The sequence below is a fragment of the Aulonocara stuartgranti genome (genome assembly GCF_965226115.1).
Source record: "Aulonocara stuartgranti genome assembly, chromosome: 11".
Classification (NCBI taxonomy): domain Eukaryota; kingdom Metazoa; phylum Chordata; class Actinopteri; order Cichliformes; family Cichlidae; genus Aulonocara; species Aulonocara stuartgranti.
Window position 1 is genome coordinate 83576 of NC_138947.1, and position 70492 is coordinate 154067.

The 70492-nt window shown below is 44.0% G+C and overlaps 4 protein-coding genes across 7 annotated transcripts in view; 2 read left to right on the plus strand and 2 right to left on the minus strand.

Moving 5' to 3' along the window:
- The first annotated feature begins 10196 nt into the window (after window positions 1-10196).
- On the plus strand, window positions 10197-39360 carry gon4lb (gon-4 like b). The gene is made up of 30 exons (XM_082552362.1): window positions 10197-10442; window positions 11250-11391; window positions 15016-15149; window positions 15224-15298; window positions 15402-15446; window positions 15516-15548; window positions 15644-15742; window positions 16129-16230; window positions 16313-16453; window positions 16635-16866; window positions 17396-17497; window positions 17579-17619; window positions 17742-17842; window positions 22979-23222; window positions 23300-23386; window positions 24630-24813; window positions 24893-25043; window positions 25160-25307; window positions 25407-25523; window positions 25853-26926; window positions 30615-30858; window positions 30944-31101; window positions 32267-32464; window positions 37210-37353; window positions 37430-37738; window positions 38053-38151; window positions 38229-38355; window positions 38437-38788; window positions 38880-38982; window positions 39066-39360. Exons 1-30 carry the CDS (start codon window positions 10419-10421, stop codon window positions 39180-39182), a joined length of 5127 nt encoding a protein of 1708 aa, XP_082408488.1. The 5' UTR covers window positions 10197-10418; the 3' UTR covers window positions 39183-39360.
- A 1370-nt stretch (window positions 39361-40730) lies between these two features.
- On the minus strand, window positions 40731-45765 carry LOC309718053 (uncharacterized protein). Of its 2 annotated transcripts, XM_082552997.1 has the most exons (4): window positions 45453-45765; window positions 44188-44433; window positions 43898-43989; window positions 40731-43813 (listed from the first exon to the last, which is right to left on the minus strand). In XM_082552997.1, exons 1-3 carry the CDS (start codon window positions 45538-45540, stop codon window positions 43934-43936), a joined length of 390 nt encoding a protein of 129 aa, XP_082409123.1. In that variant the 5' UTR covers window positions 45541-45765; the 3' UTR covers window positions 40731-43813; window positions 43898-43933. The 2 variants fall into 2 exon arrangements, with proteins under 2 accessions (XP_082409123.1, XP_082409124.1); XM_082552998.1 differs by lacking the exon at window positions 43898-43989 and having other exon boundaries at window positions 45453-45761.
- A 565-nt stretch (window positions 45766-46330) lies between these two features.
- LOC309716470 (transmembrane protein 79-like) lies at window positions 46331-54421 on the minus strand. The gene is made up of 5 exons (XM_082550266.1): window positions 54290-54421; window positions 49106-49636; window positions 47187-47381; window positions 46880-47111; window positions 46331-46801 (listed from the first exon to the last, which is right to left on the minus strand). The coding sequence occupies exons 2-5, from the start codon at window positions 49605-49607 to the stop codon at window positions 46603-46605; spliced, it is 1128 nt and encodes a 375-aa protein (XP_082406392.1). The 5' UTR covers window positions 49608-49636; window positions 54290-54421; the 3' UTR covers window positions 46331-46602.
- A 10938-nt stretch (window positions 54422-65359) lies between these two features.
- Window positions 65360-70492, plus strand: part of arhgef2b (rho/rac guanine nucleotide exchange factor (GEF) 2b) — a 40697-nt gene continuing 35564 nt past the window's right edge. For all 3 annotated transcript variants that reach the window (XM_082550716.1, XM_082550717.1, XM_082550718.1), the window contains exon 1: window positions 65360-65556. In XM_082550716.1, the coding sequence (XP_082406842.1) occupies window positions 65500-65556 (57 nt within the window). In that variant the 5' untranslated portion in view covers window positions 65360-65499. The remainder of the gene's footprint in view (window positions 65557-70492) is intronic.

The following is a 70492-nucleotide window of genomic DNA, read 5'->3' on the forward strand; positions in this document are numbered from 1 at the left end:
GGGCCGTGGAAGGTCTAATAGACGGGCACCGTCCCCCCTGCGCAGCGATCACACAGCCTACGGTCCATTTTCCAGGAGGAGCAGATATGGAGGTGAGGGAGATTTTTTTCCGCCCGCGGCAGCGAAAATGGAACGGAGAGCCACGGATCGTGGACCGCCACGCTGCCCACCAGAGAAAACGACCTGAACGTGAACCAGCTCGGCATAAACGGTATGTCAATTCCTCCCGAACGGACCGGGCCGAACCTCCACAGAAGAAAATACAATCAGATGATCCTGACTTCTCAGCAAAGGTTCGCATTATCCATAAACTCATTAAGGCAGTGCACCATTTAAAGAATGTTTCGGGGGACATTCCTCCTCCCTCTCTGAACAAAATAGCTCATAATCTAATGACTGTGATTAAGCCAGCTATCCCCAATAGTGAAGTGCAGACTCTAATTGAGGACAATGCTAAGAACTGGGCTCATACAACCATCATAATCCTCCGTAAACATTATAATGATTGCATGGAGGAGGCAGTTAAGACTCTTTTTGAGTTTCCTGAACAGGACTGGAGAGGCCCGTTTGAGATAGCGGCATCCTGGGCCAAAAGGAATCTGGGCCGCCGTTTGCAGCCTGAATCTTTGGAGCAAACTGAGGCTCTCATTGTGGCTAAGCTGACAGACTTGCGGGCGACTATTGGATCGACGGAACCACATCATCAGCCGCAAGTACATACTCCACCCACAACTAACACTGCACCCAAAGTTATGGCTTCTACGACGTCTGACCCGATTGGAGGTGACCAGCCACTCTCCAGTGGGACGGAGGAGGTAAGAGACGGCGATCTGAGACCTGCCACTCCCCCTGTACATCTACAGGAACCAGAGCCCAATCACGTGGCGCCGAGAGACCAGAGGGTGAGGAAAATCCCTACAGCACGTCATGGGGCTTCTTCTGGGGGGACATCTTCTCCCGCCATTCAGCTTCAACATAGCATGGAGGCCATGGGCCTCATACAGGGGGAATCCACCCCCAGTAAGACCAACACAGCTTCAGTTGGACAAAAGGTATGCACCCCGACGACACATTTAAGTACAAAGACAAAGCCCAGAGAGTGGAGACTGCACACAAGGGAAGCATCAGTGATTATTGGAGACACCAATGTGGGCTTGATTCCTCCTTATGTTGTGGAGGGAGTCCAAATTGACAGCTTTCCAGGAGCCAAATGGGCCCATGCAGAGATCCTTCTGGATAAAGCGGACATTGACACATCGGTGGAGAAAGTGGTTCTATCCTTCGGCCTGAATAACAGACGTCAGAGGGATAAAAATGCACCAATAACGGAGCTTAAAAGGGCACTGAGGGTAGCACGAGTAAAATTCCGTCAGATCCTGACAGGACCATGCTGAGGACAGACCGGAGGCACCACCCCATGACATGAGTGAGATTATGAGAGCTATTGCTAGCTCTGAAAAGAGGATATTGGACCGGATCGATTCAAGCACGAAAGATTTATTATTCCAGAGGTTGGGACATATTTTTTCTGCACCTGCATTTTGGTACCTGAATGGCAAGCTCGCAAAGTCATCTGCTCTTCGTTTTATAGTTTTAAAGTTCTGATGCTGGTCTATAAAGCTCTGAATGGTTTAGGACCAAAATACATCAATGACCTCCTGACCCAGTATGAACCTTCCAGATCCCTCAGGTCATTTGGATCCGGTCTTTTATCAGTTCCCAGAGTCAGAACCAGACACGGAGAAGCTGCATTCAGCTTTTATGCTCCTTATATCTGGAACAAACTCCCAGAAAGCCTCAGATCAGCTGAAACACTCAGTTTATTTAAATCCAGGTTGAAGACTCACCTGTTCTCAGCTGCATTTGAATAAAGCACCAAATCCACACTTTTAAGCTTAAATTTCAAAACTTACATTTAACTACTGATTTTATCTACTGTTCTGATTTTATCTGTTTTGATTTTATATACTGTTTTGTTTGTTTGTTTGTTAATTAGTTAGTTTATTTGCTTGTTTTAATCAATTTTAAATCATGCTTTTTATTTGTTCTTGTTTCTAATGTCTCTGTAAAGCACTTTGAATCACCTTGTTGTTGAATTGTGCTATACAAATAAACTTGCCTTGCCTTGCCTTGCCTTATAAGCTGGAATGTTAAAGGAGTACTGTCAGGCTTGGTTAGCCTGTGGGACTCCGGAGGCAGCCGACAGGTATCGACAGGCCAAGCGGAATGCGGCTCGGGCAGTGGCTGAAGCAAAAACTCGGGTGTGGGAGGAGTTCGGAGAGGCCATGGAAAAAGACTTTCGGACTGCCTCGAAGAGATTCTGGCAAACCGTCAGGCGTCTCAGGAGGGGAAAGCGGTGCTCTACCTGCACTGTGTATAGTGCTGGCGGAGCGCTGTTGACGTCGACTGAGAAAATTGTCAGGCGGTGGAAGGAATACTTCGAGGACCTCCTTAATCCCACTGACACGTCTTCCGAGGAGGAAGCAGAGTCTGGGGATGAGGGGAATGACCCGCCAATTTCCGGGGGTGAGGTCACTGAGGCAGTTAAACAACTCCTTGGTGGCAGAGCCCCTGGTGTTGATGAGGTCCGCCCCGAGTTCCTGAAGGCTCTGGACGTTGTAGGGCTGTCCTGGTTGACACGCCTTTGCAATGTTGCGTGGAGATCAGGGGCAGTACCTGTGGACTGGCAGACCGGGGTGGTGGTCCCCATCTTTAAGAAGGGGGACCGGAGGGTGTGTTCCAACTACAGGGGGATCACACTCCTCAGCCTCCCTGGGAAAGTCTATGCCAGGGTGCTGGAAAGGAGAGTTCGTCCGCTAGTCGAACCTCGGATACAGGAGGAACAATGCGGTTTTCGTCCTGGTCGCGGAACACTGGACCAGCTCTTTATCCTCTCGAGGATACTTGAGGGTGCATGGGAGTTTGCCCAACCAGTCTACATGTGTTTTGTGGACTTGGAGAAGGCATTCGACCGTGTCCCTCGGGGTGTCCTGTGGGAGGTGCTGCGGGAGTATGGGGTGTCTGGCCCATTGCTACGGGCCATTCGATCCCTATACAACCGTTGCAGGAGCTTGGTTCGCATTGCCGGCAATAAGTCGGACTCGTTCCCGGTGGGTGATGGGCTCCGCCAGGGCTGCCCTTTGTCTCCGGTTCTGTTCATAATTTTTATGGACAGGATTTCTAGGCGCAGCCAAGGGGCGGAGGGCTTTCGCTTTGGTGGCCTCAGAATCTCATCTCTGATTTTTGCAGATGATGTGGTTCTGTTGGCTTCATCGGGTGAGGGCCTCCAGCTCGCACTGGAGCGGTTCGCAGCCGAGTGTGAAGCAGCGGGAATGAGGATCAGCACCTCCAAATCTGAGGCCATGGTTCTCAGCCGGAAAAGGGTGGAGTGCCCACTCCGGGTCGGGGATGAGTTCCTGCCCCAAGTGGAGGAGTTCAAGTATCTCGGGGTCTTGTTCGCGAGTGATGGGAGAAGGGAGCCGGAGATCGACAGACGGATTGGGGCTGCAGCTGCAGTAATGCGGACGCTGCACCGGTCCGTCGTGGTGAAGAGGGAGCTGAGTGTAAAAGCGAAGCTCTCAATTTACCGGTCGATCTACGTCCCTACCCTCACCTATGGCCACGAGCTGTGGGTAGTGACCGAAAGAACGAGATCGCGGATACAAGCGGCAGAAATGAGCTTCCTCCGAAGGGTGGCTGGCCTCTCCCTTAGAGATAGGGTGAGAAGTTCGGCCATCCGGGAGGGGCTCAGAGTAGAGCCGCTGCTGCTCCACATCGAAAGGAGCCAGCTGAGGTGGTTCGGGCATCTGACAAGGATGCCCCCTGGGCGCCTCCTGGGTGAGGTGTTCGAGGCATGTCCCACCGGGAGGAGGCCCCGGGGCAGACCCAGGACACGCTGGAGAGATTATATCTCTCGGCTGGCCTGGGAACGCCTTGGTATTCCCCTGGATAAGCTGGAGGAGGTGGCTGGGGAGAGGGAGGTCTGGGCCTCTTTGCTTAGGCTGCTGCCCCCGCGACCCGGCCTCGGATAAAGCGGATGAAAATGGATGGATGGATGGGTTAAAGGTATAAATAATCCGGTTAAACGCACAAGGGTTTTTACTCATTTAAAATCATTGAGATCCGATGTTGTATATCTGCAGGAAACACACCTCCGATCAAGTGAGCAAATTAAACTAATTAAACTGTTTCTCTGCTTGTCTGCATTGCCACAAATTGTTCTATTTGGTGATGTATCATAGAACTGTACTATATAGTGTATGTAAGTTTCTGTGTTTGCTAGTAACTACCATCAACCTAAGGTCTCAGCTAATTTATCTTTGCAGAGATGTTCATTTGATTGTAACAGCAGTAGGAAAGAGCAGTAACAAGAGTAGGACAGCTAAGCTAATTATGGCTAAACATTTGGAATTTAGTGAAAGCAAAAATTGACCTCGCAAAGATGGATAGGTTTATTTAGAAAGTCAGCTATTTACATTTAGTGTTCATCCCAAGTAGGAGATTTTGAATTGAGTTTAAATTGACCGCAAATTTACTTAACTTGTTAAAATCAACCAGGCTGTTACTGAAGCAGTCGAGGAATTACCTTTGAGGTCTCAGTCATAGGTAGTAATGCAAAATCTAACATTACACTAACCTTATATTTTTGTAAAAGGCAAAATTGACTTTTTATTTATATTGAACACATATTTCTGTGTTCAACACATCACATTTTTTTGAATGCAGTGATAAGAAAATCTTTAGCCGGTAAGCCTTTGTTCTACTTCATGCTGTTCTGCACTCTTTAATAAATTCTAATTTATTTTCCAAAGCAGACACACCGTCACCCGTGCTGTTGGTCTTAAATATTTGTTTCTTTGTGTTACACAGTGGGAGCCATATTTACAGGCCTGAACTTGATTGACAGCAGTGATGGATAGTTAATGAAAGTCATGGGTGGCTTTCTTGCCTGGGAAGCTCTCTTTTACATCATGTTGGAGGTTCATAATGGGAAATCTAAGGAGAAAGGTAAATCTTTGTTTTTCCTCATTATAAGTAATCATCACTTAGAAAAGTGCATGTAAAGGTTAAAGGTTTTTTCTCCTCCTCATCTCATCATTCTAGTACAAAAAATCTTTTTTCTCTTTTTTTTCCAGAACTTTTCCTGAAAAGTTTTCTGACAAAGTCTAATCAACCTTACTGTTCTATAGTGTAACCCCTCTCAAAACATGCTCCTCTCAGGGACATTCATTCTTTCTAGGAGTATTCCAGATTTGGCTCCTCTCAAGTCTTTTCTATTTTAGTTTTCAGTCCAATATTGGCCTCCCTCCCTTACTCTCTCTCTTTTTCAGTCATATTTAAAACTACACTTAAAAAGCTTAATTATTTCATGACATGAAAAGGGAACAGGCCTTTACTTGGCCATTGAACTGTTTGTTAGTCTAGTATAGGCCAAAAGAAACTGGGAGTGTGTATATGGCTAAATGGTTAATGTAATTGTTAATGCATTATTATTATTATTATTGTTAAAAGAAATCACATATTTTATGATTTTAAACTGTTTAAATCATATGTAAATGAATATGTAAACAAATTTAAAATTAAATGAAAGCTGAAATCAAATAACTTAATCTACCGGTATAAATCAAATAATTAAAAACAAGCCAGAACTAATCTGAAGTAAACTGAAAAATAAGATTCAGATGAGGAAACACTCGGGTGGTTGGTTGTGCCCTTTTTAACTGTTGTTTCTGCTCTGGATTTCAGGCAGTGCTAGTGTAGAAATGGAATCAGAATCGGTAAGTTGAAAGAAATATAAAAGCAAATAACAATTAATCACCATAACACTGCAATGATCTTTTAATTGAATTACATTGTTTTGTTAGGTAAAAATTGATGGTCTGCTGATCGGTCTGTTCTTTCTGGGAAACATTCGCTTTTTGGTGACACTTTTGGTTGGAATTGGGGTGAAATAAGAGCCCCAAAAGAATTGTCTGAAGAATTGTTTTTTTCTTTTGGTATTTTATCCAAATACACCTGATAGGATATTGTGCACTGAAAGTTTGGACCCATTGAGATTGTTTTCTCTTTCAGTACGCTCTTACTTGTTTTGTTTTTTTTATTCTTTTAGTGGATGTTTTTGTTCGATATTTTCATTAAGCTTTCAGTTTCGTGGCTAAACTTAAGTTCAATTACTGAAGTAAATTGGCAATCAGTATCTAACCAAACTCCATTTGGTCAGAACTGATTGTCCATTATAGAGTGCAATGATGTTTTTCCACGAGCATTATAAAATTTTTAGTTGTTGATTTTTAGGAATCCTAGTTCCTGTTAGAGGTAAAGACCTTGTATTTGATTCCATGTGAGCTGATTTCTGTCATCCAATGTTTTCTTGTATTGTGTTGTTAAGTCTTTGTCTTTGTTTCCTGTTATGTTGCTTCCTGTTTTATTTTGTGAGTCTCTTGTCTCTTATGTTTTGTCCTTGGTAAGTTTAAGGTGTGCTTCATACACCCATGTGTTTCTAATGCATGTATAGTCTCAGATTCTCTTTGTCATTGTGTTGGCTTACTTACATGTGTTTCTGTGGTTTTCGTGTTTGGACTTTGACATGCTAATAAAAGGTCATTTTATGAGTTTTACCTTAAGCCTGTCTCTGACTGTTGTATTTAAGTCGTGTGTCTTCCTCAGGCTTTGATAAATATAAAGTAAAGTAATGAATTTTTCTGTAGGCAAGCCAATTTAGCTACCTAACCCCCCCCCCCCAAAAGGCATTTGATTAAAAAAAAAAACAAAGTTATTTTACACAATGTGAAAGCTCAGAACAACAAAGGTTTGTTTTAAAAAAGGTTGGACATCAAAATGTTGTGAAAAAAGACCAACGTACTGCTAGAAAAAGAATAAAATGGGTGGGAGACAAAGAGCATGTCATCTGTCAAGATGCCTAAAAAAAGATTATTTACCATTCGTGGTGCCAAGAATTTAAATTATAGGTGATGACAGTCAGCAATTTCATTTTTAATAAAAGATGAGATGAAACCTGAAATATTTTTAAATGAAAAGATTAAAGCCTTCCTTTTAATTTTCAATTTTGTTTTCATTTTTTCAATTAACGGTAAGTAATTTGTGGTTTTCCTTTTCTTTATGAAAATGGAATTGACCTTTTAAAAGGATGATGATGATGATGATGATAATAATTGTTATTATTACTACAACAGTGTGGGATAATAATTATTTTATCCCCAAGCAAAACATCACTTATTGTTTGGTGGAGAAACCTTTGTTGGGTATGTACATGGTAAGCTTCTTAGTTTTATCTTTATAAAAAAGGTTGGACATCAAAATGTTGTGAAAAAAGACCAACGTACTGCTAGAAAAAGAATAAAATGGGTGGGAGACAAAGAGCATGTCATCTGTCAAGATGCCTAAAAAAAGATTATTTACCATTCGTGGTGCCAAGAATTTAAATTATAGGTGATGACAGTCAGCAATTTCATTTTTAATAAAAGATGAGATGAAACCTGAAATATTTTTAAATGAAAAGATTAAAGCCTTCCTTTTAATTTTCAATTTTGTTTTCATTTTTTCAATTAACGGTAAGTAATTTGTGGTTTTCCTTTTCTTTATGAAAATGGAATTGACCTTTTAAAAGGATGATGATGATGATGATGATAATAATTGTTATTATTACTACAACAGTGTGGGATAATAATTATTTTATCCCCAAGCAAAACATCACTTATTGTTTGGTGGAGAAACCTTTGTTGGGTATGTACATGGTAAGCTTCTTAGTTTTATCTTTATAATATAATTGTTGTTGTTGTCGTTTTCATAATTGTAACGGGTTTGAAAAACGAATGGAAATTGTTATGAAATCCTCGAAATATTGGTTTCACTTTCATATGTTGAATAACATTCACCATAAAGTCATATTTACTATTGTTCATAATGAATCTGTAAATAATGTCCTTTTTAATGATGGCTTCAATAGGAGAAGCCAGTCATGTACCTTATAGGTTCTACATACATACATTTGAAAAATAAGTGAGCAGAAGTTTCAGTCTGTTCAAAAAAGTCACTGCGAGGATACGTGCCAATTAAAAATTTCAAGTGCATTTCTTTGGCTTTAGAAGTCATGAGGAAATGTAGTTATTTTGTACATATACCTGTTCAGAGATCTTTGGATCTAATTAAATTACTCTCAGTCTCCCATGATGTTTAATGTGCATTTATCAAAATGCCTTTGATTAAGCATAAAAGAGATTCAGTTTGATGCAAAGTGATTGCTTAATTTGGCCTACATTATCTACACTGTAGCAGTCCTTGTCACAGTCTTTACTAGTGTGCTAATTTCCACACAATGCATTTTGAGCAAACAAAAGACAATGCTGTTTCTGAAACAAGTGAAAAACGTAGCTTTTATTCAAATACATTCTCTAACTTTTATCAAAGTAGGATTCTTTAGTTACATTCATGCCGCTGTATAATAATAGTCTTGAAATTTAATATTGTTAACAAGAATAGAATTTTACCCTTTCCACATGATCACGTAGCAGCCAAACATGTAAAAAGAAATATATTTCTTGGCCCTTAGAGGGCACCCACATGTCAGCTAGTCTGCTCAAATGAAACTTCAGTGTATAACTATGACTGGGCAATAGATATCCTTTTTACTGAAGAACTCTATATGCTGAGGTAACCCTTTTGTGTGTGTGTTACGCCTGTCGATGCGTTGTGTTCTGGCATATAAATAAGAGGCAGGAGACAGCACTGGATCTCTGGGCTCTTTACTGTAAGTCGCTGCAACATCTGCAATAAATTGAAACACAGAGGTCTGAGCTGTGTGTGTTGCGCGCCTGCTAGATCACCTCTCCTCTGACCATGCTGAAAGAGCTGTGACCAGGCCACACATGCATGCGCCTACGTCATCACGGCGTAGAGGATCGCACTGGCCACAACAGACTCATAGAAAATCCTTAGCATTGTCCAGCAGATGTTGAAGAACCTCAGTCGCCTCAAAAATAGAGACAACTCTGGCCCTTCCTGTAAAATGCTGTGGTGTTTTTAGCCCCAGTCCAGTTTATTGTCAATGTGTACTCCAAGGTATTTATAGTCCTCCACAATGTCAACACTGACCCCCTGGATTGAAACAGGGGTCAAGTGTTTCCTGGTCTTCCTGAAGTCCACAACCAATTTCTTGGTCTTTGCCACGTTAAGCTGCAGATGATTCTTCTCACACCACGTGACAAAGGAGTCGACCACAGCCCGGTACTCTGTCTCATCATCCCTGCTGATGCATCCAACCACCGCAGAGCCATCAGAAAACTTCTGAAGATGGCAGGTCCCTGTGCAGTGGCTGAAGTCTGTGGTGTAGAGGGTGAAGAGGAAGGGGGAGAGGACAGTCCCCTGTGGTGCCCCTGTGTTGCTGATCACCTTGTCAGACACACAATGTGGAAGACGTACATATTGTGGTCTTCCTGTCAGGTAATCAACAATCCAGGACACCAGAGAAGCATCCACCTGCATCGCTGTTAGCTTATCACCAAGCACTGGAAAAGTAAAAAAAACATGAACCTCACAGTGCTCGCCGGCTGGTCCGGGTGGATGTAGACACGATTGAGCAGATAGATGATGGCGTCCTGTGAGACGGGGCTGGTAAGCAAATTGAATGGGATCCTGATGTGGTCTGACAATGGGTGAGAGCTGGTCCAGGATGAGCCTTTCCAGGGTCTTCATGATGTGGGAGGTCAGTGTCACAGGCCTGTTATCCTGGGGGCCACTGGGACGTGGCATCTTTGGTACAGGGACGAGGCTTGATGTCTTCCACAGCACTGGGACCCTCTTCAGACTCAGCATGAACAGTTTATGGAAGACTCCACACAGCTGGGGGGCACAGGCCTTGAGGAGACTCACTCCATCTGGTCCAGCAGACTTGCCTGAGTGGAGTTTCCTCATTTGCATCTGAACCTGGTAAGCATTTAACACTACTACACTGACATACATAATTTTCAATTTAATGAAGTTAAAAATTTGTTGTCTTATTGTCAGTTGTTATTGACAGCAAGATTATTAGAAATATATGAAAAAAATGTAACATCTTTACTGCCAGTGAACAATACATATATGTGAATTTGAACATTTTGTCTGTAATTGAATACACCTGGCACACATTCTACAAGAACTGCACTCCTTTCCACTCTTTACTTGAAAGAGCTAAAGTTTTTTTCTTCTTTACGTCTTCTGAGTTAGCCCAGTGAACATCTTTATCTTTAATTAATGCTTTGAATTAGAACCTTTGAATGAGAGAGGAGAGTTGGCAGGCAGATGAGGTTCCTGAGGTCATCAATACCACTTCCGGGGCGACAAGTGGTATTGATGTTGGCGGAACAGAAGCTAAGCTAACAGGCTAACGGAGCAAACATCGGAAGATGAGAGCGTAAAAGATGGCTGTCGGTTTCAGCCTGACGGTGAGTCCTTTCCTTCCGTCCGTGTGATCGGTTCTGTCTCCTGGGCAATGGGTCCCGTTTTATTTATTAATCTTGGAGCAATACGCGTTAAACAAACCATACTGCGCCTGCTCAGTGTGTGAGCTAAGCTAACATTAGCTTTCTCTCTCACACACACACAAACACCAACATGTTTATGTTTGCTGAGCAGTTTGAGCTTGAGCTTTAATCGGCTCTGTGTGGATCCACCATAACACCGTGAAGCTCCCGGTAGGTCCCGTGCTGATGCTGGAACTCTGCGGTCCCTGAGTTAGCACAGCGCTGGAGCCCCGGCTCGCCGTAACGTCGACGACCTCATCGGTCACAGTGGTCACACCGTTCTTGGAGAAGCACCGAACTGTAACCTGAATGCTGAGCTTGAGCTTGGTTATTCAGTCTTTTCACTTACTTACTTTAACACACTGTTTTATTTCCAAATCTAGCTGTAAATGGTTTAGTTTGGATACTTTATTAGGTAAATCTTGCTAGAGGGACCCTAACCTAACCCTCTGTTTATCAGCAACTATTCGTCTGCCAGCTGACTCCAGCTGTTCAGTGATCACCTGTTTCATCATAAGCTGGCTGTCAAGTTTAAGCCTTTATGCTCAGATTTTATAAAATGATAAACATCTCTGATTGATCAATAGGACATAAGCTGGGTGTGAAGAACATCAGAGTTCAAACCTTCATTCAGATTAAAGAATGTATCAGCAGCTGAAGGTGGAGTTCCCATATTGATGATTTTGTTGATCTCAATCAGTAACGGTCTCATTGCTCTCTGTGTTTCAGACGATGGCGATGCGGCGTATCGCTGAGGAAGATGTCTGTCTTCTGGAGGTCAAATGTTTGAGGACAAACAGAGGGATGGACAGGCAGCTGCAGACAGGACATCCCACTGACACACAAGAAGAGGATGCCACACCTGTCTCAGGTGATGTCATTATATCTAATGGTGTTTAAAAGGAAGGATGAATTCACCAGGGTTGATCATTTTACCACTTTTGAATTCCATGCTATTGTTTTCAGCAGCCCTCCAGTTTTATCTGTCACAATTTATAGACCACCTGAAGACAGCGCTGCTTTTATCAAGGAATTCTCAGAATTTTTAACAAACATACACTCAAAATATAATATGATAATTTTAACCGGTGATTTTAACCTGCACATAGATAATCCTTCTGACCCTGCATCAAAAGAATTCTTAAACATTCTTCACTGTTTGGATTTTACCAGCACGTCACGCAGCCGACTCACAACAGAGGACACACTCTGGACCTGGTCATCACCCATGGGCTGTCCACCAGCGTGTCCTCTGTTGTTGACTTGGCTGTCTCTGACCACTACTGTGTGTTTTTTAACATCACCGGTTTTATTCAGCGGGAGACCTCGGTGCGAACTGTGAGGAGGCGCTATCTAACCTCTGAAGTGGCTGCAAATCTTACCAGGGTTTTAGACGAATGCCCCCCTGTGATTTTACCTGTACCCTGCGATTTGATTTTTAATCATTTCAACAGCAAACTGAAGAAAAGCCTTGACTCTGTTGCTCCACTCACCACCAAAAAGATTAACGTAAAACATGCATCACCCTGGAGAAACGAAGAAGTCAAAAAACTCAAAAGAAATTGCAGCGCAGCAGAAAGGAGATGGAGGAAAAATAAAAACACTATCAACCGTCAAATATTTTGGGAGCAACTTAAAATGTACAATAATACACTAAGGAACTCAAGAAATTCATACTTCGCCAAAATAATCAGTAATAACAAAAATAATCCCAAGGTCCTCTTTTCCACCATAGATCATTTATTTAACCCTGATTTTAACAGCTCCCAAAGAACCCCCACAGACTCGCTCTGTGAGCAGTTTGCAGACCACTTCAGGGGAAAGATCAGCGCCATCAGATCTGATATTTTATCTTCTCACGATATGATTTTAAACACATCTGAGGGCCCGATTGTACCTGAGGAGACACTGGACAGCTTTGTCCTGGTTAATGCTGAGAACCTTCAGAAAGTTTTCTCCACAGTGAGACCCACCACATGTCTTTTAGATCCAATCCCTTCTTCACTCTTTAAAACACTTTATGGATTTTTTGAGGCTGAGCTTTTATACATGATGAATTGCTTTCTTCAGTTGGGTGTCTTCCCTGCTGCCTTTAAAACGGCGGTGGTGAGGCCCCTTCTGAAGAAGAGCAATTTGGATTGTAATGATTTTAATAACTACAGACCTGTATCCAACTTACCATTTTTAAGTAAAGTCTTAGAAAAACTTGTTTTTACTCAGATTACTGATTTTCTCAATGATAGACAGATCCTGGAGATATTCCAGTCTGGATTTAGGGTGAACCACAGCACAGAGACGGCTCTCCTAAAGGTTTTAACTGATCTTAGATGTAACTGGGACTCCCAAAAGCTCTCAGTCCTGGTGCTGCTGGATCTAAGCGCAGCCTTTGATACAGTAGACCACGCTATTCTTTTAAACAGATTGAAACACATGGTGGGCCTCTCTGGTGCTGTACACAACTGGTTCACTTCCTGTCTCTCTGACAGAACTTTTATGGTGAGCATGGATACATGCTCCTCTAAGATCCATAGAATGACATGTGGTGTGCCTCAAGGGTCGGTTCTAGGCCATGTACTTTTTAATTTGTATATGCTCCCTCTCGGCAGTGTCATCAGGAGGCATGGAGTGAACGTCCACAGTTACGCTGATGACACGCAGCTGTACATCTCCTTGTCTCCTGATGACACCAGACCAATGGATGCCCTTTTTAACTGTATCTTAGATATACGATCTTGGATGGCAGAAAACTTTTTACAGCTTAACCAGGACAAAACTGAAGTTTTAATCGTCGGTCCTGAGGCTCAGAGAGAGAAACTCTTGTTTAAATTAGAGGCATTTTCACTAGGTCCTTCACTACAAGTGAAAAACCTGGGTGTTATTTTTGACTCTGAGCTTGGTTTTATCCCACATGTTAAACATGTAACCAAAATTGGATTTTATCATCTAAAAAATATAGCCAGAGTCCGCCCTATTCTCTCTTGGGCCGACACGGAGATGCTGATGCATGCTTTTATTACCAGTCGCATTGATTACTGTAATGCCCTGCTCTCTGGTCTTCCTAAGAAGAATATTTCAACTTTACAACTTTTGCAAAACTCGGCAGCTCGTGTGCTGACGAAGACCAGAGGGCGGGCCCACATTACACCGGTTTTAGAATCGCTGCACTGGCTCCCCGTGTGTTTCAGGATCGATTTTAAAGTTCTTTTATTGGTTTTTAAATGTCTTAATGGTCTTGGGCCTTCTTATCTCTCAGATCTGCTTTTACCATATGAACCCTCGCGGACCCTGAGGTCCTCTGGTACTGGCCTTTTGATTGTCCCTAAAGTCAGGACACATACTCACGGAGAGGCAGCTTTTCAGTGGTATGGTCCTCGTCTGTGGAACAGCCTGCCGGAGGAGCTCAGGGCCGCAGAGAACGTACATGTTTTTAAGAACAGGCTCAAGACCCACCTTTTTAATTTAGCTTTTACTTAGCGTTTATTTATTTTATGCTTATTTATTCTATCCTGTTATTCTATTATTAATTTAGGATTTACCTAATATTTATTGATTTTATTCTTATTCATTTTTTAATCTTCTTACTCTATTTATATTTATATTTATATTGTATCCCGTTCTTATTTATTTTATCGTTTTACCCTGTACATGTCCTATTGTGTCATATCTCCAGTGTTTCCTCGGAGGGCGCTCTCTGCACCGGGCGATCGACCGTGGCTGCTGGGTCTCTGGGGGGCTCCTTTGCCTCCTTCCTGCTGTGTGCCCAGCCCGGAGGCTGCGGTCTGTGACCGGCTCCCGGTGCAGATGGCTCCCTGTTATTATATATCGGGTGACTGTAGCTCAGGTGGCAGAGCAGGTCAGCCACTAATCAGAAGGTCGGTGGTTCGATCCCAGGCTGCCTCCTGACTGCATGCCAAATATCCTTGGGCAAGATACTAACCCCATGTTTGCCTACTGGTGGTGGTCAGAGGGCCCGGTGGCGCCAGTGTCCGGCAGCCTTGCCTCTGTCAGTGCGCCCCAGGGCAGCTGTGGCTACAATGTAGCTGCCATCACCAGTGTGTGAATGGGTGTGTGAATGGGTGGATGACTGAATGTAGTGTGAAGCGCTATATAAATGCAGGCCATTTACCATAGTGGTAAATGGTAAATGGCTCATGCATACCCAGCCCAATTTTACTCTTTAAGTGTGTGTGTGTGTGGGGGGGGGGTATGTGTGTATTCACATCGTTTATGTTACTGAGAGTGTGGGGAGTGAGTTGGAGGGTGGGGTGGGCTGCTTTTAACCATGTAATGCACTTTGTGCTACATTTCTTTTTGTATGAAAAGTGCTTTATAAATAAAGATTGATTGATCTGATTGGCTGGTTCAGTCTGTGTGCAGGCCGCATTTGATCTGCACAGGGGAGGGTTACAGGGAGTTACCCTCCCTCTGTGCTGTGTAAAGATCAGCTAAAGGAGGCAGAGCTAGCGTTTGTTCACACCCGGACTTTCCTGTTCAGGTGGGCGGATGATGGGAGAGAGAGCGGTCACCGTCGAGACTAGCGATGATGAACTGGGACGACTGGATATTGACCTGGACAGGAAGTCCAAACAGCTGAACCTGACATCCAGCAACGTGCGCGCCATCCTGCACGTGAGCAGCACGCCACCACACACACACACTTTAACGCACACTAACACGTACACTCAGACATGTGTGTGTTTCAGGAGGTGATCACTGATGAGCGTGTGGTTGCCATGATGAAAGCGGCAATCAGAGACACTCAGGACCTCCCCATGTTTGTGAGTTTGTTCACCTGTTGGTGTCTACCTGTATCTGTCAGGCATTTGTTGCTTTTTTCTGTATGTATGTAAAATACATATCTTTCTGCCTGTCTCTCATCAGGAGCCAAAGATCTGGACTCGGTCCAGACTCAAACAGAGCCTTCAGGTGAGTTCAGCATCCCACAATCTTCTCTGACAGTTTACCTGTGAGCCTGACCTGTGTGTCTGCTTTCAGCCTGTGAACCGGGGTCTGTCTGCAGTGAACAAGGTAAACTCATCAGCCTGTGTTGAAATGTTTTAAGTTGGATTTGAAATGTTGTCAGTTTCAGTGACGCTTTACCCTCGTACCTGTCTGTCCCGCAGGCCCCTCAGTTTATTGACATTGAACTTGAGGATAATGAAGACTCATCTGATGAAGAGTATTGTCCTGATGAAGAAGAGGAGGAAGATACAACTGAGGAGGTGAGTCTTTAACCTTTCGCCTTGCTGCTGTCCTCAGGAAACTGACCTCACTGTGCAGTCATGATGTCACACATGTGAGATCCAGGTTATCAGTATGTTGGTAGAAAACCCTGCAAAAAACCCAGGAGGAATAAAGACACAATGAGACAAAGTTACTTTTTGTGCTAAGAGTAAGAGACACTAATCCAAACTCTGAGAACCAGAAACAGGATGAAGAGCACCTGTGCAGTCTCACCTGCAGCAGGTGACTCTGACACTCTGTGAGGCCTCATTTCTCGCTCAAACATGATGCCACATGCAAACACACACACTCACTCGGAGTGTCAGAACTTGCATAAATGAAAATTTCAGGACTTCCGTCTGTACAAACCTTTTCATCTTGACAGACATTCCTCAGTGATGCTGACAGCTTGGCTTCACCTCCCAGAATGCACCTGGGCTCCCAGAACAAGTCTCCAACACACCTGAGGATGGACAGCTCCCTGCAGGTTTGCTGATGTCTGACCACCACAAAGTGGTACAGTGACCTCTGACCCTGCAAGCTGCTCTGACCTCTGGCTTATTGCTTAGAGATATGAAGGAAACCCGCACGACCAGATGAGTTCCACCTGCGCGCCTCAGCTCCTCCCTCCTCCTGAATCGTCCTTCCTGGAGAGACTCAAGGCTGTTGATGAGGAGTTGGACTGCAGCCCCTCCTACACCTACAGTCAGGTAACATATCTAACCAGGCAACACCAGGGAACAGCATATCAAACTCTTTTTAAACACTTCCTGTTACTGAAGGACCTGTGTGATATCAGACTTTGTGTTCTCACCTTATTAAAAGGATGGGGGGTAAATACCTGTGATGTGTCCCGTCTGGTTTGATCTTGCACCTGTGTGTGTGTTTCAGTCTCTGGACAGGAAATCTGATGTTGATGGTGGCGTTGATAATGGCTCCAGCAGTTTGGCGTACCGCACACGCTCCAAGCATCCTCTGGTAGACGTACCTCTGGGTCAGCTGGAGGCGGAGCTTCTGCCTCCTGACATAACGGCCGACATGTACGATGAAAGCACTGCCCAGCGGGAGGAGGACCGCCATTGGGCAAAGTGGCTGCAGGGCCTAATGGCCCCCGACTTTGAAGGTTAGAGGTCATGATGGCGCTGGCTGCTCGAGGCTTCAAATTTTAAATGTGGTGGGGTGGCTGTAGCTCAGGAGGTAGAACAGGTCACCTACTGATTGGTTGGTGGTTTTATCCTTGCCTCCTCCAGTCTGCATGTCAAGTATCCTAACCCTAAGTTGCTCTCCGATGCATCCATTGTAGTGTGTGAATGTCGTTAGAAAGCACTCAGTTTAGACAAAGTCCTTGCGAGAATGGGTGTGATTGGGTGAATGTGGCATGTTGCATAAAGAGCTTCAAGTACTCCGGGAGAGTAGAAAAGCACTATATAAGAATCAGTCCATTTACCAATTGTGAACCTGTTTTTTTTTTTTTGGTTTTTTTTTTAACCTTTAAAAGTCAAGCTGCTGAAGCATGCTGATGGTGAACATCCAGGATTGGACAAACTTTATTGATATGTCGTAAATGGAAAACAAGCTCAGAAAAATGTTTTTGAGTTGAAAAGGAAGGTTATGGTTTTGTCTAACGGCAAACAGCTGATGTTTGTTTTCAGAAGAGGCCGAAGATGACGACGACCCCGAGTACAACTTCCCAGAGGACCTGGATGAACCCGACCTGGAGGACTACAGGACGGACCGGGCTGTGCAGATCACCAGTAAGTGATGTGCAGTTAGGAGGAGGCGGAGCTTTGAGAGTGTCAGAATCCTCACTGTGAATTCTGCGTCTTGTTTTTCAGAGAAGGAAGTAAATGAGCTGCTAGAAGAACTCTTTGAAACTGTGAGTTCTTATTTTGTTTCCGCAAATTTGACTCGATGCCACTTTACACTCACAGGATTAGTCTTTAACGTCAGTATGTGGGCGAAGCTTCAAACTTTTTCTTGTTTTCCTCTCCTCTGCAGCTCCAGGAAGAAGAAGAGGTGGTGGCTGAGGAGGAGGAGCATGAGGAAGAGGAGCCCCCGTCACAGACTGGCCCTAAGTTCAACGTGCCACAGGCTTTACGGTACTGATAGTTGCATCCCAGTGCATGATGCTCAGCTTAGAAACATACAAACACATGTTAAAAAACAGTTTTTAAAAAAAATTTAAAATATCACCACAATCGCATCACCCATGGAAACATCTGGAGCTTCATGAAACCACAGAGAGAAGCAGCTGGAGTCTGATGTTTAGAACATCTGGCAGCAGCTGCTCTCTCCGGGGCGATCGTGGCTCAAGAGTTTGGAGTTCGCCTTGTAAGTGGAAGGTTGCCAGTTCGAGCCCTGGCTTGGACAGTCTCGGGCGTTGTGTCCTTGGGCAAGACACTTCACCCGTTGCCTGCTGGTGGTGGTCAGAGGGTCCGGTGGCGCCAGTGTCCGGCAGCCTCGCCTCTGTCAGTGCGCCCCAGGGTGGCTGTGGCTACAATGTAGCTTACCAGTGTGTGAATGTGTGGATGACTGAATGTGTAAAGCGCTTTGGGGTCCTTAGAGACTAGTAAAGCGCTATACAAATACAGGCCATTTACCATTTATTTGTTCGTGAGTAAATCGGTTTGGCTGAGATTAAAGTTATTAGATTAGATAAAATAAAACTTTACTAATCCCCCGGGTTTTTTTCACACAGCTGAATAAACGTCAGACAGAAAACAGGAAAAATTAAACAGAAGTGTGAGATGGTCGAGAGTTTACACCAGTGTCCTGTTATATTTTAGATAGAGTTGAGTTTATTAAACTCCACCGAGACAGCAGTGACGCTAATCTGAAGGCTAGACCATCCCATACCCAGGAGTATTGGAGCAGTTGAGTTGCATTTTTTCTAAACACCGGGTCTCTGTGGCTTTTAAACCCCAAAACATGCTGCGCCAAAAATTGGTCCACCCCAAGGATCGGGTCCCCCGACACAAACAGTAACATAGTGTACGCTGTTAAGTGCAGGAGGATTGCCAGGATTTATACATCGGGGAAACCAAACAACCTCTGGCTAAGAGGATGGCACAACACAGAAGAGCTACCTCATCAGGCCAGGACTCTGCAGTCTATTTACACCTACAGGCCAGTTGACACTCTTTCCTTTTTTTTTTTTTCTTTTTTTTTTTGCCTGTCCCGTTTGGCTCTTTTGCATCAGAATTATTGTCTAAAGGCAAAGAAAGATGCCCAACGGATTTACTTTACCAAACTGACCATCCCAGCCTTGCCGTAATGGTCCATTTGATTCACCTTTTATTGTTTATTTTATTTTCACTTACTGAATACGGGACAGACTTGACTGGGGGAAAGAAGGGGAGAAAGAAAGAGGGAAAGAGAAACAGCTGAGAAGAGGGACGGGGGAGAAGGGCAAAAGACAAAAACCAACAGAATGAGCAGAAAAAAAAAAACACATATATCAATCACCTGGGTCACCTGCTGAGAAAGAAAAAAGAAAGCAAGCAGAAGAGAACAAGAGTAATAGAATAAACAACATCACAATGATATATGGGAATATGACAGTAAATACTAAATATTAAACATTATTGTGCAGCACATAAGATCAACAGAACAGTGTGCGTTGAGGTAGGAGCCAAAAAGGGTGTAGTTTGTGGGTGTGATCACCCGTGTGTACACCTGTGAGCATGGACGCGCTTGTATTTAAAAGGTTCCTTCATGTAATGATCTGCTAGAGGGTGTGGGGGGGGCCACAGCCCCGTCCTCCAGGGCATGAAGCAGGTATGGAGGAGATCAAAACTCCAGACATCCAGAGGCCCCCAGAACACAAGAGACCAAGGAAGACCAACAGAGGGGCAGCCGCGCCACTGTCCCAGAAAGAGCTGAGGAGAGTCCCAGATGAGGGCTCACTCAGCAGCCGCGGAGCAGAAGCCAGGGGGAGTTGCAGTGACGCGCCCGTGAGCTCCGCCGGCAGCCAGCCGCGCCTGAGTGACCGAGCCCCAGGCCGAGAGGCCGGGGGCACCCCACCTCCGAAGTGGCCCGAGCGAGCCCCAGGCTCCAGGCCCCGATAAGCGGCCGCCAAGGAGTGAGCCGGTGTGTACCTGGACGCCCATCCCCGGACACAAAGAACCACCAACGCACCGATGTCTGAGGGAGTCCGCCACTGGCAGGGGAAGTGGTGGTAGTTGACACTCTTTCAATGATGATGTACATATCCTGGACGGGGAGGAACGCTGGTTTGAGCGTGGAGTCAAGGAGGCCATTTACATGAAAAGGGAAAGACCATCTCTGAATCAAGGAGTGGGCCTAAGGTTACATCTGTCACCGTCTTACAATGCTGTGATTGCAGCCATTCCCCAACTCTCTGTGAATGGTACTCATGGCCATTGATCAGAGGTCTTTGATCAGTGGGTTTTGGTCAGTGGTTGTTGATCAATGGTCATGAGAATTTGCATAATTAATATTAAGGAACTGACCTCCCAGACCATTGTTCCCTCAGTGGGCTGTTTCAGTCATTTTGCAAATGTACTGTTTATAAGATTGGGGAAACCTGCAGTCAGCTGAGACTGAAGAAGTCACTTGGATGAGTGACGAAACGTTTCTCCCAGAAAACGCTACGTCCAGATGAACAGAATCAATTTTTTGGAGATTTACTTCCCTGGATGATTGAGAATGCATCAAGAAGTCTACTGAAACAAGTTACTAGCAGGTTTAGGCTCACGGTGCAATAGTACAGGGTGGGCCATTTATGTGGATACACGGTAATAACATGGGAATGGTTGGTGATATTAAAGTCCTGTTTGTGGCACATTAGTGTATGTTAGGGGGCAAACTAACATACACTAGCATGTTTGATCCACCACTTGAATCTGCATCATAATCTTCTCCCTGGTCACATGGTGAGATATCCATGAGACGCCTTTTCTTTAGTTTCATCCTAAAAAAGAAAACGAAAATAGTTATATTACAGGAGTTCTAAACAAAATGTGTTGTGCTAGGTGTTTTTAAATCAAAAGCGGAAAAACTTGCCTCTTTGTGAACATGAGCCCACAACTGTTTCCTCCTCATAAAATTTTCAGGCCCTGGAAGCAGGTCCCTTAAATCATCCCTACTGAGGGTGTGGAGCAACACCTCATCTATGTTGGCAGCTGTAAATAAAAGTCAGTAACTGTCAGAAATATAAAAGTTGTACATCTCTTTAAATGTATACATTTCACTGTTAAAAAAAGGAAACTATTCCAAATGGTCATTTTGTCAAATACATTTAAATGTAATTAAATATATTATTGATCTGACAACATAAAACTGATTCTATGTAGGATCACTGTCAGTGTGTGCAACACAAAATTCATTTAGACATTAATTTGCATAAATATGCATATGCTTGGCCTACCTTTCAGAACCGACAGGCTGCAATTATCCAAACCCTCCATGTTTTTCTGGTGTAGCTTTTGTCAGAACTTTCCCCTGAGGAGAACTAAAACTAATAGTGCCCAACTGCTTGTCAAATCATTCAACAAATGATCAAAACTCAGATTAGGCCACTTCATCCAAAAAAAACATGCTACCTCAGTTCAGCAAGGTTAAAGTGACCTGATTTATATTAATAGTTTACAACATAAATAATTCGAAGTAAGTTCACATCTCCAACTTAAAATAGTTTTTATGATTAATCATAATCTGTCGGAAATGAAGCTTAAAGTAAATCTATAGGTAAAGATGTCGTTCATGAATGTGCATTATTTTATTCCCTTGTGTTATCTTTAATTTCATCACCCAAACTGGACTTGCAAATAAAATTTGAATAAACTCATGTTGGTTAAATGTAATTTTGGTCATAAAACCGTTAACTCTTGATGACTTAAGTAAATCCTCATTTAAATTAAATATAGATCTGTCCAACACCCCTGTCTTTTTTCCATAACAAAAAAAATTTAAGCAGCAGAGAACTCTGGATGTAAGCCGACAGTCAAAGGAGCTTGCAAAGAAAAGCGTCTGGACTTTAAGTTGCTTGAAGACGTTTCACCTCTCATCCGAGAAGCTTCTTCAGTTCTAAGGTCAAATGGTGGAGAGTCCCAGATATAAACCTAGTGGGAGTTTCCCCCCACAGAGGGACAAAAGGACCCCTGATGATCCTCTAATCACCTGAGCCAAGGTGTGAAACTGGGTGTGGGTCCCAATCAGCCAGAGTTTCGGGTGTGTTCATTGTGAAACCTGGCCCCACCTTATCATGCGAATTCCTGAGGTCAGATGGCCCAGGATGTGAGTGGGCGTTAAGGCGTCTGGGAAGGGATCTCAAAACTGGATTATAGATGGCAGAGAGTTGGTGTCGTAAACCCCGTCTCTGTTCAAAGATGGTCGCTCACAGTGGACATAGATGCTTCTTTCACTCCTCTTTCAAACCATCTGTCCTCTCTGTCCAAAATGTGAACATTGGCATCCTCGAAAGAGTATCCTTTATCCTTAAGATGCAGATGGACTGCTGAGTCTTGTCCTGTGGAGGTGGCTCTTCTATGTTGTGCCATGCGCTGGTGAAGTGGCTGTTTGGTCTCTCCGATGTAGGTAGAGGATCATCAGGGGGTCCTTTTGTCCCTCTTTGGGGGGAAACTCCCACTGGGTTTAAATCTGGGACTCCCCACTATTTGACCTTAGAACTGAAGAAGCTTGTTGGATGAGAGGTGAAACGTCTTCAAGCAACTTAAAGAAGTCCAGACGCTTTTCTTTGCAAGCTTCTTAGACTACAATGACCTGGATTACTGAGAACCTTCACAGGCTTTATGCCCTGTGCTTATCTTCAAAGTCATGCTGCTCTGTTGTATGTTAATTGCCCCTTGGGGATAAATAAAGTTTTTCTGATTCTGACTCTGTATCATTGATGTCAAGATTATATGATGTAAAGGTGGTTTCATCATAGTTGCTGTGATCTGAACATGTATGAAGAGACTTCAAGGCGTGAGGTGAACACCTGTGCACACACACACACAGGAGTGGCGCACGGTGCTGCCTCCCGTTGGGACAGCACAGCAGAGAAGTGCTGTGGCTGTTTGGGTCGGGAGGAAGACTAGTGTCCTCTGCTGCTGCTTCTTCACACAGATCTTGTGAAGAAGAGTCACGCTGAGAGGAAACAATTTGTCTATGATGCTCCACCTACTTACACGTGAAATACTCGGTGGCTAAGTATCAGACTTCAGAATATGTGATACACGCTCGCTTACAGTGTCTCCATTTGCTGCCCGTAGCTTTGAGGCACCGTTAGCCAACATGCTAACAGAGCGGCGGCAGACGGTCAGAAAGCAGTACGAAGCTCAGCAGCAGCGGAGAGCCTTGCAGGACACGACCAATCACCTCTCCTCAACTCTGAAGGACACACCCACCCAACCTCACAATACCATTGCTTCTGTCTTAGTGCTGCCGCGTCGCATTGGCCCCTCCCTCCAACTGGACCACACCCAGAAACTGCAGCTACAGCACCAGCTGCAGCAGGTATGGAAGGTTACCTGTCTCACCCACTTATTCTCCAGGTGTGTTTGCCTGATATCATGTGACCCTTTCTCTCCTAGCATGTGCAACTGCTGACGCAGGTTCACCTGCTGAGTCGCCACATTGCTGCCCTGAATCATGAAGCCTCCATCACCAAACGCTACCTGGTCAGTAAACACTTCTCAATTATACCTACAATAGCTGAACAGGGCAAGTGGGCACTTACCTGGTGGGCGTTTCCTCAGCTCTTGAACTTATTACTTGTTATTAATCTCTGTCTCTATTCCACGGCATGTCTTTATCCTGTCTTCCTTCTCTCACCCCCAATCAGTCACAGTAAATGGCCCCGCCCCTTTCTGAGCCTGGTTCTGCCGGAGGCTTCTTTCTGTCAAAGGGGAGTTTTTCCTTCCCACTGTCGCCAAAGTTCTTGCTCATAGGGGGTCATATGTTGGTTTTTTTTCTCTATTATTGTATGGTCTACCTTACAGTTGCGGCTGGGTGTCGTTACTGATTTCTACTGATTTTCTATTCGATTCAGACTCAGTCTGAAATATTATAACTCTGATCATCTATCAGCACATATCCATATTTTGTATCTATAAAACAAAGCTGACACTGTGAGACTTCATCAGAGGTGTGACCATCACAGCAGACGTCTTTGTGTCTGAAGCAGGTGTTCCTGTCCTGGCTTTTTATAGCAGAGAACCTTAAAAATATTCTGCAGTCGATCAAAAACTGAAGAAAACCATGAATCAACATGTGAACATGACCTGATGCTGCTGGAGTGAAGCAGAGTCACAGAGGTTTGATTACAGACACAGCTGAGCAATCATTGAAGTCTAAATGTCTTCAGTTTAAACAGCAGAAATGAGGCTTTGCTGTCAGAGGACGACAGCACAGAGCACAGTAGCAGAGCGTGATAAGCAGAGAATAATGCAGAAAACAGAGATTTGATGGTAAACTGGTCTCTGAGTGGACTGAGGGAGAGAGAGCTGTGTGGGGAGTGAAACAGCCAAAGTCAGAGAGAATCCATGACGATGTTTGTCAAACGTGAAGTTTGAGCTTCTTTGGCTGCTGGTTCAGTCAGTTTTGGTCAGAGAGACGAAACCTGCAGAATCTGTGTGTTTCAGCCCCAACGGCGCGTCTGTGGACGATCCACGCTCTGTGTTTCTGCTCTCATGTCCTGTTTGAGCTGATTCTGGAATTTGTGATAAAATACATTTATATTTAACAATCGATTCAGGATTTTAAAGAATCGAGATCGCTTTATTCAGACTAAAATAGATTTGAATCAGGAAATTCATTATTTTTTTAAACCCAGCCCTTACAGTTTAAAGCGCCTTGAGGCGACTTGTTGCTGTGTGAATAAGATGAAACTGAACCAGCACTAATGAGCACCTCCACTATCAGGAGGAGCTGCAGCACTTCGCCCACCATCAGGAGCAAGGCTGCGCCTTCAGCTGTTTCAGGGCATGTAACCTGCAGGGTGCACTGGACCTCCTGCACGAGGTGGAGCAGAGGGACGAGCCTCCACCTGCTCCTCCCACTCGAGCCTCCAGACGCTGGCTCCCCCAGATGACCCCTGCAACCAACAGTAAGGGCAAGCTACCTGTCAGCCATGTTTGATGCACCAAACAGATCCAGGTTCAGATTCTTGTTCTGGTTCTGTTTAGGTCTTGCCTTCCCTCTGCTGCCTGCCGACACCGCCTGGCTGTTCGCCACACGACCTGTGTTCCTATACCCAGAACTACTTCCTGTCTGTAGCCTAGACCCCGCCCTCCACAGCAGGAACCTGAGAACATTATACACGCCAGGAGAGGATTGGTAAAAAACACACACTTCCTACATTTTATTTTTTCACATGCACTTTGTGTAAATTTATGGCTTCTGTTCTTCATTGAACTCAGTAAAAACATATTTCCCATCATGCCTCTGTGCAGTCTCATCGTTCTCGGCCTGAAACACTTCGAGGGAGCATTTCAGTCCGACGAGCTTATCAGTTCATACCTGCTCTGTAAGAGTCGATGGAACTTCAGGAAGCACGTCAGAGAGATGAGCAGCCCAAGAGCACCTGACAATGTCATCAAGGTGACATCAGAGTGACCTCACTATGCACCGTGTGACATCATTAGTGAACGTTACATTTCAAATGAATGACTCGGGGCCCAACTTTGTGGTTCTTTTCAGACATTTGTGACGAAGGGCGTCGTCCCGCCGCTGCCACTCGCCTGCAGCAGAGTCCAGCAGGAGGACCAGCGCCCCCCGGTGGACAGAGATGGTGAAAACATGCCAAACTGGCTCAAGGTTTGAACAGCTAATCCCGATCGTGATCCAGATCCACACCTATAATAGAATTCCCCTTTATTGTGTGGCTCTGTCTACATCCATTCAGACCCAGGTACAAATCTGCTGGGAGCAAAATTTGCCGGTTTAGTTTTTGAAAGGACCAGTTTGAACCTGCCAGCCAATTCCAATCTAAAGTTTTTCTTTAAGCGTGACCTGTTGATTCAGATTTTGTGTCTCAGAACTATAACAAAAAGAAACTTTGTGTAGTTTCATGCGCTGCTATACGAGTATTGCTCAAACATCATAATCTGAGGCACAGATTGTTATCCCATTATTCTCGTCTGCAGAACAGTCGCCCAAGCATCCAGAAGACCCGCTCAGATGCCCGTTACCCCTCCTGGCTTCCTCCAAGCTGCACTCTCAGGCTCCACCCCAATTATATCAACAGTTACCGCCCCCGCCCCCGCACCCACAGGCGCGTCTTCGCACTGGCTCATAATGAATCTCTGCTGCCACTCGCCAAAGCACAGGAGGATCTGCCGGTGGAGCCACACGGAGAGAAACAGGTGGACATGCGCTTTTTACCTGTTTCAGGTGTCACGTTATTTTCTGCCCCCACTGCTGTGTCAGGAGCCCTACCATTGGCACCAGCTTCTATCTCTGGAGCGGTCCCACTGACTGCTGCTCATCCAGGCCCCGCCCACCCCGTGTGTGCCAAGGTGATGCAGTCCTGCCTTCCTATTGGCCAAAATACACCACATACCGTGTCTGCACAGGAGAGCCCCACCCCCTCGACACTTCTACTGCCCATTCCCTCTCTCACAAGTCCTAGCACTACAAACACACTGAAGCCGGGCTGCCTCCTCCTCCAGATGGTGTGGACTACCCCAGCTCCTCCCACCTCCCCCCAAAATGTTTTGGAGCATCACATCCACGGGCCAATCAATGGGCAGCAGGAAGAGGTCTTTTCTAAGCAGGAAAAGCTAAAGCAGGAAGAGGAGAGCATGGTCTTGGTATCAACACTCAGCCTGACGTCATGTACAGGAGATGTGGAAGAAGAGGAGAGGCGGGAGGAGCAGAGACAGGAACAGAAGGAAAAGGCAATTGTTATTGGTGTCAGTTTGAATGGAGGAGAAAACAATGGTCAGGAGCAGGAGCAGTGGGGACGGGGAGGAGAGGGGGGAGAAGGAGGCGAAGCAGGTGAGAATGAGCAGGGTGGAGAGGAAGAGGAAGGGAGACAGAGGGAGGAGAGGAGTGGAGCGAGAGACGACAGTGGAGGGAAGGATAAGGACGAAGATCAGGACCGGCATGGAGATGATGATGATGATGAGGACTTTGATGACCTCACACAGGATGAAGATGAGGAAGAAGTGATGTCATCAGCATCAGAGGAGTCTGTTCTGTCGGTTCCAGAGTTACAGGTAGATAGAAAGTCTACCTTAAAAGTTTCCACCTTTTGCGATTTAGTGTTGTTTATGCTCATTAATGGCTACGTACCGCAGGCCTTCATGTTGGCAGTAATTAAACCGTGTTATGGTTCAAAAATATTGGGGATGGACACCAGAGGAAAAACCCACAATAACAACACTGGTCCGGTCGGGTTGAGTCAAACGATGATTTAATGATCACACACGTGGGAGATGGACACTGTATGCAGACAGTCTCAGATCTCATCTCAAAAAACACATCACCATAGTTTTATGAAATCAGGGTATTAGAACGCCCCCTCATGCGTAGTGACGGGTGTAATACAATCAATGTTGACAATTTTATTTAACACAAAGAATAACATTGTCTCCTTCCCGAGGGCAGACGCTAACTGCCCCCCGTCTCCTGGAACCGTCTGTACCCTGCTAAGACACAACATGGCAACTACAAGGACTCTTTCATTTATTAAGACCATCAGTGTGTATTGCTCTAAATCAAGTATATAATATTAAATGAATATTGCTGGATCAGCTACTTCTACTTAAAACATATTAAAACATGACTAAGCACAAAATCACCAAGAATGACATCTTATAAGTGCTGTGTAAGCGCGTGCGGCCTTCCAAGCTCAAAGCCTTTGCCCTCCATAGATCAGCCAGACTCGCACTGGCTGTAGCTTTTAACCTTTAATTACCTTGAGCACAACTCTAGAATGAGCAACAAACTGCAATGTGTATGGAATGATCATGATTACATCTGCAATGGAAAATCATGTTATTATTCTGGTACCTGTAAGAAAAGATCAAACTAAAGTTATCACCATCACTGTAATGCAAAGAATAATGTAAGATCAAAAACTTCAATTTATGCTTAATGCAAAGCTGGTTATCTACTTCTAAGGAACTAATAATGGCATATTAAAATATTAAATGATAATGAGAAAAACATCCCCTCCTTATTCTACAACCGCTACTCACGCTAAATCACAGCAACAGTCACCTTAAGGCGCTTATTATCGTAAGGTAGACCCTACAATCGTACTTGTTATTAATCTCTGTCTCTCTTCCACAGCATGTCTTTATCCTGTCTTCCTTCTCTCACCCCAACCAATCACAGCAGATGGCCCCGCCCCTCCCTGAGCCTGGTTCTGCTGGAGGTTTCTTCCTGTTAAAAGGGAGTTTTTCCTTCCCACTGTCGCCAAAGGGATGATCTGATATCCTCGTGCTGGTGTTGTTCCCAGACCATCATGAAAATGTTGTTCCAGGTTCAACATTGCAAGTGACCAATCACATTATTGTGACATTATTCCTTTGCGCGCCAAGCCATTCGTGCATTTATGAAATTCCAATGTTGCAAGGACAATATCAATTCTGCTTACTGTTTATTAAAGGGTTAGGGTCAGGGTCCGTTGATCGGCGGACAGAGGCGGTTTCACGCAGCTTAAGTACAGTTTTTTGTTTTACGCCGGTTTTTCGTGTGGTGGGGCGACCGTGGCTCAGGGGGTTGGGAATCGCATCTGTAACCGGAAGGTCGCCGGTTCGATCCCTGGGCTCTCTGTCCTGGTCGTTGTGTCCTTGGGCAAGACACTTTACCCTACTTGCCTACTGGTGCTGGCCAGAGGGGCCGATGGCGCGATATGGCAGCCTCGCTTCTGTCAGTCTGCCCCAGGGCAGCTGTGGCTACACCTGTAGCTGCCTCCACCAGTGTATGAATGTGAGAGTGAATGAATAGTGGTATTGTAAAGCGCTTTGGGTGCCTAGAAAAGCGCTATATAAATCCAATCCATTATTATTATTATTATTATTATTTTCCCGAAGTCGCAAAGGTATGACGTCACAACATTCTGATTGGTCACTTGCAATGTTGATCCTGGAACAATATTTAGTATGATGATCTGGGAACAACACCAACACGAGGATATCAGATCAACCGTCGCCAAAGTGCTTGCTCACAGGGGGTCATATGATTGTTGGGTTTTCTCTGTATGTATTATTGTAGGGTCTACCTTACAATATAAAGCGCCTTGAGGCAGCTGTTGTTGTGATTTGGTGATGTTTAAATAAAAGTGAAACGGGTTTTATTGCCGGCCTCCTCATTGGTCAGAAGTTGTCTCTGATCATGTATTTTTACTCCGACACAGAGAGAAAAGTTCAGGTTTGAGGAAACAAAGACTAAAGATTTTCTCATGTTTTTGTGTCTGAGGCAGAAACTGAAGCTGAATAGAAAACATTTTTTAAATTTCTTTCCTTTCAGTAGAAGCTCATCAGCACAAACAGCTGCTGAAATGATAGACAGAGACTTTATTGATCCTAAAATGGACATTTGTGTTACAGCCAGTGTTGGGCAAGTTACTTTGAAAAAGTAATTAGTTATAGTTACTAGTTAATTCTTCAAAAAAGTAACTGAGTTACAATATTCTAAAAGTAATTAATTACTTGAAAAGTAACTATTGCGTTACTTTAAAAAACGTTTAACCCTCTGGGGTCCAGGGTGTAATTGACCATTTTTAACTACTTTTGATTTTCCCTCCACATTTCACCTTTAAAAACTATTTACTTTGTTTGGTATCGTCCTTTTCAGCACAACCTCACGTCTCTGAATTTACAGTTGTTTTCATTTTGACTACTGTATTAACACAATTGATCTAAAATCAAACAAAAAATATAAAATCAGAGTAGAAAAAGTGATATTTTCACTGTAACAACCACAAACATGTTTAATGAATCATATTTCATAACTTGAAATGCAAATATAAATTGCCAATTTTAAAATCCTATGCACAAGTTTTGCAAACAAAGTTATTTGCAGCCATTTACCTTTTACCTTGATTTTTTAAATAACCATTTCAAACTATTTAGAGAACAATCAGCTGTTCTTCAGTAAAATGCCACACAAATTATTTGTGCCTCTCCAAAACAATAATTTCTGTCCACTATAAAGGAGAACATCACAGCCTGATACCTGCAGGTCTGACAGCAGCAGGTGTGTCACTCCTGTTTCTACCTGGAGACAGCAGTCGCCTCATTGTTCTGACACACAACACAAAACTATCCACAACGATACACACTAACTACACAAGACAACACATTAACTACACTCTCCAAACACGCTAATCTCTCACATCTCACAGCTTCAACCATCTGTTTGTTGACAAATAGTAACGGACTGCGCCGCATTTTCTTGTTAGTAACTGTAACAGCGTTGTAACGATAGGAATAGTAATTAGTTAGATTACTCATCACTGAAAAAAGTAATGCCGTTAGTAACGCCGTTACTTGTAACGCCATTATAACCATCACTGGTTACAACAGCATGATCAAGTTTAAGTAAGAGTAGGATGATGCTCAGTGGGTTTGAGAACGGTGTTTCTGAGAAAAACCTCACCAAACCCTTGGCTGGGTTTGAATCCAGAGGACACAGTCTGAAGAAACATGAACGTTAATGAAGACCAGTTTGGTCTTTAAAGTAAACCAAAACAAACTGAAGGACAGACGTCTTCAGGGAGACGTTTGTGAATGATTGGTATTCACTGATTTAGATATCGGTAACTCTCGGCAGTGAAATCTGTTTTCACGAGGAGGCGTTTGGATTTGTTTAAAAATATTAAAAGCACGGCTGAAAAGAAAAGTTATGCTGATGAGGTGCCAAGGGTTTGGATAATCTCTGACCTTTGACCTTTAGGAGACAATGAAGCAGCTGACGTGGCTTGCGGCGGAGCAGCGGCTCTGTACAGATGGCGACTCAGAGGAGGAGCACTCTCCCACCTCTCCTGGGTCGCAGGAGGAGGAAGAGGAAGAGGAGGAGGGGCCAAAAGGAGAGGACTCAGGGGAGGGGCGGAGCAAAAAAGCGGGTTTAGACGAGGAGACGCCGTCCAGAGAGCGGACGCCTGGAGGAGTAGGGGGGCGATGTCCCGGACGAGGACGAGGTGGGTCTGCGTCTGAACACCGTTTAAAACACTCGCCATCTGTGACCGAATACTTCGTGTTTCTTATTTTCTGTCATCTCTGCAGGCCGAAGCCAACCTCATCGTGGCCTCAGGAGGAGCCGTCAGGAGCGCCACAGCAAAGATGGCGCCAAACTGCTGCTGCTGTATGACGAAAACATCCTGGACAACGACCCGCACAGAGAGAGCAAAGACATGGCGTTCGCACAGAGTTACCTCAGCAGGGTGAGCAATGGACGTTAAATCGTCCCGCTGTTTGCTGAGCTCCCATCTTTGCACACGTGGTCTCTCCAGACGCTGACATCATCGCCTCCGAACCTCCTTTCAGTTTCCTGCGTTTCTTGTGATAAATGAGAAAACGTTCGTGGCTGCTCCTCCAGCAGGATTGGTCAGATTTTAGTGAATGATCACTTGATAGGTCTCCACCCACCCCTCCACCATGTGGGAGGTAGAGCAGGTCAACTACTGATTGGAACGTTGGTGGATCGCTGGCTCCTCCAGTCTGCATGCCAAATATCCTTGTGGAAGATATTGATGTTCTCCGATGCATCTGTCGGAGTGTGAATGTCGTTAGAAAAGCACTCAGTTTAGAGTCAGTGCCTATCAGAATGTGAATGTGTTGTATAGAGCGCTTTTGAGTACTCCAGGAGAGTAGAAAAGCGCTATATAAGAATCAGTCAATTTACCACACACTGTGCTCGTGGTCATGTTTGTGGTTTCACCTGTGAATCATCACCTGGATGAGAACGTCATTGATGTTCAGCTGCTTTTGCTTCGGCACATAAACGGTGCAACGTGTCCGGTCTTCCCTTCGGGCTCTTTGGTTCGTGTTTGCATGGATTATTGTTAGCATTGTAATCTCTGAGGATCATAAACAACAGCATCGTTAATGACTCCCGCATCGCGTCTCCCGGGATTTGTGTCTAGCTTTCGTTGTTCTGCGTGTTAGAAGGAGCTAGGAGGAGTGACCACAGCAGCACGACGTCTGTGGGTGAATGAGAGGGAAAGATTGATGGGGCAATGTAAGTGGAATCTGTAGTGCCGCCACACGGACACTGGAGGGCAGTAAAAGTAAGATAAGATAACCTTTATTAGTCCCACACGTAGGAAATTTTTTTGTTACAGCAGAAAGTGGACAGTGCAAAGTTACATAGAAAAATTAGAAAAACTGTGGAATAAGATACCTAAAATATAGGTGGTGGAGTTGGTGTTTCCTTTAATAGTGACATTTGATTTTACTGGCGTGGCGTGGCGTGGCGTGGCGCTCGTTCAAGTTCGTACAGTCTGTACGAGGGGGCCGGTCTTCACTTTGTTTGTTTTTATGGCAACAGTAATCACCATCTCTCCTTAGAACATGTGGGCTCATGATGTTCCTCCTGTGTGTCGACAGGTGCGTGAGGCACTGCATGATGTACCTGAGCAGGTGGAGGAGTTTGTGTCTCTGCTGAGTGAGTTTGAGCAGGTGGGAGATGGACAGGAAGTGATGCAGCTGTTCAGGAAACTGCGCTGCATCCTGGGAAACCGGACAGACCTCCTCCAAGACTTCGCCGCTTTTCTGCATCCTGACCAGGCGCTGCTGTGTGGACTGGTGAGCAGCTCGTGTGGTTTTTATCATTGGAGTTAAACTCGCTGGTTTTCCTGTTGATGACAGCCCAAGGTGTTCTGTATCAACTCTGGTAAAAAAAAAAAAAAAAATCCACGCTTCTTACTGATGTCCACAATTCCTTTTTTATTTCCTCTCACAATCATGGAGCACCATGAAAACTAGAAGCAAGTAAAATAATACCATTGGCACATACAACACTTATGTCTTTTAACAAAGTGCACAAGTGCTTAACAATTTAACAAGCATAATTTTACCGTGTACGCTTTGTAAACCAGCAGTAGAAAAGTTGAAGAGCCCTAAAAGTCAGTCTTGTCTCTGCCGCTCACAACTTGTTGTTCCTGTGACTCCGGAGGAGGTGACTACTCCACAATCATGTTCACAGAAACTTTCTTTTGTAAGAAAAAATGTATCACTGGACTCAAAGATGATCCTTTTCCACTGTAAGTGTACACAAACATGAATACTAAATAAAGCAAAACAATATAACGATCTCAGGCGCTGGCTTCTGGTGTTGTCATGGCAACCCACACAATTGCATTTCAGCATCAGCTACATGTTCATTAAGTTTCCTCATAAAGGCTCCAAGTGATGAATTCAAAATGTGTTTTTCAGTGTTGGGACTAACGCGTTATTAAGTAATGCGTTACAGTAACTACGTTATTATTGTGGTAACGAGCACGGTAACTAGTTATTAAGCCAAAATCAGGAACGCGTTAGTCGTTACTGGGATTTAGATAGGCTCGTTACTCGTTACTTCGTGTGGTGGCTGTCGCGGAGCTTCCACGGATTCAGTAACATTAGCAAGTGGTGGAGGCCAGCAGGTGGATGAAGGAAAAGGGACGCAGAAGGAAAAGAGACCCGAGGCGGCCGCCGGTCCAAGTGTGTACTGAACTTCAGGTAAGAAGTTATGACCTGCAGTCTCTCTGGGTCAGATATGAACCAAGTGTAGGTGGAGTTTATTTTCGTTATGCTGACTTTTTCCGTACTGCGTGCCAGCTAGCATGACGGAGTTTCTATACAGCTGGGTGGTGCTATGAAGTTACTGATGTTGAACTTTATTTTGTTCATAAGTTATTAGAGTTGCCAACCGTCCCGTCTGGTATTCAGAGAAATATTACGCGTTTCTTATTGAGGTGAAAGGGAACAGTTTGTCCCGTAATTCAGCTACAATGAAAAAAGCACAAAGCTGGAGTTATTCTGTGTCTTTGCTGCACAGCTGCCTCTTCTTCTCTCATCCTCTCCCCCTCCCTCTCCCGTTTCTACTTCAATCATGAAAACTGATCAGTGATCAGCTGATCGGCTCTCTTGTTTGTTTATCGCTCACTTTGCGCCGAAAGAGGAAACCAGCGGATGTCGCGCTAAACAACAGCAGCACGTTTAAGCTGTTGTTAGAATTTATTTAATATTAATTTCTAGTATCAGCTGATGTTTGCTGGAGCCACAGCTGCAAAAAAGCTGCTGGTCATGATGTCGGTTTGGTTATCTGGTGAGAGGGAAACATGAAGATGAAACCAGGAGATGTCCTTACTGGATCATCAGAGCTGTGATGGAGAAACAGGTTTACCTTTTAGGTGACATGAATGAGTTGAAGGGAAGTTATGAACTGTTTCTGAGAGACAAATAACACCAGGATCCTTTTCTAAGCAGCTGACAGCTGGTAACTGTGCAGGTGCGGATCTAGCAAAGTGTTGCCAGGGGTCCATGTAGGGCATTAAAAGGGAAAGGGGGGCACAAAGAAATACTTTTCTTTCTTATTCTCATTTAAAATGTCTCGCTTTTAAAAAATAATTATCTGAATCTTACAACAAACGATTGATAGATCGATGCATATATACCATCAAAACAGTGTACATCACTGTCACAACAGTGTTTATTTTCATTCAAAGGCTTTATGATTTTTCCTATAATGGTGGAAAATGCCCGGGACGATTTATTTGTCCCAGTCCAGCCCTGTATGCAGCTAATCTGCAGTCTGGTGTTACCTACATTAGGGCTGCTCGATTATGGCAAAAATGATAATCACGATTATTTTCACTGAAATTGAGATCACGATTATTTGACGATATTTATTTAACCCTTTAAGACCTACCATAGAACCAAGTCCGCCAGAGCTTATATTATTTTTTTTACATGCTGTAGTGCCATTTGTGGGAGCATTTCAAGTTGCTATACATCAATACAACTGTTATAGCCCATATTTTAATAATATGTATGCATTAAGTCCATAGTAACAACATTAATTGCAAACAAGTGCAATAAACTACAAAAAAATTGAAAATAGTTTTTGTTTTTTTACATATATTTCTACTTGGAGAAATTTAAGAGGTTTATCCCTCAAAACTTTAAATACAAAAAAAGTTGCAAAAAATAGTTTACAACAACAGGAAATTTATTTTGAGTGTCTTCATAGTTTTATTTTGGAGATACAGCAATTTTTATATACTGCAGGAAAAACAAAAAAACAATCCTATGCTGCAAATTTGCAAAGAAAACAGCAGGTGCATCAAAATAAACTATTTCCAGCAGTGCAATATGAGTCCTAAGCATCCCAGCAACTATTCAGAAAAGTCAAACATGACTTATAAAAACACTAGTATAGGCTTTTAAGGCCTACAAGTAAAAAACTAGATTTTCTGCGAAAATGACATCACTTCTGGTTTCGGGCAGGAAATGCGATAGTTCCTGTTGACGTCTTTTTCAAAGTGGGAAGTGTTAAGAACAGCTGATGGATCGGCAAAGCGTGTTTCTGGAATATTATGTTTTTGTTGCTGCAAGTGCTTTTTATGCAATTTTTGCAAAGCTTTATGTGGAAGGAAACCGTGACCGAGGACAAGCTGATGGCATAAGATGCAAGTACAACTCCTCCGGTTTCATATGCAAAACAAATTATTGCGCTAGCTTACATGGTTCAGGTTCTACAGGGATTTAAAAATGGTTAGGCAAAACGGAGCTTGCTGCTCTGACCGGCTTTAAAGGGTTAACAATAACAATGTGTTGAATAATGACTTTAAAAAATAATATAAAATAGTGTGCAAATACTGATAACAGTGCAAATGTTTGCAATATAAGAAATAAATGAAAAATGTAAACATCTATGTTTAGTGAACTTTGCAGTGTTGCTCTGTGGTGCAGCTACTACATCCTAGCAAAGTTTACACACTGTGTCTACTTGATCCACGTCTGACTCCGCGAACCCATAATGTTTCCACACCACTGAAGTTTTGTTTTTTTTACCTCTCTTTTCAACCAACAGCAGTCACTCTCCTCTCCAAATAACTTCTGCTTAGCTTTCCGAGCTTCCCTCTGGTCCTCTTAATTGTTGTGACGCGTGTTCGAAATGGAGAGCGGTGCACTCGATTTACCACACGGAGCAGCGCGAGAGTAAAGTACGAGGGAGGTGCTAATAATCGGCTCAGTCATTTTTAATGATCGTTGAAAGCCCAGATCGTAATCGTGATTAAAATTCGATTAATTGAGCAGCCCTAACCTACATCTTCCAATTCAGAAGGCAGAATTTCTGAGTTCTGAGTACAATCGAAAGCACCACGACTGCAGTTTTTGTGTTGGATGTAAAAGGCGCACATGACGCTGTGACGTAGGCTAGAATCATGGCAGTAGTCAATGACGGTCCAGGCGTGGGATTTCTCTCGTGGAAATATGCACATTATCTTTCCCTTTCTATTGGTAGGTGGCACAGTGCACTTGTGGCAAGTACGCAAGCTAGAAGACTGGCAAAGTTATGGAAGCAACACATTAACAAGAAAATTCTGAGTAAAATCAAAGTTACTTTCCCTAGTAACTAGTTACTTTGAAAGTAACGAGTAACTTGAAGTAACTGAGTTACTTTTGAGAGAAGTAACTAGTAATGTAACTAAGTTACTATTTTAAAGTAACTTACCCAACACTGGTGTTTTTACAAATCTCTAATCCCTAAAGCTCCGACTAAAGTTAAAGTCAGCCTCAGCCAATCACAGAGCCCCTCATGTGAGAACCTGTTAGGAGGCTGAAGAGTTTCCTAATGAGAGGAGAGAACAGCTGAAGGATGACGCTCCTTTTATCTCCATGTTCACAAAGGGCAGAGTTTCTTTAGAGTATCATTGATCACAGGGCTTAAATCTGGGACTCTCCACATTTGACTCTTAGAACTGAAGAAGCTTCTCGGATGAGAGGTGAAATGTCTTCAAGCAACTTAAAGAAGTCCAGACGCTTTTCTTTCCAAGCTCCTTAGACAAGAATCATCAATCGTTTTCTTTTTTTAAGGTGCGCCGATTGATTTAGCTCATACAGCGAAGCATTCCACCTTAAGAGTTGCCGTAGCTGCCAGCAGGACAGTGAATGTCTGTAGAGGCTGACGCAACTGCTTCCTCTGTACAGGCCGCCATGCTCGAGCATGTTTGGACTGCGCCCATCTGTTCGGGCGAGCTGGGGCATGAGTGCACGCACTCAGTCTGCCATCGTGCAGTTACAGATGGCGTTCCAGCATCAGAACAAAGCACTATGGATTCTTAAACAGGAAGTAAAAAAAACTGCATGTCAGCGGTGTGCTGCAGAACTCGAGCGGCGCAGTTTGAATAAACAAACGTCCCCGTGCCTCATTTCATGTGCTCCGTGCAAGTATCCGTATCACTGCAGCTTTTTAGCTCAGTAACAACGAGTTCACGTCATGCCTCCGTCCATTCGCAGGTCACAAGAATTTAACGGTGTTTTCACTCTTCATGCTTCTGCAGTTCGACGAGCAGCAGGCGTTTGAGCGCAGCCGCCGTTTCCTTCGACAGCTGGAGATCAGCTTTGGAGACAATCCGTCGCATTACCAGAAGATCATCAAAGCTCTGCAGATAGGCCAGGACCTCAGTCCCACCAGCGTCCACGAGGTACGAGGTCTTTGAACCAGATTAACCAGACAGGTGGAACTAACCTGTGCTAATCTCAGCTGTTTCATGTTTTCAGCTCAAAGCTCAGATGTCTATGCTGCTCAAAGGCCACACCCATTTACAAGCTGAATTCTGGGTGTTTTTTGACGAGCTCCGCCCACCTCCAGCGCATCCTGGACAGTTTGAAGAAACCCATTGGCCAGAAGATGGAGGCGGCGGGTTGGAAGGTGGAGAGGGCGTCAGCCAAAATTCAGGAGGCGGGGCCAGTGGCGGGTTTGAGGAGGTGACGTTGCCAGAACTAGAAGAGGAAGAGGAGGGACATAAGATCCAACCAATGACAAACCGGCGTCAGAGAAGGAAGATGGACTCTCACAGAAACTACAAGGTCTGAAGGGGGACAGATTATTTCCTGTCTCTGCTCCTTTTTATCAATCTTTTAGGGGAGAGCTGTACTCCAGGTCGTTTGTAGAAAAACACAATCCACAGCGTTCCAAAGTCAGATTCCACGTCTGTTTTTTTGGAAATCTGGATCCGTTATGACTCCAGATCTTTTGGAAGTCGGGATCCAGGATTGTTTGCTTATTTCTGCTGACGTCCTGTCACAATGAGCAGCTGTGTTTTCAGCCCTGTGATTGGTCAGATTTACATTGTTACTGTTTTCAACCCTGTGATTGGACAGATTTACACTATTCTTTGCAGGGCTGTGATTGGTCCGATAAAGACTGGGTCTGCCCTTGTCGTGATTCAAAGATCCAGAAACACAAGAGGAAAGGATGCACCCGCTGCCATGGCAATAAGGTATGTCTGTATGTTTCACCAGGGGTGAAACGCGTAGAAAGAATTACACCTGAATTACCTGTTCATCTCTCCTTTAGACCTCAGGGGGCGTGTCCAGGGCCATGAAGAGTCTGGACCCACTCTACTCTCAGATAAGTGCTACCCATGATGAACCAGCTAACAAAGACCTGGACCTGAAGGGGGGCGACGACAGTCCCCTGCCAGGTATGTCACACGATCCTCTGTTGGTCCTTTAGCAGACAGGTGCGTGTTTGCTTTAAATAACTTTATTGTTTGTGTTGACAGATCGGTGTGATGCATCATGGGAAGGCTCGTTTCCACTGGCTGATACAAAAGAGGAGGAAGAGGAGGGCGAGGAAGAAGAGGAGGAGAGGAAAAAGGAACAGAGCCCAGCAGCAAAGAGGAGCAGGAGAGAGGAGACACTGCAACCGCCACCTGTGACCCTCTCCATCACCTCTACCTGCACCTCCACGATCTCTACTTCCTCCTCTGTAGCTTCGCCCTCCACTACAGCTTCCTCCACGTCTGCAGCCTTCTGCACTCCTCCTCGGTTAGCTCCTCTTCCTCCTGACCTCCCTGTCTGTGCCAAAAACATTTCTCTGACTGCGAGCGGGGAGAAAGTGATCCTGTGGACAAGGTACTTTCTTTCACCTCGACGAAGGAAAGGTGATTAGGGAAAGGAGTTAGGAGGCACCTATGGAAGGCCTGACTGTTTGTTTATTTTTCAGAGAAGCAGACCGGGTCATCTTGAAGACATGTCAGCAAGAAGGAGCCAATCAGAACACATTTCAGGCCATTTCCAGCCTGCTCGGCAACAAGACTCCCAGCGAGGTGATTGGCTGTTCAGTGTTCTTCCAGCATGATTGGTCGGTTTGTCAACTGCTCACTTTATTAACTTCTTGTCGTGTCTTCAGGTGTCCCGCAGGTTTCGGGATTTGATGCATTTGTTTCGGACAGCAGCACGTCAGACCAGCTCAGAGGATGAAGCCCCACCCATTGAGACAGAAGCAGCCAATGAAACGGAAGACTGATATTAACCAGTCAGAAGATCTTATCCAATGAAAAAGCAACGCGTCTTTTATTAAAAATAAAAGAAAGCAAACACTGATGTGTTTACTGTCCATAAAAAATCTGTAAATATTAACGTTCAGAAGATTTAATATTATGTTGTCTTTTTGTTTTTTAAGTCAATAAAGAAGTTTTCCATGATTTCATGTTCTCTGGTGTTGCTGACACATCAAACGGATTATTGTAGAAAATATTTTACTGCAAAAGTGCCAAACTAAGTGGAAGATGTTACACCGGAGTTAGTGTGATTGATCCCAAACTCCTCTGAATAAAGCCGCTGAGCCTTTCATCAGGAAGTACAGGTGTGAGCTGCACTCTGCTGTTCAACTTAGAACAGCAGAGTCCACGTTCATTCTCTTATCCTGATTATCCTAATAAGGATAAGTGAACATGTAAACATTAACACCTGTAGGTGTGATCTAAGAAAACACCAGCAGATATAAACATGCTACAAAACAACAGAAACAGAAAAAAAATGTTTGTGGGGACACAATAACTTGAAGGACCAGATGGCTTTTAAAGCTGTACTTTGTGATGCACACTGATTGACGTTAACGTTACAGAGAGATTAAGACTTAATCAATAATTAATGATACCAACTTATCCATGATAGGTTTGTAGCATAAACCTATTCGCTGGAACGTTAAGACAATATAATTACACTGCTAAGCAAGACACAAATAGGCAAAGTTCTTCATGTTACTCGTGCACGGGAGAGAACCAGACAAACGCCGTTCCTTCGCTTGACCCCAGTCGCTCTCGTCCGTCCTCCCGTAACACTGTCCTTTTATTGAGGTTACATGAATATGCATAGGTTCATTAACATACGACGTCTACATACAAACAAAGAGTACCTTGCCTGTGTGTGTGTGTGTGTGTGTGTGTGTGTTGCTGATCAAAGGGTCAAACATCCTTGGTCAGGAAGAGGGTAGCCTCCCCCTCACCCTAGATGGTTCATCCTAGATAACACGGTGAGGAAGTCCTGCAGTTCATCTAAACAAAGAGCACTTAGACTAGAACAGACGTAGCTACGTTAATCCTACCATAAAACAATAAGACACGGTATGACCTCTCATGCTCCCAAAGTTCTGTCTAATACACACAAAGTTTGCAGGCTATCAAGGATCAAAACCTCTACCAATCTACAACTAATTACAAAACTCTAAGCATATATAAGTAAATATTTCTAAGCATAAATGACAATCAACAATACAAATCTAACAATCCACAAACAGAACAATCTGAAATATGGACACAGGCTGGGAATGCTGCGTGGAGGATACGAAACTCCGGTGCATATCACTTTTACACTCAAACATCTGGACCAGTTACACTAATGTTAATATTAGTCTGGTTACTTTGCTGCCTAATCTGGCTTTGTTGGTGATGTTGAGCAAAAAGGAGCTTAACCCTAACCCTTGATTTATCTCCTTAGGCTGTTTGCCCGACCAACGACCTGCGACCTGGAAAAGTGGAAGAAAATGGATGGATGGGATACAACACAAAATACCCGGTATTGAATAGCTTTATTGTTCACACAAAAGCAGAGGAAAAACGCCAAACATTCAGTTTTATAGAGCCATCACATTGTCATCAATAGTTCAGTAATCAATAAGATGACCGTACATTAGAATCAGACCTAAGGACAAAAGTTTAAACGAGTTGGGATTCATCAAGCAGAATCAGCATACTAAAAAAGTAAGATTTCCTTAGGGATCAGCATACTAAAAAAGTATGCTGATCCCTAAGGAAATTATTAAATCTGCACCACAGAAATCACCTTTTTATTTTATCACCTCACAAAATGTTAAAATCAGATAAATCGATCATTTTATTGACCAGAAATCAGCCACCGGGAACTTCATGTTTTCAAACTGGAAGTTAAATAATCTTAGAAAAATCAAAAGCTCGGTCACATTCTGAGGAAAGATGTTATGGGATGGGAAAGTCAGAACTTCTTACGGGAAATTTTTTATGGGAAAGTCAGAACTTTGTGGGAAAAAATTTATTGTCAGCAGGTCAAAGGTCACATCGTCCTCTGACATGTTGCAAGTTTCTTGCCTGGACTGCATTCATGTGCTTCTTACACAAAAGCTTTCCTTTTGAATGCCATGCCCTGGTGCCAATACTCTGTCACAGGGACAGCAGAACCTTTTATACTGATGTCTGAGTGCGGCTTTACCTGCAGCAGATGAGTGACACTTCTTGTACACAAAACAAAACCTGATTCAGGTTTCAGGTTCTTTGTAAAACAGACAAACGATTAATGGAGGTGTTTCTGTTGCAGTAAAAAGATTAAAGCCTTTAACATTTTCCTCTCTTTCTGTAGTACGACCTAAACCTTCCTAAACCTAAACAAGCCCTAAAAGCATTTAAAGAGAATCCAGTCAGACCTGCTACTTTATTTACTGATGATACTAATCATAACTGATTCAATCAGGCCCCATCTTATCTTTTTTTTTGGTATACTTTCCCCTGTATGTCTGTGAAGGTTCTCAGTCATCCAGGTTATCGTAGTCTAAGGAGCTTGGAAAGAAAAGCGTCTGGACTTCTTTAAGTTGCTTTAAGACATTTCACCTCTCATCCAACAAGCTTTTTCAGTTCTAAGGGTCAAGTAGTGGAGAGTCCCAGATTTAAGCCCTGTGGGAGTAATCTGCCAAGAGGGACAATGGACCCCCTAATAAACCTCTACCTAATCACACAACCCAAGGTGTGAAAACGGGTGTGGGTCACAATCAGCCAGGGTTTCGGGTGACCTCATTGTGAAACCTAGATGTGAGTGGGCGTTAAGGTGTCTGGGAAGGATCTCAAAACTGGATTTTCCCTGTAGGGAAATTACTCTCTGCATTTAACCGATTCACTCAGTGAAGCAGTGTGCAGCCAATCCAGCACCCAGGAAGCAATGTGTAGGAACGGTACCTTGCTCAGGGATACCGCAGGTAGCCTTCGGTGGATTTGAACCCTCAACCTTCTGATCATGGGGTGAACGCTCCCTAATGACCGTAAAGTACCATATCACCCCATTAGAGCACTTCGCTCTCGCTCTGCAGGCCTACTTGTTGTTCCTAGAGTATTTAAAAGTAGAATGGGAGGCAGAGCCTTCAGTTTTCAGGCCCCTCTTCTGTGGAACCAGCTTCCAGTTTGGATTCAGGAGACAGACACTATCTCTACTTTCAAGATTAGGCTTCAAACTTTCCTTTTTGCTAAAGCATATAGTTAGGGCTGGACCAGGTGACCCTGAATCCTCCCTTAGTTATGCTGCAATAGACGTAGGCTGCCGGGGGATTCCCATGATGCATTGAGTTTTTCCTTTCCAGTCACCTTTCTCACTCACTATGTGTTAACAGACCTCTCTACATTGAATCATATCTGTTATTAATCTCTGTCTCTCTTCCACAGCATGTCTTTATCCTGTCTTCCTTCTCGCACCCCAACCAATCAATGGCCCCGCCCCTCCCTGATCCTGCCGGAGGTTTCTTCCTGTTAAAAGGGAGTTTTTCTTTCCCACTGTCGTCAAAGTGTTTGCTCATAGGGGGTCATATGCTTGTTGGGGTTATCAATGTTAAATTATTGTATGGTCTAACTTACAATACAAAGCATCTTGAGGCGACTGGTCCAGTATCATATCAAGTATTTGAACCTTTGCTTCCAGGTTCTGCTGTGGCCAATAGCCTCAAGGACTCTGAGCTTCACATCTCCTCACGTGAACGTTTCTTCAATGTTCTCCTTGTGAGCTGAGGGTTGTTGTCTCTGCTGCACGATTCAATCCACAGGCAGATGTCCTGCTTCTCAGTCAAAATCCATCATTCCATCAGTGATGGTGAGCTGTTCTGGTCTGTATGCACTGAAGCAGTCCCAAACCATGACCCCACCATAGATGCTTTTGGACTGTGGGAACATTTTCGTAGCTGTGGTCACTCCATGCTGCAGGAAGTACAAACTGCCAAAGTTCTTGGAACCTGTTTTTGGTTCTTAGCTGCTAATTCAGGACTTTTACTCTCTGAGTGACAAAGTGCATGCTGATTGATGCAACAAATGAAAAATATAAAAGTAGGGAAGCTTCTGGGAACCCTTACAGCCCAATGACCACCAACAAGTCTCTTTCTGAAATCCTCACTTCTCATCTGGTCATGAGTCACAACATGTTGTGGAAATCAGACTCAGATAGATAGTTCTTTAAATACTGTACAATATAAAGCACCTTAAAGCGCCTTGAGGCTATTGCTGTTGTGATTTGGCGCTATATAAATAAAACTGAATTGAATTGAATATAAACAGCTCAACTGAAAACACCTGACTCTGATTTTACCTTTATTAATCATCATAAGAGGTTCACATATTTCTTCATAGAAATGTTACTTTACCTGTTATTGTCATCTAATATATCTGTTACTGGTCTAAATCCATTTTTAAACTAGATTCTCTTTAAACATTTTTAGAATTCTGACAGTGTTTTAGGTCATGATCGTGCAACAGGCTTCTTTCTTCCCCCAGGTGTAGGTGATGTGGGCGGTGCAGCAGTTCCTGACAGAAAGGGGGTGGGGTCAACCCTGTGCTCTCTCTCCGGTTTCTGGGTCTACGTCATCATCGAGCTCTGAAACAGGAAGAAGCAACAAAACAAAAATCAGAGAGATTTCAACTAGTGGCAAGCCTTTGAGCTCCTGGGTGAAGCAGTTACCTCTGCGGTCACGGCTTCCCACTCAGTCAGTGTACGTTATGGTCCATTTGTGATGTTAACATCAGTGAGGTCTGGGTAAAATTCATGCGTCACTGGAAAAAAATTAATCCACTAAATGAGCTAACTGGGCTCCTTTAGCTTAGCATGTGTCTCCAAGGAAATCATAAATATAAATAATAAAGAGAAAAAGACAGAAACTAACCGATTCCTTTCAAAGGTCTAAAAATCTGGTTTTGAACTCCTCAGTTCAGCTTCTGCAGGCTCAAACTAAAAGCACAGGCAGTCCTCACCCATATGGTTGTCTGCTTTGCCCTCTGCGTCCTGCTGCTGGTTCTGGTGACTCTGGTGGTTCTGATGGTTCTCTGCGGCACACAAATCTTCCTCCATGTGAGTGTCTGCGTCTGATTGGTCAGGAGGAGAGAAACTCTGACACCTGGCCAAATGTGGGAACATCTGAAGCATTGGCTGCTTGGTGGAGGAAAATCTGACATCATTCCAAGGTAGATCAATAGGAGACGAATCTGCTGCTGATATGTCTGTTCCACAGGAAACAGGAGGCGATAAAGAGTCAGCAACCTCTGGGACAGACTGATTTCTTTCTCTGTTCTGACCAAAATCACGACTGGAAATAGAAATGGAATCAGTTCAATTCAGCCAAATCGCAACAAGAGTCACCTCGAGGTGCTTTATGCCCTTTGTAACAACTCTTTTTAGACTGCTCAAAGAAGTCCTGTCATTAATTAATGCTTCAATCTTAAATATGATCAACCTGTCTCTAATAATCGGCTATGTACCACAGGGCCTTCAAGCTGGCTGTAGTTAAACCTTTACTTAAAAAGCATCTCTAGACCCAGCAGTCTTAGCTAATTATAGGCCAATCTCCAACCTTCCTTTATATCAAACTTTCTTGAAAGAGTAAAAAGGTAAATGGCCTGCATTTGTATAGCACTTTACTCAGTCCCTAAGGACCCCAAAGCGCTTTACACTACATTCAGTCATTCACCCATTCACACACTGGCAATGGCAAGCTACATTGCCATTGCCAGTAGTTGTCAAACAGCTAACAGATCATCTGCAGAGGAATGGCTTATTTGAAGAGTTTCAGTCAGGTTTCAGAGCTCATCACAGCACAGAAACTGCTTTAGTGAAGGTTACAAATGATGGCCTCTGACAGTGGACTGTAACCGAACCACAACTGTGGCTGGACCTAAGAAAATAGACCAGAAGAAGAACTGGAGTTAAAACCAGAACTGAAAGCTAAGACAGTGGTTGTCACGCAGGTGTACACAGTTATTTTGATCAAGTTCGAATCTGTTTTGAAGGTCAGCAGCTTTAATTTAGACCTGTTATGGCGTTTCTACTCAGGTGAAGTATATCACACTTCTCACCTGTCCAGGTGAGCCCTGCCTCTCCCCCAGAGTAGCCCTGCAGCCTCTGATGACCTCATCAGGGTTAAACACGTTAATGACGTTAAAACACACCTATTGTTAAAGTTTATTGAAAGCTGATTACAAAAGCAGTTTCACTGAGCTTTATTTAAACAGAGATTACTGACCGTACGTGCGTCTGCAGAGCTTCCTGAACGGACAGCGCTCTCTGAAGCGCAGCAGGCAGGACCGCCTCCTCACAGGTACGGACTCCATGAAGAAAACTTCTCTGTTTGGCGTTTTCAGTGGCAGGATGTGGTGTAAATGAGCCGATCTTGCAGGAACAAATGGCAGTGCTGCTCTCGGAAGTTCCTTCAGTCCGTGACAATAAAAAAAAAAGCAGTCTACCTGCAAAAGCCTCACACACCTGAGCCTTCAAAATAAAAGCTTCCCTGTAGACAGAATGGCGAAGACAGAAAATTGCTTCCTGTCAACCGTAAATGATCTCGTGATTATTGATCACTGCGATTGATCTCATTAGTTTGTGTCACCGGAAACTGTGTTTATATATAATGACGCATACTGTTTCCGATGCCTCAGAGCAACAAACATTTCAACCCTTTATCCTCCTGTGTCATTTCTGCTTATCAAATTATAAATACTGATAAAGAGGGACAAAAATTATCGACTCTTGATACTTCACGATATTTTTAAGATTCTTATTTATCCAAAATGAAAAACATTATCCTTTTATTGTGAAGTCAGGGTGTGAGTACTTCCTGTGCTCAGATTTCATATGACAGTTTGACCAGTTTAACTAGAAAAATCAGCTTCACAGCAGCAGATGATTAATCATCAACACTGACAGGCTGCAGTGTGCAAAAAAAAAAAACACCTTTGTAAATAAATATAAATTAAAATCTAAATATCTAATTGTAACATAAATAATAATCAGTTTCTTATTTTATTCCCTAAATCACATATTTTGTCATGTCCTTTGAAAAAAAAAAAAAAGGTTTGTTGTACCAACATTATTCTGAAACACTGCAGACAGGAAACGATGTGATAGTTTCCAACTTTTATTGTGAAAATTTGTAAATTACAGTCTCTTTTCTTTAATTTATTGATCATAAAAACAATTGTAGAAAATAAAACAGAAAAAAAAGATCAACAGGAAGCTGCAGAGAACAGGAAGCAGTTTAATAAAGGAAAAAACAAGAGCCGCGCACACCAGCTGGGCAGGGCTACGCCTGGTCATTTTAAAGCATTTAAACCTCAAAATAAAGACAGATTTTACTTTTCAATCGATAATGACAATCATCAATCACTGCTTGTGTCTTATCCCCAAAACCGTTGTCGGCCTGCTGGTTGAGGCGGTGCCTCGTCATGGGGAACACTGAAAATGGAACTCGCCGCATCCATCGTGAAGATGAAGTAGAAGTTTGCTCCCATCATGATGATACTTGGCAGGAAGGAGATGCCAAAACCAAATCCACGAATGCTGCTGCCAAATGCCGCAGCGACCCAGTAAGCCAACCTGTGTAGACACGGAAGCGCCATTAGATTCATCAATCGATGTCGTTATCGACTGATCACATCGTGGATGGATCCTCACCTTCCAAAAGCAAAGAGGATGGTCAGGAGCGGCACAAGCTTCAGCTGCTCCTGGCTAAGGTACATCGCCATAACGACCAGCTGCAGGAAGTAAATCAGGAACAGCGAGGCAGAGTCAGAGATGAAGCGCTGGTGGACAGTGACTTCCTGTAGCTCCGCCTCCTTTATCTCATCATCAAACAGAGGACGAAGCACACCTGACCTTAGCCGTGAGATGCCCAGAACAAGCCAACCTAAAGAACAGGTGAGACGCACACAGGTGAGACAGGTGAGATTCTGCATCTCTTTTTCGGTGGTATGTGACTCACCAAGGACGATGGGGGTGGCAGCGAACACAGAGCAGCGCAGCGTGTAGACGAGCCGGAGGGGGGCACCATCCAGCAGCGGGGCGTCAAATGGCAGAAACACAAAACCACCCCAGACGAGTAAAGGGAAGAAGAACGCCGAGGCCATCAGAGACACGCCCATCTTCAGGACATCCGTACTGAGACAGCACTGCCCTCCTGACACAGATGAGAAAAATGAGTTAATGGAGGCAGAGTCAGCAGTCAGAGGTGCACAGGTGTATAAACAGGGGCAGGTAATTAAACCCCCTGGAGTCCAGGGTAGAACCTGCTGTTTTCGACTCCCTCACCATGTTTGGCATCAGTCTTTTACGCACAACTTCACGTGTCTGAATTTACAGTCATGTTTTCATTTTGACATACTGTAGTGACACAACTAACCTTAAAAGAAAATCAGAGCAGGAAACATGTTCAACAAATCATTTTCAGAACTTGTGATGAAAAAATAAAAGTTCTGTGCAACTGTTAACAGTCTCTGCCGTTTTTTTGCACAAAGCAATCAGATGTCACACAAATTATTTGTGTTGTTCCAAAAACTAGTTCTGTCCAGCAAAAGGCAGAGGAGCTCATCACAGGCCTAAAACCTCAGGTGTATCACTTCTGTTTTCCACATGGAGATTTCAGTCAGTGACATTCAGCCGTCACCTCGCTGCTGTGACACGCAAAAAAAGAACAAAAGCCAAACACCGTAGACACACTTCAAACATGCTAAACATCAAAATCATTCCCACTTTCCCCCTCTTTGTAAGCAAACAAATGGCACGTGTTGCCATATCATTTCTTGATTGGTTGATGTGGTGCATTTTTCCACCAATAGGAAAGGGTGTGTTTGTTCGTTTTTGCTTGAAAGTGCATTCCTTAGAACATCCAGTTTTACCACTGCTCTGTACGCTACACCTGACGACAGTATTCAGGAAAAAGCACAATGAGAATGATTTATCATAACTCTAGCTTTACTTGGTCTGTCAACACAAACGGAGACTCAGTGAGACTGCATCTTGCTGGTACGTCATCTTAAATGGTCATATGATTTGGACGCACTAGCATGGCTGTCCTGTCCAAAGGTCCCAAAACCTGACGTGATTGGTTAAATGAGTGATGGCATAAGCAATTCTCCACAGCTTCCATGGTGGCAGATAATGCCAGAGCACGCATTAGCCAACTTCCTGTTTAATGGGGAGTTCTTCCTCAGCCTCTGATTTTTAAAAACTTTTTTTTCTGATCCTCCTGTGGGGCTCTTTGTAGCTCTTTTTCTGATATTTCATATCATTGTTATGCTAATGATGTTCAGCTATATATCTCTTTTAGGCCACCTGATGTTTCTAAGCTCCAAATCTTGCAGTCCTGCTTAGATTCCATTAGAGATCGGCTGGCTGATAATTATCAACTAATTATCAACTAACTAAATGCTGGTAAAACTGAAGTCATTGTTTTTGCTCCTGAGAAATTTGTTCCCCCGGTGGTTAAAAATCTAGGCCCTCTTGCTTCTTATATTAAACCCTCCATTAGTAACCTTGGTGTTAAATTTGACTGTTTAAACTTGTTTTTGGTTGATTTTGTTTGTTTGAGGTTTCATGTCCATTTCTGCTTCTGTGAAGCACTTTGTGATTTTATCTTGGTGCTATATAAATAAAAATTTACTTTACTTTTAAAAAACCCCAAAAAAACCTCAACATTTGCATTTTTGTGATTGTCAGGGACTGGTTTCACTAATATGTATAAGTATCCGAGTCATTCCAGTCGTTTTAGTTGAGCGTCGTCTAGAATCTACAGATTTTAAGGTGGTTCAGGTGGTTCTGTTCAGGTGTGCCCGACCCCCTGACCATTTCCTCCTGATGCAAGGTGATGTGATTTTCTGACATAGTCTCTGAGTTAGTACTTACGTTTATTGGAGCGCAGTTCCTCGTGCAGGTAATAATGTTGATTGTAGTTCTCGGGAACTCCTCGGGGACCCAGAAAGGGACTCTTCTCGGACTCCATTTCCCGGAGCGGCCCAGACTCTCTGAGTGAGGAGGGGGAGTGGAGGGCAGTCACTGCAGGCCTGAACACCTGAGCAGCTTTCTCTGGCAGGAGGTTCTCTCGGGGCTCCTCCTCCAACAGGTGTACCCTGGTTTTATCCTCACGTAGCTCCGCTCCTTCGTCTAAACCCGCTCTGCCGCACCTCCTCTCCACCTCTGCCTTCAGTTCTCTTTCGCTCTCTGTGCAGCTCGACGCCTCGGGAAGAAACACACCTGACCTCACGCTCATCCTGTCAGCTTTACCTGTCCGTCCACCCGTCTGTCTGTCTGCAGACCACGGCAGCGTGCTCGTCTCGGTCACGACTGAGCTCACCGTCTCCTCGTCCTCGCCCTCTCTGGTCTTCCTCCCTCCGCTGTCCTCCATCATGGCGCGTCCTGTTTTGTGAGCAAATGCACCTGCCAGAGAACAGAGAGTGGGTCAGGTAAATCCAAGTGAACAGTAAACAGGTGATACAAGGAACTGTGCCACACACAGCTCACGACCTGTGTGTGCTGAAACACTGGAGTAAACACTGGAGTACTTCAAGTGTGATGTGGTTGATCACTAAGGCATAATGCAGGCCTCCTTCTCCACCTCCTGGCTTCCTGCATTTATATAGACTGTGTGAAAGATCATTTTGAAATCTGATGCAATGTTTGAACCCAACAGACGACACTTTCACTGCCATCACAATAAAGCATGTAGAATTCTTCTCAACATGAAATTCTGAATCACAAACATTAAAAAAATGCTACCTTCACCTAAGTTTCATGATTGATTTAGCAAATGCACGCCACCCACCCATCTGAGCCATGGCCTGTGTGACCCCCATCACTCAGGACACTCACACATTCAGTCCAAGTCTTTTCTTTGCTCTCCGCTGTGTGCCTTTCCTATTTTTGTGTGTCATTTATTCCCAACGTGTATTTACTATTTACATTTGAACTCCGGCAGGTTGGCGGGGAGCGCCCATAATAAGTAAAGTTTAGTTATTAAGTGCTTTTCGTAGACAGGCAGTCACAAAGCACTGTACACAAAGGTCAAAATAAAGAAAATATTAAGTAATAAAATAGACAATATAAACAATGCAAATTCAAAACAATTCAAAATTGTTGATTAGCAGAAGGCCTGTTTAAACAAAAAAGTTTTTAACTGCTTTTTAACCCTGGAGAACCCATGGGGTCGGCTCTGACCCCATGGGTTCTCCAGGGTTAAAGGATTCCACAGAGTCAACCAAACGTAAGCTGTGTCCCAAAACGTCGGCTGCATCCTCCGGAGGCCGCATTTGAAGGCCGACTACGTCACAGCCAGGCGACGAAGGCTGTCCCAATGCGGCCGACAAATGTGTCCTTCATTTCCCCAAATTTGAAGGATGGGTCGGGTGTGTCCTTCGTATCCCACCATATCCCAGAATTCATAGCCAAATTTCAGCTGCCAACAATGGCGGCCGCTACTAAGTTTTAAAATTAGTCTTATTAATCTTTCTGGGTCGCAAAATAAACTTAACATATTTTCAGGCAAGAAAGTAGCTGTGTAAATTACAAATATCTTCTTGGTTTGTCAAGACATCGTACATTTGCAAAAGTGTGCCGACATTTTCAGAGACGTCTGTTACCCACCCGCTCGATAGCAAGCCGGGGGGTTCAATGGTCACTCCAGCCGGCGAGAGCAGCGGACAACCAGACCAGTGGACTTCCAGAGACGCTCTGCTTTTTGACAGGAGCATCGAAGACCACGAGTTTGATTATTTAACCAGGGTGTGCGGGAACTAACAGAGCAATGCCTATCTTTGAAAGGAGCAACCTGATTGACAATAGCAAGACAGTGTTCATTAAAAGAGTTAATAAGGAGCTCAACATCGTCAAAAGAAGTTTTAAAATCAAAAAGGGAAGAAAATTTAGAAATAACAGAGTCATCAATAAAGGGCCTGCAGCTAACAAAATCTTGGGGAAGAGACTCTGAGTTGACAAACACATTAAAAGAGACTGACTTATGGTGGCTAAAGACAACGTCATTTAAATTCAAGTGGTCAAGGGAAACGCCATAAGTGAAGACCAAGTCCAGAGTGTGCCCAGCAGTGTGAGTAGGGCCTGATACATGCTGAACAAAATTAAAAGAGTCCATGATGCTCAGGAACTCCTTAGTGGTACTATTTGATGAGTCCTCTGCATGAATGTTGAAGTCTCCAACAATGATGACCTTGCCCAGTTTAATAGTGGAAGTTAAAAATTCTTTCAAGTCTGCCAGAAAAGACGCAGCAGACCCAGGTGGACGATAAATTAAGATACCGTACATTGGCTGATCTCTTCCAATTTTTATCATAACCATCTCGAAAGAGTTGTAACAGCTCGAAGAAATCAACTGGTATGAAAATGTCTTTTTAAAAATTACAGCTTGTTCCACCTCCTCGTCGAGATATCCGAGGCGCACAGAGAAATGAACAGTCTGTGGGACATAGCTCTAAAAGATGTGAGACTTCATTCTCACGCTGCCAGGTCTCATAGACAAACATTAAATCAAGCGTCTCTGCACAGAACAAGTCATTTGAAATATAAGACTTGTTGGCAATTGAGCGGGCATTAATTAACATCATTTTAATGTTGAGACCCACCGGGACAGTTGTAGAATAGCCTGGAACAGAGCCCGCACAGTGCAGTAAGCCACACAGTAAATCAGGGTTCCTATTGTGATGAGCCGTGGCTTTCCATGCTTTCAGGTGACAACCCGGATGGTAAACACAGGGGGTTGTGGGGATTAAACCAGCTCCAACAAGTCTCAAGCGTATTTTACTGGCAGCAGCCCAAGAGTAAAGCCCCTGAAGATCCAGTTCTCTGCGAAGCCGGCAAAGCAGCACAAAAAAGCCTGCTTGCTTCCTCCGATGAGGCCTCGGAAGCAAAAAAGAGCTGACCGGCAAGAATGGAGGTAAACCCGGGTGCTCCGCGGTGGGAAAACAACCTCGTTTCGTTGAGTCTGAAAAATAAAGGCCCATTCTATTCTTTTCTAGTTTCTTGTTCCCTCTCTGATTTCTGAAGTTTGCACATGACTGTGGTCCAGATGAAAGCACAGAGGGGATCGGGTCTTCTTCACATCAGGCCCTGACATCAAACTCATCTTTATTCTCTGGCTTTGATATCAGGATGAACTCTGAGTGCTTTTGTGTTGTTCTTACTCAGATTTAGTCTCCTGTTGTTCTGCTTTATGCTTGTTATTTTAGAAGTGCAGGACTTCGGTCCAGACAAACTCATCCTCTCTGATGACCCTCAAACCCTCCGATCTTTAGGGGGGCCCACATCGCCACTAAAACCCAGGTAACTTCACGTAACTATGAAGCTGATTCACTGCTTGTTGAGGTAAATCACCATGGTAACTGATGCTGTTAATCTAACCTGCTCTGGAACAGATCAGGCGAAAAAATGTCGTTTCCTTTCCTTTTTTTTTTTTTTTGCCTGTCCCGTTTGGCTCTTTTGCATCAGAATTGTTGTCTAAAGGCAAAGAAAGATGCCCAACGGATTTACTTTACCAAACTGACCATCCCAGCCTTGCCGTAATGGTCCATTTGATTCACCTTTTATTGTTTATTTTATTTTCACTTACTGAATACGGGACAGACTTGACTGGGGGAAAGAAGGGGAGAAAGAAAGAGGGAAAGAGAAACAGCTGAGAAGAGGGACGGGGGAGAAGGGCAAAAGACAAAAACCAACAGAACGGGCAGAGAAAAAAAAAATGCATATATCAATCACCTGGATCACCTGCTGAGAAAGAAAAAAGAAAGCAAGCAGAAGAGAACAAGAGTAATAGAATAAACAACATCACAATGATATATGGGAATATGACAGTAAATACTAAATGTTAAACATTATTGTGCAGCACATAAGATCAACAGAACACAGTGTGCTTTGAGGTAGGAGCCAAAAAGGGTGTAGTTTGTGGGTGTGATCACCCGTGTGTACACCTGTGAGCATGGACGTGCTTGTTTTTTGTTTTTTAAAAGGTTCCTTCATGTAATGATCTGCTAGAGGGTGTGGGGGGGCCACAGCCCCGTCCTCCAGGGCATGAAGCAGGTGTGGAGGAGATCAAAACTCCAGACATCCAGAGGCCCCAGAACACAAGAGACCAAGGAAGACCAACAGAGGGGCAGCTGCACCACTGTCCCAGAAAGAGCTGAGGAGAGTCCCAGATGAGGGCTCACTCAGCAGCCGCGGAGCAGAAGCCAGGGGGAGTTGCAGTGACGCGCCCGTGAGCTCCGCCGGCAGCCAGCCGTGCCTGAGTGACCGAGCCCCAGGCCGAGAGGCCGGGGGCACCCCACCTCCGAAGTGGCCCGAGCGAGCCCCAGGCTCCAGGCCCCGATAAGCGGCCGCCAAGGAGTGAGCCGGTGTGTACCTGGACGCCCATCCCCGGACACAAAGAACCACCAACGCACCGATGTCTGAGGGGGTCCGCCACTGGCAGGGGAAGTGGTGGTAGGGGGAGATAGGCCTCCAAACCTTGGAGGGCCTGAGATGTCCCCAGAGAGGTGGCGCCTGACACCCAACCTGACATATAGACACAGACATACAGGCACACACAGATACAAACATCCATTCCCACCCTCATGCTCTCATATGCACTTACTCCACACTCAACCAACGTGGAGACAGACATAAAGAAACGTTGTACACACGATCACACTCCCCAAGCGTACTCTATTCCATTCCTGAGGCTCCCTCAGAGCTCAGAGTGGACGAACGAAGGTGTGAAAGTTTCGTGTTGATCTGATGATCAATAATCAATACAGACTCTTACACGCAGCTTTGTATATGACGCAACTGTCTGTTTATATGCGTGCGTGTGCGCGCGCGGGAGTGTTTAAAAATTTCTGTTTTTATGCTCTGAAGTTTTTTGAACTTGAAATTGTGACAAATAAAACACAAGCTGCAGGTAGCGGTAGTCCCGCCCATTGCATGACGGCAGTCTCAAGTTGACATGGCGACGTGACGTTTGTGATCAAATATGATAAAAACTGTGATTGAGCTCCGAGCTAACAGGCTACATGCTAACGGAGCGGAAATTCACACTAAGAAAAAACCCACCTGTTCGCTGAAGACCTGGGCCGGGTTTTAATCCTGGTTTTAATCCTGGTCCCGGCTCTCTTCCGCCGACTTGTTGTTGTTTCTTCTCTTTGTGAAAGACCCGGAAGTCCAGCTCAGGTGTGGTCAGGTGTGTTAAAGGAAAAGCTCTCTTAAAGGAGAAGTGTCAATTAAACATCCGCGCACGCGTTAAAACGTTGAAATAACAGCGTTAAATGTTCTTTGATTTGTTTTCGTCCAATACTGCGACGAAAAATGTGCCAAAAATGTGATGTTACTCATGAAGCAAGAACAGGGAGCATGTTCACTCCTCCTCCGAACATCTGCGAGCAGGAGCAGCAGCACTGAGAGTGCAGATGTTTGTGCAGATGTTTGTTTATTTGTGCAGATGTTTGTTTGTGCAGGTGTTCGTCGGAGCGGTGAGTGAGTAAAACGGTCTGGTTGCTGTGCCTCTGCGGAGGCACTCGGTAGGATTAACACACTGATGATGTGAAGCCTACATCTTCATCACCATCAGCTGTCTGGATGTTTGGGTCAGAGCCTCAGATCTAACCAGGTCCAGGTGTCTGACCTTTGATGACGTTTCTCGGCCTGCTTCAGTTTCAGGAGTGGAAATGATCTGTGATTGGAGGACGGTGAGAAAGCCCACCTGCTGCAGACTCAAACATGAGGAGCTCCCGCGAGTTTAGCCCCCTCAGAGTACCAAGGCTAAAAACAGCCATAAGAATTTAAATCTCATTCTGCAGATGCGGCAGGTGAAAACAGGTGTAATTTCCGGTGTTCATGATGTCACACAGAGGTGTGGCTGCTTCAGCTGCAGGTCAGTCATTAGTGCTTTTGTAACAGGGTCATAAATCACATTGTTATAATTACACAAAATGTGTTCTAAACCCCCAAACTGCTTCTTTTATACCTGACTTTTAGGACCTCCAAGCCTGTAGTTGTGTTCATTATCAGTTAGAGCCCCTCCTCATTCTTTTCTTCTTCTTCTTTGGTGCAATACTATGTACCCCTTTTGCCTCTCCCCTTTTTCTACAATTCCCCTGTGGGAGAGGTGGGTGTCATTTCTTTCCAACACCTGATAAAAAAAAGGTAAAAGAAAGAAAGACCTCCAAGTAAATAATTTGCCCACTCCAGCTCCTACGACCAAATACAAACAGTGGGGAAGAGGGTTAGCTCAACCCACCACAGCTCCCAAGCTAGCAAGGAGTATATATTCATGCTAGCATTTATGGCGCCTAAAACACATTTATGATACACACATACTACACACTTATAACATCTTACAAAAACAGGCTTAATAATGACAATAACTGAACTAAAATCGCAATCATAAACATCAGGGTGGCTAAATATGAATTATGTGTGTTTTAAGGTATGTCAGATTTCATGTTGTTTTTGTTTTATCTTATGTCAAATATGTTACGTGTATATGCATACTTTATGTTTAATGTAAAAATAAATGCCAGCCCTTTTTCTACAATTCCCCTGTGGGAGAGGAGCTGGAGTGGGCAAATTATTTACTTGGAGGTCTTTCTTTCTTTTACCTTTTTTATCAGACACAACGCAGAATCACACCGGTTACACTTTACCATACTGCAATTTTGGAATTGAACCAGTACCAAGTAAACACAGGGACAGTATAAAGGCAGCCCAGTGTGTCGAGATTTATGACATCATCAGTGTTTCTCTGTGATCTTTCCACAATAATTAGTTACCACAGCTAAACACACGTTTCATGCATTATGGTGATATTCTATATATGAATGCTTCTGCTCAATGTCTTCGAATGGTTGATTCTGTGTATCATGCTTGTCTGAGGTTCATCACTAACTGTAAATTTCAGACTCACCACTGTGAGTTATACTCTCAGGTAGGATGGCCTGCTTTGGTAAGTCGGAGGAACTCTCATTTATACAGTTTTATATATAAGGCGATACTTGGGTTGCTGCCTTCTTATATATGTTCCCTGCTTGTAATGAAACATGCTGGTCGGTATTCTCTTCGTCCGCATGGTTACTTGTTGCTTTCTGTTCCATTTGCCCGAACTGAACTTGGTAAAAGAGCTTTTGTCCATTTAGCACCCTCGGCCTGGAACAAACTGCAGAAGGAATGGAAAATGACTGAATTCATTTCATTAAGTGATTTTAAATCTAAACTACGAATCCTTGAGGCCAAGTCCATAACATGCAACTGTTTCAATTAGATTGATTGTCATTTTAACTGACTTTTTATTTTATTTGAATTTTATTGAATTTTATTTTTATTTTATTTGTATTCTTTCACTTATTGTTGCATGTGTGTTGTTGCTGCCTGTGTTTGAGTAATTTCTGTAACTGTGAGACATCTGCTGCTGCCTATCTTGGCCAGGTCTCCCTTGAAAAAGAGGTTTTTAATCTCAATGGGATCTTCCTGGTTAAATAAAGGTTAATAAATAAATAAATAAATTTTGAAACTGTTTTGGTTTTGTTTGGGTTTTTTTGGGGGGGGGGGGGGGGGGGAGCATGTAGACCACAAAGGCCGGGTCCTCAGGAGGATGCAGCCTACGAATTTGGAAAAGCGGCGCTGCAGAGGAGCTAAACCACTTCTTTGAGGTGAAAGGACCAGAGGTATGGCACACACAAAACACCAGCCCCTCTCGCTCAGTTTTTGCATTTGCGCTCGCTCGCAATGTGTCGCTCGCGCTCTCAACATTTCTGCCCGTGCGTGCTCAACTCTTTCTCTACACCGTTATATTTGTGCCACAAAACCAGCCAATCACAGACTTGGAGGAAAAAAAATCTGATTGGCTGTTTTGGTCTCCAATCAGCTCGAAATGACGAAATGCAATATCCCAGAATGCATTTGGTCCAAAATTCAAAGGAGGCAGTGGTGGAGGAGCACAGAGTGGCAGAGTTTGAAATATTACTCTTTCTGGGTCACAAAATAAACTTTTAAGATATTTTCATGCGAGAATGTTTCTGTGTGAACTTCAAATATCTGCTCGATTTATCAAGACATCACATAAGTGCTCTGACGTTTTCGGAGATGCCTGTTACCCACCAGCTGACCGCATAGCTGGACTGGCCATTGGGCATACCAGACATTTGCCCGGTGGGCCGATGATGATTTTTCATTTTTATGTTTGTTTGTTTTTGTAACGGTATAAACAATGAAAGGTGGTGGATTAGCCAATTGGTCATGATCAACTCTGGGCTGGACCAATTACAACACATCCATATTGAAGGGAAAAGGAACGCGATAAGTCCCGTACTTTAGCTAGAATGAAAAAAGACACAAAGCTGGAGTTATTCTGTCTTTGATGCACAGCTGCCTCTTCTCTCATCCTCTCACCCTCTCTCTCCTGTTGCTACTTCAATCATGAAACTGATCAATGATCAGCTGATCGTCTCTCTTGTTTGTTTATCTCCCACTTTGCGCCAGAAACAGGAAACCAGCAGATGTTGCGCTAAACAACAACAGCAGCACGTTCAAGCTTGATCAGCTGTTGTTATAATTTATTTAATATTACTTTCTAGTATCAGCTGATGTTTGCTGGAGCCACAGCTGTAAAAGCTGCTGGTCATGATATCGGTTTGGAAACACGAAGGTGATACAAATCATACATATATACCAACAAGACACAGTGTGCATCACTGTCACAGCAGCGTTTGTTTTAGTTCAAAGGCTTTATGGTTTTTCCTGTAATACCTGGTGGTGTAGTCGGTGATTTTTTTTGTCACTTCAGCCTTATATATTATGTTTAACCCGAGTGACCACCCGGTCAGCTGGTGGGTAACAGGCATCTCCGAAAACGTCAGAGCAGTTATGCAAATATGTGATGTCTTGATGAATCAAGCAGATATTTGAAGTTTACACAGCACCATTCTCGCATGAAAATATCTTAAAAGTTTATTTTGTGACCCAGAAAGAGTAATATTTCAAACTCTGCCACTCTGTGTTCCTCCGCCACTGCCTCGTTTGAGTTTTGGACGAAATGGATTCTGGGATATTGCATTTTGTCATTTCGAGCTGATTGGAGACCAGAGCAGCCAATCAGAATTTTTTTCCTCCAAGTCTGTGATTGGCTGGTTTTGTGGCACGAATATAACGGTATAGAGCATAGGTGTCAAACTCTGGCCCACGGGGCAAATTTGGCCCGCAGCCTAATTACATTTGGCCCGCGAAGACATACCAAATTACTTTTAGAGCTGGCCTACTGGTATTATACAGCTAATATATATATTGTTTAGTATCAAGCTTTGCTTGTTCCATATTCAGTTTTTCAGCAAAACTTGTTTGAGTCCATAAGAAAAGATTCATTCTTATATCTGGAGGAAGTTTTTTTTTCAATAAATATTAATGTTAGCCCGCGACCTTGTTCCAGTTTTGAATTTTGGCCCACCGTGTATTTGAGTTTGACACCCCTGGTGTAGAGAAAGAGTTGAGCACGCACGGGCAGAAATGTTGAGAGCGCAAGCAACACATTGCGAGCGAGCGCAAATGCAAAAACTGAGCGAGAGGGGCTGCTGTTGTGTGTGTGGATAATAGCAAACACTGAAATACATTTTTTGCATGCAGGAATGAATTTTGTTCACTCAAATTCAGCTTTTCTTCGCTCAAAATAAATTTCTCCTCAAAATGCAACACTTGCACCTGCAAACTTTTTTTACGTGCGCTCAATTTTTTTTTACGTGCACTCAGAATAGTGGCACAAAAATAACGCCATACAGAGGCAGCAGCAGCTAAAACATTGGACAGCAGCAGCAACCCAAGCCTCATGGTGCAGGAGTATGAGGTGATGAGGTGAGATGCACACTGAGGACAGTGAACCCCAGAAAGGCCACCAGTCCAGATTGGGTGACCAGAAGGGCCCTAAAAGAATGTGCAGACCAGCTGGCTGGGGTCTTCACTAAGATCTTCAATTCTTCATTGTCCCAGTCCTGCATCCCGCCGTGCCTAAAGTTGGCCACAATTGTCCCACTGCCAAAGCGCACCAACATTAGCGGCCTCAACAACTACCCACCAGTTGCTCTAACACCTGTTATAATGAACAGTGTGGGCAAGTAAGTAATTATAGTTACTAGTTACTTCTTCAAAAAAGTAACTGAGTTAGTAACTGAGTTACAAGATTCTAAAAGTAATTAATTACTTGAAAAGTAACTATTGCATTACTTTAAAAAAAATGTTTAACCCTCTGGGGTCCATGGTATAACGGGCCATTTTTAACTACTTTTGATTTTCAGGGCTCAATCCTTGGCCCTCTTCTTTTTTCATTATACCTGCTCCCTTTGGGGTCTATTTTTAGAAAACACAAAATATCCTTTCACTGCTACGCAGACGACTGCCAAATTTATTTGCTTTTAGCACCAAATGGCCCAGGCTCCATCCAAATCCTTTTGAACTGCCTTGATATCAAAGCTTGGATGGCTCTGAACTTTTTGAGTTTCAATGAGAGTAAAACGGAGGTGATTGTATTTAGACCTAATAATATTTCATGTAGCCTGCTCGTAAATTGTGGTTGGCTAGGGTCTTATATCAAGCAGCATGTGACAAACTTGGGAGTCATTATGGACTCAGATTTTACTTGGACAAACATATTAGTTCGGTGTTGCAAAAAAGCTTTTTCCAGCTGGGGCAAATAGCTAAGCTGAAGACAGTTTTGTCAAGAGGTGACATGGAGAAGGTAATAATAATAATAATAATAATAATGGATTGGATTTATATAGCGCTATGCCTTTATTTCAACACGGCTTGACTATTGTAATGCACTGTTTTTTGGAGTCAGACAACGATCTCTTGCTCGTCTTCAGCTCATTCAAAATGCTGCTGCCCGCCTCTTAACTGGTACCCACAGCTATGAACATGTAACACCTATCCTGTCTTCTCTTCATTGGCTTCCTGTTCATCACAGAATCAATTTCAAAGTCCTAACACTGGTTTATAAATGCCTTAATGGTCTTGCTCCCCCATAACTTTCCGAGTTACTTCAGCCTTATATTCCTTCATGGACCCTCAGATCAGCTGACCAGCTGCTGTTGGTTGTCCCAAAATCAAGGCTTAAACGTAGAGGAGAACGAGCCTTTTCAGTTATGGCCCCAAAACTTTGGAATACGCTGCCTTTAGATATTAGACAGGCATCTTCGTTTCCTGTTTTTAAAATGCTCTTGAAAACACACCTTTTTTCGATAGTGTTCAGACTGGCTTGAGTTGATGTGGTTTTTATGTGTTTTATTATGTTTTATGTGAGCGTCAGTGGTTGTATCTTGTGTTTTATCCTGTGATTCTGTTCAGCACTTTGGGCAAACGTTTTGTTTTTAAATGTGCTATATAAATAAACTGGATTTGGATTTTCCCTCCACATTTCACCTTTAAAAACTATTTACTTTTCCTTGTTTAGTATCATCCTTTTCAGCACAACCTCACACGTCTGAATTTACAGTTATGTTTTCATTTTTTACATACTGTATTAGCACAATTGATCTAAAATCAGACAAAAACATAAAATCCGAGTAGAAAATTTTATATTTTTTACTGTAACAACCACAAACATGTTTAATGAATCATATTTCATAACTTTAAATGCAAATATAAATTGTCAATTTTAAAATCATATGCACAAGTTTTGCAAACATAGTTATTTGCAGCCATTTACCTTTTACCCTTTTTATAACCTTTTCAGACTATTTACAGAACAATCAGCTGTTCTTCATTCAGTAAGATGCCACACAAATTATTTGTGCCACTCCAATAATTTCTGTCCACTATAAAGGAGAACATCACAGCCTGATACCTGCAGGTCTGACAGCAGCAGGTGTATCACTCCTGTTTCTACCTGGAGACAGCAGTCGCCTCATTGTTCTGACACACAACACAAAACTATCCACAACACTACACACTAACTACACAAGACAACACATTAACTACACACTGCAAACACGCTAAACGTCACAAATCTCTCACATCTCAAAACTCGCTCTCGCTCTCTCTTTTTCTGCTCTCTCTCTCGCTGTCACTCCTAAATCTTCCGCCTCTTCCTAAACAACCAAATGTCATGTCGCCATATCATTTTTTGATTGGTCGACATGGTGCATTTTTCCACCAACACCAACATGTTTTTTGTTTGGTCATAAGCAGAGTGCTTGCTAGCGCTGTCCTTAGACAGTAAACGTGATGAAACTATTCAGGAACAAACGCCGTGTATATATTGTTTATCATGACTCTGGTTTTACGTGGCCTGTCAACACAATTTAAAAACTGTTATATATCACCTTGTTGCTTTGTCATCTTGAAGTGGTCATGTAATTGGCTTACCCCGACCACTTTATTCTTCTTCAATCAAACAGCAGCACTCATGCGATTGTTTTGCTCACTAGCTCCAGGTGTTGTGCCAGAAAGTGGTCGTCGGGCAGAAAGTGATTGCTGTCCGCGGGAGTGCCCGCAAATGCTTAAAGCTGTAGCGCCTCGATTACTTACAGCTACTTCTGTGTAACTAATATAATGTGCAGTAAGCTGAACACAGCTTCAACCGTCTGTTGAAAAATAGTAACGGACCGTATTTTGTTGTTAGTAATGGTAACGGCGTTGTAACGATAGGAACAGTAATTACTCATATTACTCGTTACCAGTGTTGGTCAAGTTACTTGAAAAAAGTAATCAGTAACTAATTACTGATTACTTCCCCAAAAAAGTAATCCCGTTACTTTACTGATTACTTATTTTCAAAAGTAATTAATTACTTAGTTACTTTTTAAAAACACGATTTACAACCTGAATAGTTGATAAAGCGATAGATCTTTCAGCCCAATTCTACTTTTTCTACATAATCCATCATACAAAATGTAATCAAATGGAAAAGTCTCTTTTTAAAACTTGTTTTATTAGTTTTAATCTTTTAACTTTATGCATCAAGCAAACATTTAATTATCTGCAACATTCTCTGACTGGAAGAAATTTGTTTAATATTTAAACCTATTTTCTGCACATTCCAGCACATAAAATATTTTTTTTGTGTGTTTACACTCACTCTTTCAAATAGATGCAAGTAAAACACTGCAGAAAATAAATAAAGTCAAAGACTAGCGGAGGTAGGGTAGGCAGAGGTTTGTCCTGGTGCAGGTGTGCCGCAGCGGTCAGTGGAAGAATCCACGAGTTTCTCTGTGAATTTCCCATTACGTCGTAGCTACTCGGTGCTTGCTTGGAGGTTTAGGGGTTTTTTCGCTGTAAAAAGAAGTTTTCTTCCCACGCACAGCGGACACTAATGTTTTTGTCACTTTTTATGGAATCAAACTCAAAGTAAGGTCAGTACTTCCACGCTTTAAACGCTGCACGCTCATACTCTCTTCCGCACTCGATAATGATCCATTGTTGATCTGCACACAGCTGTTGTCACAAACGTCGCACTCGCTTACGTCACTGTCATGAGACATTCTCGCAAAAAAAATCATGGTTTTAGTAACACAGTAACGCAGTGTTCCTACGGGAAAGTAACGGTAATCTAATTACCGTTTTTGCAATAGTAATCCCTTACTTTACTCGTTACTTGAAAAAAGTAATCGGATTACAGTAACGCGTTACAAGTATCTCTGCTTGTTACTGAAAAAAGTAGCACCGTTAGTAACGTCGTTACTTGTAACGCCGTTATTCCCACCACAGATAATGAAGTGCTTCGAGAAACTGGTCCGACGTCACATCATGTCCTGCCTGCCACCCACACTCGACCCGCTCCAGTTCGCATACAGAGCTAACAGATCAACTGAAGACGCCATTGTTGCAATGCACCACATCACCATCTCTCACCTGGAACATCAGAGGCGATTCACCAGGCTGCTCTTTGTTGACTTTCGCTCTGCTTTTAATACGATACTCCCCAACAGACTAATAGTTAAACTGCTGGATATCGGACTTCCTTCTACTACCTGCTGCTGGATCAGAGACTTCCTGTCAGACCGTGTATAGAGGGTTAGAGTGGGGCCTCATCTTTCCTCAGCCCTCAGCCTTAACACCAGCTCTCCACAAGGCTGTGTACTAACACCCCTACTGTACACTCTGTACACACATGACTGTGTTAGTTCCCACCCAGTCAATGCAGACATGATATAGAGCTGAGGTCCAGAGCATGTCGGATTTGTGTGCAGACAACAACCTGGACTTCAATACCACCAAGACAAAAGAGCTCGTAGTCAACTTCAGAAGGAGGAAATCTGAGCTGCAGCATCAACAGGGAGTGCATGGAAAGGGTGTCCAGTTTCAAGTTCCTGGGTGTGCACATAGAAACAGACCTCCAATGGAGCTCAAACACCTCGGCGGTTTTAAAGAAGCCCCAACAGCATCTTCATTTTCTGAGAATCCTCAGAAAAATGGAGCTGAAGAAGGTGCTGCTGATCGTCTTTTACCGCTGCTCCATTGAAAGTGTGCTGACAAACTGCATCTGTGTGCTGTTCTCCAGCTGCACCACAGCATTTCAGAGGGTTATTAATATGGTCCAAAAAATCATTGGACATCCTCTTCCCTCCGTTAAGGACCTGTACAGCACTCGCTGTCTCCAGAGGGCACGCAGCAATAGTAATGTGCAATAAACATACTCATTCTTTTATTTATTACGTCATTCATTTGCTCATACCATTCATGCACTTAAAAAAATCCACTTTAATTTAAGTTACTGTGCTGTTTTGTTGTGCTATTGTACTAGGTATGACTGTGCAATGACAATAAAGAGTTGTCTTTATTTGCTGTTTTATCGGTTTGCTAGTTGTTGAATAGCCCTGATCAATGCAAACAGCTGACCTGACTGGATACCTCCCTGGACTTTTTAGGGGGAGGTAACAATGTTTAAAACGATAACAATAATATTTATATTTATAACAAGGTGCAATAATAATTAATGTGCAATAATAACAGTGTGCAATACACATACACTTATTCTTCTTTTTTATACTAAGTTAATATACTGTGTTGTGTTGTTTGTTACGTTGTGATGTGTCATATCGTGTCGTGTTGTGTTATATGTAGTGCCGACGTAGGACAGTTTTTCCAATTTCATTGTACTACTGTACTATGTATGACTGTGCAATGACAATAAAGAGTTATCTTATCTTATCTTATCTTAATAGTTTTGTGAGCTTTGACCTGAGATTCTGGCGTTTCTGGCAAAATACATTGATATTTAAAAATCAATTCAGAATTTATTGAATCAAAATCACTTTATTCAAGCTAAAATCGTTTTGAGTCAGAAAAATCGATTATTGAAACCCACCGCTATTTATAATTTAGTCTGGTAACCACCGGTTTCACTAACTAACCAGACCCCACTAACTGTGGACTGTGGGAGGAAGCCGGAGAGAACCCACGCACAAAAAGGCCCCGCCCTCATTGTGGAGTTGAACCACTACTGGCCGTGATGTCAAAATATCCATTTTTCCCTTTGAAAGACTAAAGGTTAAATATCAGCTGTATTTCCTCCGGCCAGTCAAGAGGGGGCGGTAGGCTTTCATGACGTCACTATCCTCAGGTTAATGTGTTTGTTAATTGCTGGCTGTCATGGTAACAGTGTGGCGGCCTGTGCCGGGAGGCAGTTGCAGACAAACGTTTGGCTCTGTGTGAAGTGATCTATCCGCTTCTGATCGATCACATGACTGTTGTGGAGCTGCTTCCGATCGGTCTGATCTGTCATCGATCGCTTTTTCTTTGTGTCCGATTGAGGTTCGTTTCTTGTCTACGCCAATGTACTCCGGTCTCCGCGCGCAGTGGGCGGGGATTGACCTCCGGGGTTCCACGTCACACCGCGATGGTTGTCCACCCTGCGCCCGCGCGGGCGGGTCTATTTTATCCGCGCAAGTCATCAGTCACGTGACGCCCTCGGCTGTCCTAGTGGCTGATGAGGGTCACGTGAGCTGTGGACACGTTGTCATAGAGACTGACTCCCCCCTCACTATCGTCAACCCGCCCCGGTAGAGAAAAGAAGCGCTCCCTGACAACTGGCGGGGGGCTGGGCTCACAGACCTGAGTGGATTGTGATTGGTCGAGCGTCCCAGCAGCGGGCTGAGCTGTGATTAGTTAGAAGTACAGAGCTTCGCTGTCAGTCAGAGAGAAGCCCCGCCCCCTCCGCTCAGACCGCGGACGCTCCGGGACGAGAACCGCACTTCTTTGATCAGAGACCGGAGCAATCAGCTGGATCAATCGGAGATCGGCAGGTGATCGACCATCGGCTGATCAGGGATCGGTTGATCAGGGGAATGTCCCGGCTGCTGGAGAGTAGGAGGCAGGACAGGATGAAGGAAATTAACCTGAAGGTGAGTTCACCGGAAAAAAGAAAGAAATGCTCTCCGGGCGCGTGCACACCGCTCCTCGCGGATGGATCGGGGCAGACGGCTGCGCGCGTCCGATCAGGAGTTATTGATGAGTGATCGTTGAGGGAGCGGCGGGAGGCGGCTGTTCCGCTTTGTTTCCGCTTAGACTGTTCCGTTACTATAGAGTATCGATCACAGCATCGATACCTGCTGATCAGACACTGATCGGCTACTGATCGGTCGTACACGCTGATCACCGATCGATCGATGATCAGCGTGTACAGGAGGCTGTGTTTGAACACGTGAGGAAAGTTTGAGGAGAAACGGAAACGGGACTTTTTTTTCCGTTCAGACTGGAAACTGCTCAGAGCGCGCGCGCGTGTGTGTTCAGCGTCCGTGTGCGTTCGTGGCGCGTGTGCGTTCGGCCTGTGTGCGTGTGTTCACACTGAGTTTTGGTGTGTATTAGTTTGTGTGTCCGTTAGCTGCAGCGTGGCCGCTTTGTCCTGCAGGAGGAAACGAGAAGGGGGAGGGGAGGCTGTGTGTGTGTGTGTGTGTGTGTGTGTGTGTGTGTCAGACAGGAAGCAGGGAGGAGGAGTGAATATTTGACTGTGAATATTTGACCTCTGAGCCGTAAATAAAGACGGAAACTGAGACAGGTGACACACTAATAAAGTTTAGTAGAAGATAAACCCTTTAAATGCTTAAAAAAACACACACACACACACACCGTCTCTCTCTCTCACACACACTCCGTAAAACTTTATTTGAAGTCCTTCATTGATCTGCCATCAGTGAAACTGATCAGTTTTAGTTCATTGATCAACGCTGATCGATACCCTCTGTCTGCACCAAGTATTGCTACAGACCGACCAATCAGCTGCTTCAGATGATGATGAGAACATGATGGGAGGTGTGAGGCCCAGAGCAAATGTCACGTTGATCAGTGAGCTGACATTACCTGAGCTCAGGTGAGGAGGCTTCACTCAGTCAGAATAACCTCACATGAACACCAGATCATGTGATTACCGCCCCGTCACATGATCTCTCTCTAACGCTACACAATGAGGGCAGAGCTGCACTTTGACCTATGCTCAGGCAGATGCTTCACTCTGATGTCAGAGAAGGAAGCGAATGTTTCCCTCGTGCCAGCACGCGACCACGTTTCCATGATGACCTGACGGTGCGCTGCTATGAATTATGGGATCGCATAATCTCCCAAAGGGCGCCGCAGTGTCCCCTGGCATGGAGGAAGCTGTAAAACTCCTTTCAGCTCTGACTGAGGAACACTGATCTCACCATTAGCTGTGCGGTCATGTGACTGCGCTGCAGTGCATTGTGGGATGGAAGTAGAGCCGGTGTGTACTTTGCTGAAGAAGGAGTCCTGTTTCTATGGTTACCCACATGTTAAAAATTGACATTTTCAAACTGTGAGTGTATTTCAGCAGCCAACCACAGGAGGAAGAAGCCACAATCAATAACCTTTGACCCTGATCAGGTGACTGTGCGTGTGCAGAAACAGGTTATTAAAAACGAGTTTAATCAGAAACGCAGTTTGAACAGTTAATGAAAAATAAAGTCAACACTGCAGCTGTCACACACACACAGACACACACATACACACTGTCTCTCTCACACACACACTCTCACACACACACACACACACACACACACACTCTCTCTCTCGCACTGCATGCTGGGAGTTTGATGGTGGTGAGTTTGGTGTGTCTGAGTGAGAGTGTGAGGTGTGACCCTTATTAGCTGAGGTGATCAAGCAGAAGACACTAGATATAGCCTTTCTCCAAGAAACACATACTGACAGTACAAATGAAATAGACTGGGGTCTGTGGTGGGGAGGGCAGCAGCTTCGTAGCCATGGGACAAATTTTAGTGCAGGAGTTGCTATTTTATTTTCTCCTTCTCTTAATGCAAATATTACTTTCAGTATGGAGATGGTAAAGGGGAGAGTCCTTATGGTGAAAGCTGAAATAGGTTTTATTTTTACTTTTGTTGTTGTCTATGCACCAACCTTAGGGTCAAGGGGACTGTGTTGTGTTGGGTGGGGACTGTAATTGTTGTCTTGACTTTACTTTGGATAGGACAGGGGCGGAGCCGCATCTTTATCAGATGTCCTACGGAAAATTAACTTGGTTGAGGCATGGAGGATGAAGCATCCTTCCCCAGGCAGTATACCTGGGTGAAAGTCAATGATGGCAGAGTTAGTGCAGCCAGATTACACGAGTTTTATTTGTCTGTTCCACTTACTGCTCGAATTGTTAACTGTCAGTGTTTTCATGTTGTTTTTTCAGATCATCACTAATTTCTTTTTTTTTTTGTTGCCTGTCCCATTTGGATCTTTAGCCATCAGAATTGTTGTCTGAAGGCCAAGAAAGATGCCAAGCGGCTTTACTTTACCAATTGGATCATCATGGCCTTGCCATATTGGTCCATTTGATTGACCTTTATTATAATTATGTATTTATTTGATTTGATTTTCGGTTGTTACAGATGGGACAGACATGACTGGGGGATAGGACAGGGAGAAAGAATGAAAGAACGAGAGGGAGAGAAAGAAAGAAAAAAACAGAGGGGAGAAGAGACGGTGAGAAGGGGGGGAAGAAAAAAAAGAAAAACAAACAAAACACCTGGATCACCTGTATGGAGAAAAAAAACAGAAGAGAAAGCAAACAACAAAGAGCAACATAATAAAAAAACAGCACCATCACAATAAACTAGCTAGCAGTAGATAACAGTAGATGCTAAATATTACATGTTATTGTGCAGTACGTAAGATCAGCAGCGCACAATGTGCTTTGAGGTAGTTTGTGTAGTGTGAACACCCGTGTGCATACCTGTGTGGATCGGTACGTTTGTATTCCAAAGGTTTCTCCATGTAACGATCTGCTAGGGAGTGTGGGGAGCCATAGCCCTGTCCACCAGGACATGAAGCAGGTATGGAAGAGATCCAGGCCCCAGACATCCAGAGGCCCCAGAATACGAGGACCCGAGGAGGACCACCAGGGGGGCAACCGTGTCACCCTCCTGGGAAGAGCTGAGGAGAGCCCCAAAGGAGAGGTCACCCAGCAGCCACGGAGCAGAGACCAGAGGGGGTAGCCGATAAGTGCCCACGGGCTCTGCCGGCAGCCAGCTGTGCCAGAGAGGACCAGGCCTCAGGCTGTACCCCACCCCCCGGAAGGGGCCCAGCCGGGCCACAGGCACCAGGCCCCGCCAATCAGCCACCAGGAGTGAGCCGGTACATGCATGAGCGCCCAGCCCCAGACACCAAGAACCACCAACACACCAACATCTGAAGGCATCAGCGACTGGCAGGGAGTGTGGTGAGCGGAGATAGGCCTCCATACCTCGGAGAGCTTGAGATGTTCCCAGAGAGGTGAAGTCTAAGACCCAAGCTGACATATAGACACAGATGAACAGGCACACGCAGACATAAAACGTGCATTCCCACCCCCATATACAGAAAAAACAAATACTCGGCACTGCCCAAACATACTCTATATCCCAGGTCCGGGTACCCCTGCCCCCAGAGGGGCAAACCGTAGAGAGTTAGAGAGCCCTGCAGTTGGGCCGATGCACCAGAGGTCCCCATGCACCCACCCGCCCACCGACCCGGCAACACAACAACCAGGACAAAGGCCTGGCCAGAGCCCCGGCCCGGGGGCGGAGCACCCCCAGACCCCTAAGCCTCCACGCCCATCCCGGATCCACTCAGGGGCAGCCAGGCTACCAGGCCAGTAACCAACTTCCGCCAGCATAGACCCTCCCCCATCTCCGCTGTACGTAGCCACAAGGAAAACACCATCTAAGAGCCACCAGAGCCCCTAACCAGGTCATGGCCACAACCCCTGCGTTAGGCCTTCCAGGGAAAACGTCCCTAGGGAATCCCTAAACGCCCTAAGACCGTCCCTACCCCCATATCAACCACAATAGCAAAGGTAGGACTAAACCATAACCCCCCCCCCCCCCCCCACCCCCACTAGGTGATGAAGCCTATCAGAGGGATTGATCAAATGTGATGGCAGAGGCTGTATCAAGACTAATGTGCTCTATTAGATGGTTTTTATATTGGTTAGAATTAAGATTATTTTTATTTTCCAGTTAGTGAGGACCATAGGGCCGTAAAAACAATGTGGGCTGTGTTTATTTCTGTAACGACCTCATCCAAGTTGCCTAGCAAGCACACTAAAGGGGAGGCTGGAATGTTACATTTCAGACACTTTGATAAGTCTTCACATATCTCGCGCCAAAACTTCTGAACTGGTGGACAGAACCAAAGAGTGTGGACATAATTGTCCGGTGTATTTGCTTGACAGTGTGAGCAGTTATTGGAAGACGTATAGCTCATCTTGAACATCCTATGACCAGTATAGTGCACTCTGTGTAATATTTTGTATTGTATTAATTGCCAACTGGGATTTCTGATCCATTGAAAGGTTTTTAAGCAAATCTGAGACCAAAGGTTTTGGTCTAAGCTGATTGATAAATCCACTTCCCATTTTGCAATAGGAAGGGATATTGATTCATCTATTTTAGAAAGTGTTCTGTATATTTTACAGAATAATTTGGGGGATTTTAGATTAAAAAATTGTACCACACTTGGTGGTGTTTGTAATTCAGCTTCACTGGGATTAAATTTCTTTTTTACTATGGACTTAATTTGTTGATATTCCAAAAATCTTTTCTTGTTAATGCCATATTGTATAACTAGTCTGTCAAACGAAATAAAGTCTGTTCCTTCCAATGTATGTTCCAAGTATTTAATTCCTTTACCACTCCAATCTGGCAAGTTGATCATATCATTGTTTTGTAATACCGGTATGTCCGGATTGTTCCAGATAGGTGTACGTTTACATGGGATTAATGAAGACTCTGTCATTTTTAGAAACTCCCACCATGCTGTTAGAGAAGAGCTAATATTGATGCT

What these genes read in the sequence shown, in the direction of transcription:
- gon4lb (XM_082552362.1), top strand. Translation starts at nt 10,419, where the DNA reads ATGGCTGTCGGTTTCAGCCTGACG. An exon ending in GATGACCCCTGCAACCAACA is followed by an intron (nt 24,814 to 24,892) that starts GTAAGGGCAAGC and finishes GGTTCTGTTTAG; the next exon opens with GTCTTGCCTTCCCTCTGCTG. An exon ending in CCCGCTGCCATGGCAATAAG is followed by an intron (nt 38,152 to 38,228) that starts GTATGTCTGTAT and finishes TCTCTCCTTTAG; the next exon opens with ACCTCAGGGGGCGTGTCCAG.
- LOC309718053 (XM_082552997.1), bottom strand. Translation starts at nt 45,540, where the DNA reads ATGGAGTCCGTACCTGTGAGGAGGCGGTCCTGCCTGCTGCGCTTCAGA. An exon ending in GCTCTGCAGACGCACGTACG is followed by an intron (nt 44,434 to 45,452) that starts GTCAGTAATCTC and finishes CCTGTGGAACAG; the next exon opens with ACATATCAGCAGCAGATTCG. An exon ending in CAAAGCAGACAACCATATGG is followed by an intron (nt 43,990 to 44,187) that starts GTGAGGACTGCC and finishes ATTTTTTTCCAG; the next exon opens with TGACGCATGAATTTTACCCA.
- LOC309716470 (XM_082550266.1), bottom strand. Translation starts at nt 49,607, where the DNA reads ATGATGGAGGACAGCGGAGGGAGGAAGACCAGAGAGGGCGAGGACGAG. An exon ending in GGAACTGCGCTCCAATAAAC is followed by an intron (nt 47,382 to 49,105) that starts GTAAGTACTAAC and finishes CATCTGTGTCAG; the next exon opens with GAGGGCAGTGCTGTCTCAGT. An exon ending in ATCCTCTTTGCTTTTGGAAG is followed by an intron (nt 46,802 to 46,879) that starts GTGAGGATCCAT and finishes GTGTCTACACAG; the next exon opens with GTTGGCTTACTGGGTCGCTG.